This window comes from Oncorhynchus mykiss, chromosome 27 (genome assembly GCF_013265735.2).
Source record: "Oncorhynchus mykiss isolate Arlee chromosome 27, USDA_OmykA_1.1, whole genome shotgun sequence".
Lineage (NCBI taxonomy): Eukaryota > Metazoa > Chordata > Actinopteri > Salmoniformes > Salmonidae > Oncorhynchus > Oncorhynchus mykiss.
The window spans coordinates 6,977,409-7,049,497 of NC_048591.1; the positions used below are offsets into that span (position 1 = coordinate 6,977,409).

The following is a 72,089-nucleotide window of genomic DNA, read 5'->3' on the forward strand; positions in this document are numbered from 1 at the left end:
AAGTGCTCAGCACATGTGGGAACTTTTTCAAGATTGATTTGAGAAGCATTCCAGGTGAAGCTGGTTGAGAGAATCTCAAGAGTGTGCAAAGCTGTCAAGGCAAAGGGTGGCTTTTTTTTAAATAATTTTTTTAATACTTTTTGGTTACTGCATGATTCCATGTGTTATTTCGTAGTTTTGATGTCTTCACTATTATTCTACAATGTAGAAAATAGTACAAATAAAGAAAAACCCTTGAATGAGTAGGTGTGTCCAAACTTTTGACTGGTACTGTACACCGGCCCGCACAACAATATTAATGAAAAAGTACCTGATATAAAATCCATCATCCAAATTGGTCCCTGTGGACCAGGTTTGAGTGTCCCTGGCCTGATGTGGTGCAGATGGAACATGCCCATTAGACAGTATATATCCAGGTTTATGAGCCGAAGCTCTCTAAGTAATAGCTCGGAAGATATAGACAAAGGGTGTGTGTGTGTGTGTGTGTGTGTGTGTGTGTGTGTGTGTGTGTGTGTGTGTGTGTGTGTGTGTGTGTGTGTGTGTGTGTGTGTGTGTGTGTGTGTGTGTGTGTGTGTGTGTGTGTGTGTGTGTGTGTGTGTGTGTGTGTGTGTGTGTGTGTGTGTGTGTGTGTGACTGAGGAAGTGTTTGTGTGTGTGAGTGCATGAGTGTCTGTCTGCCCGAGGCCGTGTGTATGCATAGAGTGTGTTGTTTGAATGGCCGGTGTATCTGTGTGTGCGTATGCGAGCGTGTGTGTGTTACCGAGGGGTCGTACGTGCGTATGTTTCAGAGCGGGTGTTGTGTTGTTCCAGGCAGCCCTAGGGAGGGGCTCTGACATTGAAGACGGGTTAAAGCCGGTTTTACATTCTAGTGGCAGGCCCCAGTTCATTAGAGTGAGGATCATTCCTCCTCAAGACCAAAGGAAGCGCATACTAAACGAGAGCAGTTGTTGGGGAGAACATTTGAGTGTGCGCGCGTGTGCCTGCTGTGCGTGCGTGTGTGTGTGTGCACGTCTGCTGTGTGTGCGCGCGTGTGTGTAAAGAGAGTTCAGAAATGACCTCGGGTTCCTCTATCTCTTCTTTTCTCAGGTGTGAGTTCTTGCTGTTCCATGGTGGGTGTAAAGGCGTGTCTCTACGTCTCAGATAGGGACTGTGGGTTTGTGGGGGACATGGGCGTCTCTCCTCAACTCCATGCCCTGGCTGTCTGTCTGTCAGGGACTTTGAAGGCTTACAGTGCATTCGGAAAGTATTCACAACCCTGGACTTTTTCCACGTTTTCTTACTTTACGGCCTTATTCTAAAATGGATTTTTTTAAAAATACTAACAATCTCATCAATCTACACACAATACCCCATAATGACAAAGCAAACACTTAAATATCACATTTACGTAAGTACTCAGACTCTTTACTCAGTACTTTATTGATGCACTTTTGGCAGTGATTACAGCTTCTTGGGTATGCTTGGCACACCTGTGTTTGGGAAGTTTCTCCCATTCTTCTCTGCATGTCCTCTCAAGCTCTGTCAGGTCTCTCCAGAGATGTTCGATTGGGTTCAAGTCCGGGCTCTGGCTGGGCCACTCAAGGACATTCAGAGACTTGTCCCGAAGCCATGGGATGGTGCCAGGTTTCCTCAAGACGTGACTGTTGGCATTCAGGCCAAATAGTTAAATTTGGTTTCATCAGACCAGAGAATCTTGTTTCTCATGGTCTGAGAGTCCTTTAGGTGCCTTTTGGCAAACTCCAAGCGGGCTGTCATGTGCCTTTTACTGAGGAGTCGCTTCTGTCTGACCCCTATATAATAAAGACCTGATTGGTGGAGTGCTGCAGAAATATTTATCCTTCTGGAAGGTTATCCCATCTCCACAGAGGTACTCTGGAGCTCTGTCAGAGTGACCATCAGGTTTTTGGTCACCTCCCTGACCAAGGCCATTCTCTCCCGATTGCTCAGTTTGGCGGGGCGGCCAGCTCTAGGAAGAGTCTTGGTGGTTCCAAACTTTTTGCATTTAAGAATGATGGAGGCCATTGTGTTCTTGGGGACCTTCAATACTGCAGAAATGTTTTGGTACCCTTCCACAGAGCTGTGCCTCATCACAATACTGTCTCGAAGCTCTACGGACAATTCCTTCAACCTCGTGGCTTGGTTTTTGCTCTGACATGTACTGTCAACTGTGGGACCTTATATAGACAGGTGTGTGCCTTTCCAAATCATATCCAATCAATTGAATTTACGACAGGTGGACTCCAATAAAGTGGCAAAAACATTTGAGGATGATTAATGGAAACAAGATGCACCTGAGCTCAATTTTGAGTCTCATAGCAAAGGGTATTACACCTATTCATTCAAGGGTTTTTCTTAATGTTTTACTGTTTTCTACATTGTAGAATAATAGTGAAGACATCAAAACTATGAAATAACACATATGGAATCATGTACTAACCAAGAAAGTGTTAAACAAATCAAAATATATTTTATATTTGAGATTCTTCAAATTAGCCGGCCTTGATCACAGCTTTGCACACTCTTGGCATTCTCTCAATCAGCTTCATTAGGTAGTCACATTGAATGCATTTCAATTAACAGGTGTGCCTTTTTAAAAGTGAATTTGTGGAATTTCTTTCCTTCTTAATGCATTTGAGCCAAACAGTTGTGTTGTGACAAGGTAGGAGTGGCACAGTATACAGAAGATAGCCCTATTTGGTAAAAGACCAAGTCCATATTATGAAAAGTCGCAAAACCCATCAAGCGCTATGATGAAACTGGCTCTCACAAGGAACGCCACAGGAAATGAAGACCCAGATTTACCTTTGCTGCAGAGGTTATGTTCATCAGAAACAAATAACTGGCAATTAACTGCACCTCAGATTGCAGCCCAAATATATGCTTCACAGAGTTCAAATAACAGACACATCTAAACATTAACTGTTCAGAGGAGACTGCATGAATCAGGCCTTCATGGTCGAATTGCTGTAAAAAAAAAAAAAAAACACAAGCAATGGACATTAGACCCGTGGAACTACGTCCATTGGTCTGGTGAGTCCAAATTTTAGATTTTTGGTTCCAACCGCTGTGTCTTTGTGAGACGCAGAGTAGGTGAACGGATAATCTCCGCATGTGTGGTTCCCACCGTGAAGCATGGAGAAGGAGGTGTGATGGTTCGTTGCTGGTGACACTCTGGGATTTATTTAGAATTTAAGGCACTCGTAACCAGCATGGCTACCACAGCATTCTGCAGCGATACGCCATCCCATTTTGTTTGCGCTTAGTGGGACTGTCATTTGTTTTTCAACTGGAAAATGACAAACCTCCAGGCTGTGTAAGGGCTATTTTACCAAGAAGGAGAGATATGGAGTGCTGCATCAGATGACCTGGCCTCCACAATCACCCGACCTCAACCAAATTGAGATGTTTGGAGATAAGTTGGACCGCAGAGTGAAGGAAAAACAGCCAACAAGTGCTCAGCATATGTGGAAACTCATTCAAGACTGTTGGAAAAGCATTCCAGGTGAAGCTGGTTGAGAGAATGCCAAGAGTGTGCAAAGCTGTCATCAAGGCAAAAGGTGGCTACTTTGAATAATCTAAAATCAAAAATCTAATTGTTTAACATTTTTTTGTTACAACGTGATTCCATATGTGTTATTTCACAGTTTTCTTCATAGTTTTCATATCTTCACTATTATTCGTCATTTTTGGTAATCAAACCTACCACCGTCTGCAAACTTGATGATTGAGTTGGAGGCGTGCATGGCCACGCAGTCATGGTTGAACAAGGAGTACAGGTGAGGGCTGAGAACGCGCCCTTGTGGGGCCCCAGTGTTGAGGATGTTGTTTCCTACCCTCACCACCTGTGGGTGGCCCTTCAAATTCCAGGATCCAGTTACACAGGGCGGGGTCGAGACCCAGGGTTTCAAGCTTAATGATGAGTTTGGAGGGTACTATGGTGTTAAATGCTGAGCTGTAATCGATGAACAGCATTCTTACATAGGTATTCCTCTTGTCCAGATGGGTTAGGGCAGTGTGCAGTGTGATTGCGTCGTCTGTGGACCTATTGGAGCGGTAAGCAAATTGTAGTGAGTCTAGGGTATCAGGTAAGGTGGAGGTGATTTGGTCCTTGACTAGTCTCTTAAAGCACTTCATGATGACGGAAGTGAGTGCTATGGGACAATAGTTGTTTAGCTCAGTTACTTTAACTTTCTTGGGAACAGGAACAATGGTGGCCCTCTTGAAGCATTTGGGAACAGCAGACTAGGATAGGGATTGATTGAATATGTCCGTAAACACGCCAGCCAGCTGGTCTGCTCATGCTCTGAGTACGCGGCTAAGGATGCTTTCTGGACTGGCAGCCTTGCGAGGGTTAACACGTTTAAATGTTTTACTCACGTTGGCCGCGATGGGGCTGGTTTTCTTTTTGTAATCCGTGATTGACTGTAGACCCTGCTACATTCGTCTTGTGTCTGAGCCGTTGAAATGTGGCTCTACTTTGTCTCTATAATGACGCTTAGCTTGTTTGATTGCCTTCCTAAGGGAATAACTACACTGTTTGTATTCGGTCATGTTTCAGGTCTCCTTGCCATGATTAAAAGCAGTGGTACGTGCTTTCAGTTTTGTGCGAATGCTACCATAAATCCATGGTTTCTGGTTGGGGAAGGTTTTAAAGGTCACTGTGGGTTCAATATCACCGATGCACTTGCTAATAAACTCGCTCACCGATTCAGTGTATACATCAATGTGTTGTCTGAGGCTATCCGGAACATATCCCAGTCTACGTGATCGAACCAATGTTGAAGTGTGGAATCCGATTGGTTGGACCAGCGTTGAACAGACCTGAGCACGGGCGTTTCCTGTTTCAGTTTCTGTCTTTGGCTGGAAGCAACAAAATGGAGTCGTGGTCAGATTTGCCAAAAGGAGGGCGAGGGAGGGTTTGTATGCGTCGCGGAAGTTAGAGTAGCAATGATCCAGAATGCTGCCAGCCAGGGTCACACATTATATATGCTGATAAAATTTAGGGAGCCTTGTTTTCAGATTAGCTTTGTTAAAATCCCCAGCTACAATAAATGCAGCCTCGGGATATATGGTTTCCAGTTTACAGAGTCCAATGAAGTTATTTTCGCTTTGTCATTATGGGGTATTGTGTGTAGATTGGGGGAAACATTTTATTTAATCATTTTTAGAACAAGGCTGTACAATTTGAAAAAGTCCAGGGGTAAAAATACCTCCCGAATGCTCTGTTATCTCAGCCCCTGAGTGGAAGACAGTCTCTAGGGAAATACCTTCGCACATAGGCCTGACACTGAAACTGAAAACGTTAGGGGAAACATGAGTGAGATCTGAACGTTCCTTTACTAGACCTTTACATCCCCTCTCCTCCCTCCATCCTCTCCCCAACTACACCACACTTACCACCTCCTCTCTACTTGCCCCACCACCTCTCCTCTCCTTTAACACTATTAACCCTCCTCCTTCAGTCTCTCCATCCCCATCCACACCGCCTGTTCCACTCAGTCTTTCACTGCCACAGCCCCATCCCCCTCCCCTCCTCTATTCTGTCCAGATTGTGAGTGGAGGGTAATATGCTCATCTATAACCTGCCATGGTGCCGTGAGGTGGGTTGGTGATGGTGTTGTGAGTCAGTCCATGGTCCGGGTGTTTGTCAGTGTGGACGCGTGCTGCTGGGTAGCCATGCCCTTTAGACGCGCCAGGCCCCAGGAGCCGCCTGCATGCCAAGCAGTGCCGCCTGCGCAGTCAGACGCAGCCGAGGAGGAGGGGAGGTGGGAGGGTGGCAGGATGCAGCACCGACACACCCTGCATGAGAAACTAACTGCGCCAAAACGCCTGGGTTGGAGTGGTGGGGAGAGAGAGAGAGAGAGAGAAGGAAAGAGAAGAGGAGAGGGAGGGTTAGATGCACTGGAGTTTACCTGAGTGACACAGACTGATGTAGGGAGAAAAAGTAGGATTAATCGAAAAAGCGGATGGGCATCTGACCTCAGGACAGAGAGGAGAGTCTCAGCAGCTCATGCCTCGACCCAAACCTTCTCACCTCTCCAGTGAATGAATCAATGGATGAGAGAGATAACCCACACCTGGGCAGTAACCTATTAAGTGATCACTATCGTCACCCTCCCGGTGTTATCCAGACAGCACTGAGGTGCTGCTCTGTGTGTAGTGTACCCAGAGAGGAAGATGGGAGGAATACATGGCATCAATGCTTGGTTGAGTGAAACGAACGACACAACACGGTTTTAAATGAAGGGAATGTCAGCCATTTTGGTTTAATATTCTTACTCCATTTCTATGGTGTCACATCTGATAAGCCTACATTTGATTGTGCAACATTCTGATCTCTTTAAAAAGGTGCTACACAAAGGAAATTACAACGCGCAAGTTGTTTTGGTCCAACAGCTTAGAAAAAAAATTGTTGTTGAAAATATAATTTTACAGCAATTTAGATGGTACAATGACTCCCTACACTATTCAGTGCATGTTTTCGCACATAAACTGAAATTGAGCGAACGGTGTAGAATTTTATCAACCAAGGAAATTAGAGCGATTTCCACTAGATAACACAGCCACTAAGTCAAAAACAGATTCCGCTCCGGAGGGAGAAATCAATAAGCGAATATCACAATACCGGTGGGTAAGTAATATTGCGGAAAAACAATCATTCCACTATTAGCTCAAAATATATTAAATACTTTTCCTGAAATTACAATGCAAAAATTCAAGAAATCCTGCGTAGCACCTTAAAGTATCGACCACAAACATACATTACTCTTTTCACGTAAGGGTCAAACACACAACACCAGTTTGATTTTGTAACTGTGTTTATGTACATATTCATACATGAAGTCTAATGATATACAGTAAGTTGTACTGAAGGCCATGCAGAAATCAAATACATCACACTGCAACTCCATACAGATTATCTCTAGCGACTAACTCGCCGCGTTCCACCATCCAGGTCTCGCATGCTAATGTTCTGTAGCGCAGCGGTCAGGTCAGGATGGTGGATCAGGCTAGAGGATAACCATATCTACAGTGCATTCGTAAAGTATTCAAACCTGATTACTTTTCTCCACGTTACAGCCTGATTCTAAAATTGATAAATGCTAACATTTCCTCGTCAATCTACACATAATATAACAATGCAAAAACAGTTAATTTTTTTGTGCAAAAAAACAAAAAAACAAAAACTGAAAACAGTTATTTTCATAAGTATTCATACCCTTTGCTACGAGACTCAAAATTCAGCTCAGGTGCATCCTGTTTCCATTGATCATCCTTGAGATGTTTCTACAACTTGATGGGAGTCCATCTGTGGTAAATTACATTGATTGGAAAGGCACACACCTGTCAATATAAGGTCACAGTTGGCAGTGCATGTAAGAGCAAAAACCAAGCCATGAAGTCGAAGGAATTGTCCATAGAGCTTCGAGACAGGATTGTGTCGAGGCAAAGATCTGGGGAAGAGTACCACAAAAATTGTCTGCAGCATTGAAGGTCCCCAAAAACACACTAGCCTCCATCATTCTTAAACGTAAGAAGTTTGGAGGAACCAAGAGTCTTCCTAGAGCTGTCCCCCCGGCCAAACTGAGCAATCGGGGGAGAAGGGCCTAGGTCAGGGAGGTGACCGAGAACCCGATGGTCACTCTGACAGAGCTCCAGAGTTCCTCTGTGGAGATGGGAGAACCTTCCAGAAGGATAACCAACTCTGCAGCACTCTACCAATCAGGCCAGACGGAAGCCACTCCTCAGTAAAAGGTACATGACAGCCCACTTGGAGTTTGCCAAAAGGCACCTAAAGGACTCTCAGACCATGACAAACAAGATTTTCTCGCCTGATGAAACCAAGATTGAACTCTTTGGCCTGAATGCCAAGCGTCACGTCTGGAGGAAACCTGGCACCATCCCTACGATGAAGCAGCATCATGCTGTGGGGATGTTTTTCAGCGGCAGGGACTGGGAGACTAGTCAGGATCGACAGAAAGATGAAAGGAGCAAACTAGAGAAATCCTTGATGAAAATCTGCTCCAGAGCGCTCAGGACCTCAGACTGGGGCAAAGGTTCCAACAGGACAACGACCCTAAGCACTCAGCAAGGACAATGCAGGAGTGGCTTCGGGACAAGTCTCCGAATGTCCTTGAGTGGGCCAGCCAGAGCCTGGATCTAACATCTCTGGAGAGACCTGAAAATAGCTGTGCAGCAACGCTACCCATCCAACCTGACAGAGCTTGAGAGGATCTGCAGAGAAGAATGGGAGAAACTCCCCAAATACAGGTGTGCCAAGCTTATACCCAAGAAGACTCGAGGCTGTAATCGCTGCCAAAGGTGATTCAACAAAGTACTGAGTAAAGGGTCAGAACGCTTATGCAAATGTGTAAAATAATTATCAATTTTTTTGCAAAAATGTCTAAAAACCTGTTTTTGCTTTGTTATTATGGAGTATTGTGTAGATTGACGAGGGGGATTTAAAATATATATATATTTTAGAATAAGGCTGTAACGTAACAAAATGTGGGAAAAGTCAAGGGGTCTGAATACTTTCCAAATGCACTGTAAATGTCCATCTCATACAAACACACGGGTTAAACAAATGTTATAGTTTCTCACTAAAATCTCTCCAAAAAGACATGGGGTTCAGGGTGGTAATTTTGATTACGTTGTGGCTGCAGCTTTCAAGCCTCGATTGAGTAAAGGTATGAAATAACGATACTTTACAGTTAAAACTAAACTACTCTATAGAAATCCACTATCAAGATTGCATTGAACATGTTTAAATAAAAATAATTAAAACTTATAGCACTTTGACATTTTTTGTTGTTGTTGTCATTTGCTTTATGACAAAAGTATATTGAATCACAAAACCCTTTGGAAATTTTTTTTAAGCCAAAGCCTTTATGGGTTAAAAGAAACGTCTCAATCTAAAATACAGAACGCATAAGAAAAACCCAGACTTTTACACACAGAAAATCGATTACACAAATATAGACCATTGCTGATTACTTACCTACAGTATTTATACATTATATCGCAAATTCACATAGCGCTAGTTCATCCATTCAACACTGCAACATGGGCTACATCTCCTCATTCTACATCACCAGCATGGATTACTACAGAGAATCCAAGTACTCCTTCGTAATAAATATAGAATAAACTGATAATTGTTAAAGTTTTTTTTTTTTTACATCAACAAAACCATATTTAGGTGAACACAGCATGAGCTGGCTCAGAGTATGGCTTAGGAATTGTACAGGGCACTTTGATTCATAAAGTAAACATGATCAGGAGTAAATCAACTCAAACGAGGCACTCTTACAGAGTGCCTGTGCAAAATAAAACTACAATTTAAAAAAAAAAATCGAACATTGATATTATGAACAAAAAATTAACTCTTTATCCCAGAAATTTAACACAATCACCCACCCACACAGATTAATATCAGAGGTCAGCAAACCACCACCATCCAAATACATCATGCCTTTCACTGATCCCCTTTATTCCCCCCCATCTCTTTAAATGTCATACACACTTCCTCTCAGTCCTCTCTCTCACTCACTCACTCACACACACACCTCGTCACCTTTGCCACTCACACTCTCTACTTGTCTTGGCCTTTGTTGCTGCCGTGGTGCCGGTTGCCATGGGAGTGGTTGGCGCGGTCCCGACAGTCTGGACACTCCTCTCCGTCATCGTCCTCGTCCTCCTCATGTATAATCTCCACCTCCAGGCGTCCGATGTAGAGAGATACCGCACACAGCCAGAAGAGGGCGACGCTGCTCACCACAGCAACATTCAGCAGCACTGCAGGCAGGGAGAGAAGCATCATCCTCCTCAGCGAAAACAGGCTGCCCACGTAGGACGCCCCGCCGAACGATACACACACACCACCCAGGATGAAGAAGGCTGGGGGTGGGGGGGGAGAGAGAGAGAGAGAGAGAGAGAGAGAGGTGGATGACCTAAATAAGTAACTTGTGTTTATAATGGGTGTGTTTCAGTAACCTTTAAGGTCTTTTCTCATAATTATGCTTTGCTCCAATAGAATATAGAGCCACATCCCTGGCCCTCCTAGTCTCCTTACCATATCCTGCCTCTCGTCCCACATCACTCTGGACGAAAGCGATGACCCCGATCCCGGTGGCCAGGAGTCCGTTCCGGAACCAAGACAGGAACCCTAGAACAGAACAACAGGAATTCTAGCAAAATGCATAGCAAAGTAATTCAATAAATAGCCTAGGTCTTTGAGCCTCTTCCTAATCTAAATGTGCAGTTACCAGTTTCGTGGGACTTTTTCAGCATCTGCAGAGCAAAACAAAAATAGCAGTGATTTAGAAAGGTGGTTCATGTCCGCACACACAGATCCTTTCTGTAACGCAGGAGTACATTCAGGTCATTTGGAAAAGCAACAAGGCGAATCAAGTCGCACATCATCTTCTAGAATGGCAAGACTTTACCGTCCCTTTGAACTTACCAAGGCATCCGCCTTATCGAGTTCTGTCAGAAGATGATACTCTGGCATCCGAGCCTTGCCCCATGGCCCCTTCTCAGCCACCCATTTCCGCGACGACCCGTGGACTCTCCTCACCGGCAGTCCCCCGAGGTACTGAGGCCTGACGTGCTTCACAACCCAGGCGAACTGATTTGCAATACGCGGCAGCTGTCTGCACGTAAACCAACTCAAGGCAGCCATAGCTCGCTAAAAACACAACACGACCTTTGCATGCCCTGTGAACTTTCACACTGCAAACGACATACGGAAAGGAGGCGGTGCTCCCGTGCAAACATACTGTTGTAGCGCCGTCCAGCGTTTATCGTAAAATAAACCGTGCCATAATCTTCCTTTATGAAATGTGTATTTTATTTTGTAAATGTTTAACGTAGGCTGTTTCTCCTTTACTACCAGATTTCCTCTCTAGGCGCATCCTGTTAACTTCCTTCTACTTTACCTGCACCTTGTGTTTAGCTCATTCAGCCACCAGAGGGCATCGCTAGACTACAAAACGGATTCCATTATCATAGGGCCAATGAAACAGTTTTAGGGTTTGAAATGGTTTGTGTGTCAGGGTTTCTCCTAGGACCCGAATTAGTGGGGAACATGTGAAAGGTACAAAAACAACCCTTGGACACGGTGAAGATATCAACTTTTTCTAGAAGGTTCAGTGTAGAGTCTGTGCTGCTTTATTGCTGTGCCCGGCTGTTACGCACGTGTGGGCAACCATTTTGGGGACCATGCATTCTGATGGAAACGAAATGTGGTCAATTGTAGTTAGAAGTTACGTGTTGAGTTTGGTTATCAGTGTTTTTTTTTGAACAACATTTCCAATGTTTCAAAAAAAAGTTATGCCTCTACAGTAATGCCCCTTTTAGTTTCCACTTGGTTTGTGTTTGGATAGGCTTTATAAATGTGCTTAGAATCTCTGACTCTAAATATGTTACAGTAGTGTTGATGTTAGGGGTGTGAATGTTCTCCATGTACAGTGCCTTCAGAAAGTATTCCCACCCCTTTACTTGTTCCACATTTTGTTTTGTTACAGCCTGGATTTAAACTTGATTAAATGTAGATTGTTTTGTCACTGGTCTACACACAATAACCCATAATGTCAGCATTATTTTTATTTTTACAAATGAATTAAAAATGAAAAGCCGAAATGTCTTGAGTCAATAACTATTCAGTCCCTTTGTTATGGCAAGCCTAAATAAGTCCAGGAGTAACAATTTGCTTACGTCACATAAATTGCATATACTCACTCGGTGTGCCATAATAGTGTTTAACATGATTTTTGAATGACTACCTCATCTCTGTAACCCACACACACATTATCTGTAAGGTCCCTCAGTCGAGCAGTACATTTCAAACACAGACTCAAAGCACAAAGACCAGGAAGGTTTTCCAATGCCTCGCAACTATTGGTAGATGTCTCTAAAAAAAAAGACATTGGATATTCCTTTGAGCATGGTGATGTTATTAATTACACTTTGGATGGTGTATCAATCACTACAAAGACAAAGGTATCCTTAACAACTAAGTTGCCAGAGAGGAAGGAAACCTTTCAGAGATTTAACCATGAGGCCAATGGTGACTTTAAAAGAGTTACAACATTGTAGTTACTCCACAATACTAACCAAAATGACAGTGCAAGGAAGGAAGCATGTACAGAATACAAATATTCCAAAATATGCATTCTGTTTGCAATAAGGCACTGAAGTAAAATTGCAAAAAATAAATGAACTTCATGTCCTGAATACAAAGCGTTATGTATGTATTTTAAATCATGGTGGTGGCTGCATCATGTTATGGGTATGCGCAAGGACTAGGGATTTTTTTTAAGATAACAAGAAACTGAATAGAGCTAAGCACAGGCAAAGTCCTAGATGAAAACCTGGTTCAGTCTGCTTTCCAACAGACACTGGGAGACAAATTCACCTTTCAGCAGGACAATAACCTATAACACAAGGTCAAATATACACTGGAGTTGCTTACCAAGATGACATTGAATGTTTCTAAGTGGCCTAGTTACAGTTTCGACTTCAATTGGCTTGAAAATCTATGGCAAAACTTGAAAATGGCTGTCTAGCAATGATCAACAACCAACTTGACAGAGCTTGAAGAATTAAAAAAATAAATAATGTGCAAATATTGTACAATCCAAGTGTGCAAATATCTTAAGAGACTTACCCAGAAAGGCTCACAGCTGTAATCACTGCCAAAGGTAATTCGGGGTCGAATACTTTTATAATCAAGATATATTTGTTTTATTATTATTGTTTTATTTTTTTTACAATTGCTAGAATTTTTCTTCCACTTTGACATTACATAGTATTTTGGGTGGATTGTTGAAAAAAAAGAGGATTAAATAAATGTTTATCCCTCTTTGCAACACAATTATTTTTTGTTGTTGAAAAAGTAAAGGGGTGTGGATACTTTCTGAAGGCACTGTATGTGTCAATGACTGTGTAGCTTACTGCTGCTTTTGGATGTGTGTGTGCGTGCATGTGTGACTGGTCACTGTAGGATAAGTGGGGGACCTCTTCCTGTCGGTCTCTCTGTGCGGTGGGCCCTTTGTCTCCCTGCAGTCCTTGGGGACACCGACCAACCATGCCCGCCCTACCTGACAATTGTTTAGCGTGAGGAGCACGGGGAGGCAGACGGGGGGTCTCAGGAACAAGGGTGTGTGTGTGTGTGTGTTGACAAGGGGCTTTCAGGAAGGCACACAACCCTTTGATGTGATGAGCAGCTGACACTCTGGTCTCAGTCACGCCACCCTACTACTGACCATGCTGGACACACACACGCACACGCACACGCACACACACACACCAGCTTTAAGATCAGTTTTAGCGTTTACCTGAATAATGCTCAGGGCTAGGGAGGGACGGGAGAAAATCTGATTAGAAACCGAGAGTAATGGAATGAATATATGAAGTTGGTGAAAGCTTTAGGTGGGAGAACCTCTTTAGTTGAAGACAATGGCAGAAGTGTGCTCCAGTACAGAACATACCTCCTAGACCTCTCAGCAGTCAACATCCTGGGTTAGACTAAATGGGTGTCCTGTGTGGCTCACTTGGTAGAGCACGGCACTTGCAATGCCAGGGTTGTGGCTTACAATTCCCACGGAGGACCAGTATTAAAACCACTGTAAATCGCTCTGAATTAGAGCGTCTGCTAAATTCTGTGAAAGAGAAGATGCCAGGGCTTTACTCTATGCTGATCACGCTTTTAAAATGGAAGTGCAAACAGTAAATGGTTTTATACTGTGATAATTGAAGGGCGACACACCACGGTACTATTCCAACAGGAACAGTCCATTCAACAAGGCAAGCCTGCTGGTCTGGATGTCTGGGCCCCAGTATCCACAAAGCGCCTCAGAGTACGAGTGCTGATCTAGGATCAGTTTATAATCTCATTAATATGATCTTAAAGGCTAAACTGATCCTAGATCAGCACTCCTACTCTTGAGATGCTTTGGGAGATGGGCCCTGAACACTGAGCAGTGAGATGTTGAGGTTGTGGTTATCAGAAGAGGCGCTTGTGTGGTGACTATATAATTCTGGACTGGCTCCAGGAGTGAGCAGAAAAATAAGTGGATGTGAATGAAGTTTTTTTTCTCCAGGCGAGAAGTGAGAGGCACTCGGACCATTGTCTTGGTGTGTGTTTGTGTGGCTGTGTTAATCTTCCAAATGATGTGTGGGTGGGTCTCACTCTCTCACTGTGTGTCTCTCCGTGAGTGCATCTTTGTGTGTGTGTGTGTGTGTGTGTGAGTGGATTTATGTTGGCACATACTGTAGCAGCCGTGTTGGTAGATACGTGATACTGATACGGTTACATAAAGGGGGCTGAGGCTACGAGCATTGAGGTTATGAAACAAGGTAGTAGAGGGAGGAGCAGGTATGGGGTTAGTATAGGGGGAGGGGCAGATTAAGGGGATCTCATAGACTATGTCCCAAATGGCACCCTATTCCTTTGTGCACTACTGGTCAAAAATAGTGCACTGCATAGGGAATAGGGTGTCATTTGGAATGGAACCCTTGAGTTCACTCCGTTCTTCAAAACAATGTGCGATTGCAATGTGTGACCACATTGTAATCTCCTCAACTCTTTAGTGACATGCAATCTGCCAACCTTACCACAGTTTTGTATTCCTCTCTCTGTTTCTCTGTCTCTTGCCATTCGTTCCATCGTTATACCTCCCTGTTCTTCCCTCCATCACTCCTGCTGAGACAGGTCTGGGAGAGGAAATGGCTGCATAATTGTGGTTAGAGAGACTGGACTTCTTACTGTATGGCCTCTGTGTGTGTGTGTGTGTGTGTGTGTATAAATAGCATCCATAATTCCCCTGAACGTCCACAGTGTGAAGGTCCATGCTCTGTGTGATATCAGTGATATCAGTGATCAGTGATCAGTGATATCAGACTCTGTCCAGAATCAGAAAGCAGTACTCCATATTCAAGAAGGCAAAATAACAAGTCTTCTTATACAAAAACACGCTTTAATTAAATACTGCAAAATTCTGAAAAAAAATGAGGCAACTTTTTTTGTTCTCATTGTTTTCGTTACTATTGCATCTCAATAACCATATTATCCACAGCATAAAAGCATTTTCTAAATTTCCATTGTTATCATTTACAGATAGCATTTCTGAAAAGTGATATTTTTTACTTCTCTCTTACCCAGTCTGTAACACACACACACACACACACACACACACACACACACACACACACATACAAAGTCAAGAGCATCCTCACCCCCATTCAAGGCCAGGGTGCACACATGCACAAACAGTCATGTTTAACTAGCCTTGTGGGGACACAAAACATATTCCCTTTCAAAATCCTATTTTCCCTCCCCTAACCCCAAAACCTAACCTTAACCCCAAACCATAATTCAAACCTTAACCCCATAGAACTATACTTATGGGGACTAACAAAATGTCCCCAGTTGGTCAAATTTCTGATTGTTTACTATTCTTGTGGAGACTTCTGGTCCCCACAAGTATAGAAGAAAAAAAACACACACACAGCCAGACATACACTGCAGTAGTTTCACACAGACCCTTCTGTGCATTAACGTTTGCTTCTGTGGAATTGAACAAGGTTGACTGAGGGTTTGGGGTCAGGTTAGATTCAGATGTCGTGGTAAACCGTGTCCAATCGATTGTATGTGTGAGTAGACCAGAATGCACTGTAGGTGATGTTGATAGTGCTGATGCAGCCTCTAGTCTTGGTACCAGTAGGGTTGGGGCATACAGGTGCAATTGAGACCACTAAGGTACTAGAAACAGGTTTGCTTGTACAGTACATCTTCTTACACTCCCTCACGCACGTACACAGATACACACAGTTGTACACACGTCAACAAAATACACCCTATTAACATTCAGCAAACCCTGTTTCGACCCGACCCACCGACGGCTTGCACAGGTTCCAGTGTTTTTGTGGAAGTGTCTGTGTGAGCTTTGCGTCGGCGCCGCCTTCAAAACGTTTCACAAACAAAAACACGCTCTTGGAATTGTTACATTGCGTTCCCGACATGGCACACTCCTTAGATTCTCACTGGCTGTCGCACGAACAAACAAACATTATTGAGGAGGCCGCGAAAGCACTTTATCTGTTTGACTAGTCGAGTTAAAAGTCGAGTTGAATAGTCTTCATGCTTCTCTGCGTTAAAGAGAGTCTTCAGTCTTCTCTGTACGCTGGTGGCAGGTGGCTAACCCTAACAGTTTCTCCAGCAACATGACTGCTGGGAGAAGCTGAATGCCACCCTGCTGTATTATATGTAAAGGATCATTTCCTGTGAGGTCACTTCCTCTTTAACGGCGCGTTGTTGATTGACGGCTGGATGTAGCTGAGGCAACATGCTGGATGTGTCACGATGTGTGTGATGGTCAGGACCTCCAAACAAATTTCCCTAACTGTCCTGTTCTAAACTGATGGGAGAGAAGAAAGAAAAAAAATGTTGGGGGAGGTTCTCTTCTGCACTGTTGAACCAATCTAGTACATTTGGAGGAGGAGTTAAGATTGGTAACGTCCAAAAGTGGAAGTCGCGTCACCGGCTCGCTTTCCATTTCCCCTGAAAACCGGATGCAATCGTTTTCTTCCGACCATACAGAGGGTGCTCCTGTCTCCTTAGGCCTGCTTTCTGATTGGACAAAATACCCTCATCTTTTGACTTAGCTGAGAAGATTTCTTTCTAATTATAATATAAACAGCGATGATTATTGAAAGGGCAAAAACTGAAAAACAAGAGCCGGTCCAATCGGTTTCTTGTCTCAAATTTTTTTTTTTTTACTTCTCTGATGAAGATGAGTCATCTTCATCCTCTTCGGCCCTTATGCCACCTGAGTTAGTCTGACCCTGCCTCGCTCTTCTCACCAACTGATTCCACCGTGTTCCATCTCCGCCCCCTTTCCCTCAACCGCCCAATCAGATGCTGCCGTATTTCCTCACAGCCAATCAAGAGCTGTTTCAGATGACTGACAGAGACAGAGTGGGCAGGGCCTGCTGGGTTTACAGCGTCTCCCCTCAGAATAAAATGTCCAATAGCAGCGCGGGTAGGCACATGCACATCCAGAAAGCACTCGTGGGGGCGTTGGACGGGATTTAGGTTTTGTTGTTTTGAGTGACGGGCACTTGAACACCTTTCTGTCCGGTTGCTATGAACACAAGAAATGGCAGAGGAGACAAGTTTAAATACCTTTTGAAAAGTGGACTGTACAAAGTGCATAAATCATTTCAGGCACACTATTACATGTAAGTCAGACATTCAGAACTGTAACTCACCCAATCTGTACTTCTCTTTGGCCTCGGCCCGCTCCTTGGCATCAAAGTACCAGACAGTGATGGCATAGCTGTAACACACAGATCTGATCAGACTGACAACACAGATTCTCAGCTCAGGAGCAAGTACAGACCAATTCAGTACAGTATAGTACAGTACAGAGTAGGAGAGGCTTGTGCTATACAGTGCATTCGGGAAAGTATTCAGACACCTTGACTTTCTCCACATTTTGTTACGTTACAGCCTTCTCTAATGGATTAAATACATTTTTTCCCGCATCAATCTCACACAATACCCCATAAAGACGAAGTGAAAACAGTTAATTTTTTATTTTTGCAAATGTATAAAAAAAAAGTTACATAAGTTATCAGACCCTTTGCTATAAGACTCGAAATTGAGTCCAGGTGCTTCCTGTTTCCATTGATCATCCTTGAGATGTTTCAACAACTTGATTGGTGGTAAATTCAATTGATTGGACATGATTTGGATACGCACACACCTGTCTATATAAGGTCCCACAGTTGACAGTGCACGTCAGATCAAAAACCAAGCCATGAAATCGAAGGAATTGTCCGCAGAGCTCCGAGACAGGATTGTGTTGAGGCACAGATCTGGGGAAGGGACCAAAACATTTCTGCAGCATTGATGGTCCCCAAGAACACAATGGCCTCCATCATTCTTAAATGGAAGAAGTTTGGAACCACCAAGACTCTTCCTAGAGGTAAGCCGCCCGACCAAACTGTGCAATCGGGGGGAGAAGGGCCTTGGTCAGGGAGGTGACCAAGAACCTGATGGTTACGTTAACAGAGCTCCAGAGTTCCTCAGTGGAGATGGGAGAACCTTCTAGATGGATAACCATCTCTACAGCACTCCATCTGCCAGGCCTTTATGGTAGAGTTTCCAGACGGAAGCCACTCCTCAGTAAAAGCACATGACAGCCCGTCTGGAGTTTACAAAAAGGCACCTAAAGGACTCTCAGACCATGAGAAACAAGATTCTCTGGTCTGATGAAACTAAGATTGAACTCTTTGGCCTGAATGCCAAGAGTCACATCTGGAGGAAGCCTGGCACCATCCCTATGATGAAGCATGGTGGTGGCAGCATCATGCTGTGGGGATGTTTTTCAGCATCAGGGACTGGGAGACTCTTCGGGATCAAGGAAAAGATGAATGGAGCAAAGTACAAAGAGATCCTTGATGAAAACCTGCTTCAGAACACTCAGGACCTCAGACTGGGGTGACCTTCCAACAGGACAATGACTCTAAGCACACAGACAAGACAGCGCAGGAGTGGCTTTCGGGACAAGTCTCTGAATGTCCTTGAGTGGCCCAGCCAGAGCCCAGACTTCAACCCGATCGAATATCTCTAGCGAGACCTGAAAATAGCTATGCAGCGACGCTCCTCATCCAAGCTGACAGAGCTTGAGAGGATCTGCAGAGAAGAATGGGAGAAACTCCTCAAATACTGGTGTGCCAAGCTTGTAGCGTCATACCAAAGAACACTTGAGGCTGTAATTACTGCCAAATGGGCTTCAACAAAGTACAGAGTAAAGGGTCTGAATACTTATGCAAATGTTGTATTTCAGTTTTTTATAAATTAGCAAACATTTCTAAAAAAACAGTTTTTGTAGATTGATGAGGGAAAAAAAACAATTTAATAAATTTTTGAATAAGGCTGTAATGTAACAAAATGTGGAAAAAGTCAAGGGGTCTGAATACTTTCCAAATGCACAGTATACTGTATTGGCAGTGGAGGGTTAAGTCAGAGCTGGTTTTGGACAGTGGAGGGTTAAGTGAGGGTTGCCTCTCCTGTGAGGCTTCTCAGTGGGGTTGTGTTGTTTATTCCTGTCTCTCTCCCTCAAGCCCGAGAGCTGCAATTGAACCGACGACTGCCCCCCTACCGCCCTCCTCCCTCCCTCCCTCCACCCCTGAACCCAATCCCAGTCAGGAAATACGTTCTTCCTGTCCTGAGCCCCACCTCACCCCCCAGCTGTCAGACAGAGAGGAGAGGACTAACTAATGAACTAGAATCAAGCCAATGACGTGTCACATTTTTGTGGTGTTCTTCTGACTAATGCGTTCCAGGATTCAGCACGTAGATGAAAACAATCTTGTGCATGATCACAACATCAGTCTGAATAGGCTTTGGCTGAGTTCATACTTCTCTCAACAGTGGATCATCAGCATGAGAGTGGATCTATAATCTGTTAAAGGGATACGTCGGGATTTTGGCAACAAAGCCTTTTATCTACTTCTCCAGAGTCCGATGAACTCGCGGAAACCATTCTTATGTCTCTGCGTGCAGTTTTGAAGGAAGTTGCTAACTAGCGTTAGCGCACGCTAGTAGATACCATAGACTGCCAGTCATTGCGCTAACGCTAAGTAGCATTGAGTGGCTAAACTACCTCTAACTTCCTTCATACTGGATACCGAGACATAAAAATGGTATCCAATGAGTTCATCTGACAAATCCAAAGTATCCCTTTAATAGAGCAGGTAAATGTTTCCCCAACAACATTAGGAGCCTTTAGTGAACATATACTGTCCTGTGCTGTGTGTGAAGGAAGTAAAGTGGGTTAGAGGTCGTAAGGGCTCGGCAGAGAGAAGAAGTGTGGGGGTGGTGAGTGGATGTGGTTATGTTCAAACCATGTGGCACACATCCAAATGAAATGTATTTGTCACATGCACCGAATACAACAGGTGTAGACATTACAGTGAAATGCTAACTTACAAGCCCTTAACCAACCATGCAGTTTTAAGACAAATAAGTGTTCAGTAAAAAAATGGATAAGTAAAAAATGTTTTTAAAAAAACGAATAGCTAAAGAGCAGCAGTAAAATAACAGTAGCGAGGCTATATAGAGAGAGTACCGGTACAGAGTCAATGTGCAGGGGCACGGGTTAGTTGAGGTAATTGAGGTAATATGTACATGTAGGTAGAGTTAAAGCGATTATGCATAGATAATAACCAGAGTAGCAGCAGCAGCGTAAAAAGAGGGGGAGGTGTGAATGCAAATAGTCTGAGTAGCCATTTGATTAGCTGTCCAGGAGTCTTATGCCTTGGGGGTAGAAGCTGTTACGAAGCCTTTTGGACCTAAACTCCTGTACCGCTTGCCATGCGGTAGCAGAGAGAAACAGTCTATGACTAGGGTGGCTGGAGTATGTGACCATTTTTAGGGCCTTCATCTGAAGGGAGATCCTGGATGGCAGGAAGCTTGGCCCCCAGTGATGTACTGGGCCGTACGCACTACCCTCTGTAGTGCCAGATAGTCGGAGGCCGTGCAGTTGCCATACCAGGCAGTGATGCAACCAGTCAGGATGCTCTCGATGGTGCAGCTGTAGAACTTTTTGAGGATCTGAGGACCCATGCCAAATAAGATTCGTCATGCCCTCTTCACAACGGTCTTGATGTGTTTGGACCATGATTATTATCGTTAATTTTTCCTTTTCGTTAGGGGTAATATGATAGTTTGTTAGTGATGTTGACAGCTCTCAACCTGCTCCACTACAGCCCTGTCAATGAGAATTGGGACATGCTCGGTCCTCTTTTTCCTGTAGTCCACAGTCATCTCCTTTGTCTTGATCACGTTGAGGGAGAGGTAGTTATTATGGCTCCACATGGCCAGGTCTCTGACCTGTCTCATCGTTGTCGGTGATCAGGCCTACCACTGTTGTGTCTTTGGCAAACTTAATGATGGTGTTGGAGTCGTGCTTGGCCACGTAGTCATGGGTGAACAGGGAGTACAGGAGGGGACTGAGCATGCACCCCTGAGGGGCCCCCGTGTTGAGGATCAGCGTGGTAGATGTGTTGTTACCTACCCTTACCACCTGGGGGCGGCCCGTCAGGAAGTCCAGGATCCAGTTGCAAAGGGAGGTGTTTAGTCCCAGGATCCTTAGCGTAGTGATGAGCTTTGTGGGCACTATGGTGTTGAATGCTGAGCTGTTGTCAATAAAAAGCATTCTCACATAGGTGTTCCTTTTGTCCAGGTGGGAAAGGGCAGTGTGGAGTGCAATAGAGATTGCATAATCTGTGGATCTGTTGGGGCGGTATGCAAATTGGAGTAGGTCTAGGGTTTCTGGGATAATGGTGTTGATGTGAGCCATCACCAGCTTTTCAAAGCACTTCATGGCTACGGACGTGAGTGCTACGGGTAAAGTAGTCATTTAGGCAGGTTACCTTAGTGTTCTTGGGCACAGGGACTATGGTGGTCTGCTTGAAACATGTTGGTATTACAAACTCAGTCAGGGAGAGGTTGAAAATGTCAGTGAAGACACTTGACAGTTGGTCAGCGCATGCTCTGAGTACACGTCCTGGTAATCCATCTGAATGTTGACCTGTTTAAAAGGTCTTACATCGGCCACGGAGAGCGTGATCACACAGTCGTCTGGAACAGCTGATACTCTCATGCATGCTTCAGTGTTGCTTGCCTCAAAGAAAGCATATAATTAATTTAGTTATTCTGGTAAGCTCGTGTCACAGCTCGGGCTGTGCTTCCCTTTGTAGTCTGTAATAGTTTGTAAGCCCCGTCACATCCAACGAGTGTGTTGCCTGTAATCCATGGCTTCCGGTGGGGGTATGTATGTACGGTCACTGTGGGGATGACGCCATCAATAAACTTATTGATGAAGCCAGTGACTGATGTGGTGTACTTCTCAATGCCATCGGAAGAATCCCGGAACATTTTCCAGTCTGTGCTAGAAAAACAGTCCTGTAGCTTAGCATCTGCGTCATCTGACCACTTCTTTATTGACTTCTTTAAGTCCCCAGCCTCTAGGAGCGCCACCTCTGGATGAGCGTTTTCCTGTTTGCTTATGGCCTAATTCAGCACATTGAGTGTGGACTTAGTGCCAGCATCGGTTTGTGGTGGTAAATAGACAGCTACGTGGTCTACAGCTTATCATGAGATTCTCTACCTCAGGTGGCCAAAACCTCGAGACTTCCTTAATATTAGATTTTGTGCACCAGCTGTTACAAATCTACACAGACCGGCACCTCTCGTCTTACCGGAGGCATCTGTTCTATCTTGCCGATTCAGCGTAAACCCTGCCAGCTGAATTTTATCCATGCCGTCGTTCAGCCACGACGACTTGGTGAAACACAAGATATTACAGTTTTTATTGTGTGTGTGTGTGTGTGTGTGTGTGTGTGTGTGTGTGTGTGTGTGTGTGATTGAATACAGTGCGTCTCAGTGAGCATGCAGTGACTATGTAAGTGTACATACTGTATCACCTATCTGACCCAGTGTGAGTCTATGTCAGCGTGCGTGTGTGTGTGTGTGTGTTGGGAGAGGCCATACGGGAACGCCTGGTGCTCAAACTGATGACGTATGTCACGTAGCTGAGAGTCGAGTGGATAGGTTCAGTCAGTCATCCTGATATGCCCTTCGGAACTAGCTAATTTATCCTGGCAACAACAGTGATGAAATGAAAGAGATTTTGATGGAGGGAGAAGGGAGAAATAACTTGTAGTGGTCACCATCTGAATGTCACCGTGACAAGCCAATTAGCTAACGTGACGACAAGCAGGTGCAAATGACCATTGCAATGGCGTTGTATCGAGGTGCTATGTAGCTGCTTCCCATCCGGCAGCTGTACCACGTCGCTGGAGGGAGTTCATGTAGCCAATTTGTTCCATCCCACTTGATTTTACTTAGAGTAGAATAGCAGCCTACACAAGAAGAACTTGTAATACTGCCTTGGTAGTAACCATCTGGATGTCACCATGATACAGTCTAACGTTACTGCTCAACGGGGAGAGTTTGTGTCGTATGCTCGCAACACAGCAACACCAAGGCGCATAATGTCCTTTGCCCCAGCTCGACCAGCACTGCTGTATGGCAGTGAGGAGAGGGAAGTAGCTAGATATCCTGGCCTGATATTGGCTACGCTGACAGGTAAAGCATGGTTTTCACCGAAAATGTGCAACTACGGCATTAACGTCTACAAAAAAAGGATTCTGAACACTCTCCCAAGTCACAACTTCGGCAGACAAGTTTCTAATTCTCACTGAGCTTTCTAGCTACACGCATAAATTAGCTGGCTGGGAAGGGCTCATCAGGACGACTGACGGAACTGACTGAAGCCAATCCGTTCGTCTCCCCTCGACTCTCAGCTGCGCGACATACGTCATCAATTTGGGCACCAAGCGTGTCCGTATATACCCTTTCTTGGGTGCGTGGCTGCATGTGTGGTCACAGTGGTTACTCACCGTGTAGCGTAGGCTGGCTTAACCTCGTGTGGGTTCCTGCGGTCGGACCAGAAGATAAGCAGACGGTCAAACAGCGGTTCTATGTTGGCCACCACACTCTTCCCCTCTGGATAGATCTGCAGCAGACCTCCTTGAACCTGACCACACACACAAATAGGTTTCCTGTTGGATGCACAGTGTCTTATCCATAGCCTTGAGGTTAGAGAGGCAGGGAAATCTGGTGGCACTGTAAAGTACAGTATATCAGATGTATATTTTTTTTCACCTTTATTTAACCAAGTAGGCCAGTTGAGAACAAGTTCTTATTTACAACTGCGACCTGGCCAAGATAAAGCAAAGCAGTGCGGCAAAAACAACACAGAGTTACACATGGGATGAACAAACATACAGTCAATAACATAATAGAAAAAATATATATACAGGATGACCAGTGAAATATACCTGCTGGAGCGCGTGCTACGGGTGGGTGTTGCTATGGTGACCAGTGAGCTGAAATGAAGTGGGGATTTACCTAGCAAAGACTTATAGATGACCTGGAGCCAGGGGGTTTGGCGACGAATATGAAGCGAGTGCCAGCCAACGAGAGCATACAGGTCTCAGTGGTGAGTAGTATATGAGGCTTTGGTGACAAAATGGATGGCACTGTGATAGACTACATCCAATTTTTTGAGTAGAGTGTTGGAGGCTATTTTGTAAATGACATCGCCAAAGTCTAGAATTGGTAGGATCAGATTTACGAGGGTATGTTTAGCAGCAAAAGTGAAGGAGGCTTTATTGCAAAATAGGAAGCCGATTCTAGATGTAATTTTCAATTAGAGATTCTTAATGTGATTCTGGAGGGTTTACAGTATAACCAAACACCTAGGTATTTGTAGTTGTCCACATATTCTAAGTCAGAACCGTCCAGAGTAGTGATGCTAGTCGGGCGGGCGGGCAGCAATCGGTTGAAGAGTATGCATTTAGTTTTACTTGCATTTAAGAGCAGTTGGAGGCCACAGAAGGAGTGTTGTATGGCATTGAAGCTCGTCTGGAGGTTTGTTAACCTGTTGAAACTCTGGGGGCAGTATTTCATTTTTGGATGAAAAACGTTCCCGTTTTAAACAAGATATTTTGTCACGAAAAGATGCTCGACTATGCATATAATTGACAGCTTTGGAAAGAAAACACTCTGACGTTTCCAAAACTGCAAAGATATTATCTGTGAGTGCCACAGAACTGATGCTACAGGCGAAACCAAGATGAAATTTCAAACAGGAAATGCCCCAGATTTTGGAGGCGCTGTGTTCCAATGTCTCCTTATATGGCTGTGAATGCGCAAGGAATGAGCCTACACTTTCTGTCGTTTCCCCAAGGTGTTTGCAGCATTGTGACGTATTTGTAGGCATATCATTGGAAAATTGACCATAAGAGACTACATTTACCAGGTGTCCGCTGGATGTCCTCCGTCGAAACTATTGCGTAATCTCCAGGTGCGTGCATTTTACCATTTGGATCAGAGGAGAAACCAAACGGCCACGCGTGATTTATCATCGAATAGATATGTGAAAAACACCTTGAGGATTGATTCTAAACAACGTTTGCCATGTTTCTGTCGATATTATGGAGTTAATTTGGAAAAAAGTTTGCCGTTGTAATGACTGAATTTTCGTTTTTTTTTCTCAGTCAAACATGATGAACAAAACGGAGCGATTTCTCCTACACAAATAATCGTTTTGGAAAAACTGAACATTTGCTATCTAACTGAGAGTCTCCTCATTGAAAACATCCAAAGTTCTTCAAAGGTAAATTATTTTATTTGAATGCTTTTCTTGTTTTTGTGAAAATGTTGCCTGCTGAATGCTAGCCTTAATGCTATGCTAGCTATCAATACTCTTACACAAATGCTTGTTTAGCTATGGTTGAAAAGCATTTTTTGAAAATCTGAGATGACAGTGTTGTTAACAAAAGGCTAAGCTTGTGAGCTAATATATTCATTTCATTTGCGATTTTCATGAATAGTTAACGTTGCGTTATGGTAATGAGCTTGAGGCTATAATTACGCTCCCAGATACGGGTTTTTTTCTTAGCCAAACGTGATGAACAAAACGGAGCGATTTCTCCTACACAAATAATATTTTTGGAAAAACTGAACATTTGCTATCTAACTGAGTCTCCTCATTGAAAACATCCGAAGTTCTTCAAAGGTAAATTATTTTATTTGAATGCTTTTCTTGTTTTTGTGAAAATGTTGCCTGCTGAATGCTAGGCTTAATGCTATGATAGCTATCAATACTCTTACACAAATGCTTGTGTAGCTATGGTTGAAAAGCATTTTTTGAAAATCTGAGATGACAGTGTTGTTAACAAAAGGCTAAGCTTGTGAGCCAATTTATTTATTTCATTTCATTTGCGATTTTCATGAATAGTTAACGTTGCGTAATGGTAATGATCTTGAGGCTATAATTACGCTCCCGGATACAGGTTTGCTCATCGCAACAGGTTAACACAGTGTCCAAAGAAGGGCCAGAAGTATACAGAATGGTGTCATCTGCGTAGAGGTGGATCCGAGACAACAAGAGCGACATCATTGATATATACAGAGAAAAGAGTCGGCCCGAGAATTGAACCCTGTGGCACCCCAACAGAGACTGCCAGATGTCCGGACAACAGGCCCTCCGATTTGACATGGTTGGTGATCTGTTTGTTAACTTGGCTTTCTAAGACTTTAGAAAGGCAGGGCAGGATAGGTATAGGTCTGTAACAGTTTGGGTCTAGTGTGTCTCCCCCTTTGAAGGGGGGATGACCGCGGCAGCTTTCCAATCTTTAGGGATTTCAGACGATACGAAAGAGAGGTTGAACAGGCTAGTAATAGGGGTTGCAACAATTGCGGCGGATAATTTTAGAAAGAGAGGGTCCAAATAGCCTAGCCCATCTGATTCGCAGGGGTCCAGGTTTTGTAGCTTTCAGAACATCAGCTATCTGGATTTGGGTGAAGGAGAAGCGGGGGTGGGGGGGGGCTTGGGCAAGTTGCTGTGGGGGGTACAGAGCTGTTGGCCGGGGTAGGGGTAACCAGGTGAAAAGCATGGCCAGCCGTAGAAAAATGCTTATTGAAATGATCGATTATCGTAGATTTATTGGTGGTGACATTGTTTCCTAGCCTCAGCGCAGTGGACAGCTGGGAGGAGGTGCTCTTATTCTCCATGGACTTTCCAGTGTCCCAAAACTTTTTGGAGTTTGTGCTACAGGATGCAAATTTCGGTTTGAAAAAGCTAGCCTTTGCTTTCCTAACTGACTGTGTATATTGGTTCCTAACTTCCCTTAAAAGTTGCAATTCGCGGAGGCTATTTGATGCTAATGCAGTACGCCACAGGATGATTTTGTACTGGTCAAGGGCAGTCAAGTCTGGAGTGAACCAAGGGCTATATCTGTTCTTAGTTCTACATTCTTTTGAATGGGGCATGCTTTTTTAAGATGGTGAGGAAAGCACTTTTTAAAGAATAACCAGGCATCCTCTACTGATGGGATGAGGTCTTTATCTTTCCAGGATACCCGGGCCAGGTTGATTAGAAAGGCCTGCTCGCTGAGGTGTTTTAGGGAGCGTATGACATTGATGAGGGGTGGTCGTTTGACTGCAGACCCATTACAGACGCAGGCAATGGAACAGTGATTGCTGAGATCCTGGTTGAAGACAGAGGAAGTGTATTTAGAGGTCAGGTTGGTCAGGATGATATCTATGAGGGTGCCCGTGTTTATGGATTTAGGGTTGTACCTGGTAGGTTCCTAGATAATTTGTGTGAGATTGAGGGCTTCTTGCTTCGATTGCAGGGCGGCCGGGGTGTTAAGCATATGCCAGTTTAGGTCACCTAACAGTACAAACTCTGAAGATAAATGGGGGGCAATCAATTCACATATGGTGTCCAGGGCACAGCTGGGGGCTGGGGGGGTCTATAACAAGCAGCAACAGTGAGAGACTTATTTATTAATGTATGAGACTCAATTTTCTATTGTACCTTGACATCCCAGTTCTTGTTGAGATAATAAATGCAGGTGATGCAGCGGCCATCACCGTTAGGGTTGTCCACGTGACGGATGTACCCCGTGCCGTTACCTGGGTAACAGGCCACCATAGCCTGAGGAGAGAAGGCAGGGATGTTTAACAGACGGTTACAGTAAGAACACACACCTCTCAAGACTGCCCTTAAAAGAGTGACTGCCCCTAAAAAAACCAAAAAATGCCCTTAAACTGCATCGATATGAGTCAGAAACATTTGTTCTAGTGTCAAAGTTGACTACAAATTGTAAATATGATCATAAGGTCAGTCTCGTCTAAAATGGTGTTTGGAACATCAGTGCGAGTAAATGAAGGTTGGGTTTGGAATACAATTATGTCAACAAATTACATCCCCTTTTTGCAAGCTCCACAGTGCAAATTGCACCTCCGCCTACTTCGCTTTTCTTTATTGAATGGGGCTCGGTTGTTACACCCCCCCCCCAGCCAACCACTATGGTTTGTATGCTCTTCCGAAGGACCCTATATCATGCAGAATAGGTGGTTGGATTTCGTTGGTCCCCAGTGGTGGTGAGTATACTGGTAGCTAGACAGACTGCTAGTTATGTATATTTTCATAATCATTATCACTATCCAGGCTGTATCACAACCGGCCGTGATTGGGAGTCCCATAGGGCGGCGCACAATTGGCCCAGCGTCGTCCGGGTTTGGCTGGTGTAGGCCATCATTGTAAATACGAATTTGTTCTTAACTTACTTGCCTAGTTAAATAAAAGGTCAAATATTATTATTATCACCAGCATAGCTGACATTAGCTAGGTAGCTACCTAACTAGCTAGCTAGCTAACATTATCCGAGTTGTATTGAGGTAGGTTTTGCCTATGAAACACGATAACTTCACCATCACGATTGCGATCATCATGATTGTGATGTTGCCAGATTGACTTTAGATGCAGTATAAGTTTAGCCAGCTAACTAAGATTTAGGCGACCACCGTATATTAGCTAGCTAACATTAGCATTGCTAGCTAGCTATTTTTGACAAACTTTGCTAACAGTAATGGCAACATAATGACATCTTATGGCAAAGTTGTTTCCTACTTATTTACCGACTTAAGCAATGTCATTCTATTTCCATGCCACTCTAAATTAGTGTAATTTAGACTTAACAGTCACATTAGCCTCTGAAGTACAAACCATGTCTAGGGCACACATTCATTTTGGATGCAGCTATGTTGGTACTAACTAGCTAACTCATCTCAACTGTGTACTAACTGGCAGCAACAAACTTAAACCAACCCAGGACCACTATAAAACATGTCACAGTTGGTTGCATAGTGTAACGGCGTCACCGGTCTGAATCTAATCCAATCTGGACCCAGTCAGTCTACAAATGTAAAGCTTAGAATTAGCTTCCAGAATGTTTATAAATTAGGGATGATGACAATCGTTGACCCTGTTTTTCTGTTAGACAAAGTGCACAGCTGGGTTCCCGACTGATCCCCTGGTCATGGATGGATGCTGGGACCTACCAGAAGGAGCAAAGGTGGGTATCATAACCAGCAATGTGATTGCAATGGTTTAGCAACCTCCCCAAATGATTTTATTCACTGTTCACTTGGCATTTTCACAGCTTGTCAGACAAGAATAAAAGTGTGTAATGTGACACCAGTAACCTTCGGACACCTCCTCTATTGTTGCCAGTCTCCCTCGACTCAAATGTAAAGGACATGCCATCGTAAGGCCTAACTGAACAGTGTTCATAGAAACATGTATGGAGCCAGCACATGGAAACAAGATGATGTGATGAAGTCCAGACTGACAGATGGGCTTGATAATGATGTCTCTGAACGGAGAGAGACCTGGCACTAGACAATTTTTACGTATTGTCTTTTTTTAAATTATTGAATTGGTGTCAGTCGATATGGGGAGGAAGACATCCTGTATATTCTCCACCAGGGTCAGGGAACTCCTGTTGTATATGGGACACCACAAAGGAAGGTATGACCACTCTGACATGTTTGTCAAGGTAGCCCCATTACCACCTGACAAAATGCAGATAGGCACAGTGTCTGTATCAGCTGGGAATGACAATGAAAGATGACACTGCTTCTATGGTATTATGTAAAGGGTTGTTTATTCTACATCAGTGGTCACAAACCAGGCGATCGACTGGTCGATCTTCAAGGCATTCCTAGTCGATCACCAAACATTTCTGTAGAAAAGCCAACAACAAAGGCTTGCGTTCCTTTTTTTTTTTGTATTTGTGGTGCGCTATTGTCCGTAGACGCACTTGATTCAGAAGCCCTGTGAACCGGGTAGGCAAAGTGTTTCCATTTGGAACCATTTCTCGACGGACCGTGTTATCTGTGGCTAAGTCGAGTGTGCCTACTGCGCTGGCCAATCAGATAGCCCAAATCACCGTGCCCACACCTTCCACGACCCCGGCAAAGTTTGATACGAGAGACTGTCAGAGAATACAGCAAAGAGCTGCTGTTTTTATGAGTGAGTTCATGTCTAAGTTTTTATTCACCACTATTACAAAACATACCACGTGCTTCTCCCTACTTCCACTGCAGCGGCAATGAAATGAGTAGTCAAGTGTATCGATAGCCCTGCGTTATTATTATTACTATTATTAGCAGCTCTTCGTGTCTATTTCAGTAGCAAGGAATATTTCACTTTGGGGTCATAGAAACAACATGAATTTGTGCATGAGGCAGATGAGGTGCGACTCGAGTTTCGCCATCAGGTGGAAGACGGTGTCCCCTCTTTCTGGTCAATCTCACCGGGGGAAAGGAAGGTGAGAGCAAATCAAATCAAATCAAATCAAATTTTATTTGTCACATACACATGGTTAGCAGATGTTAATGCGAGTGTAGCGAAATGCTTGTGCTTCTAGTTCCGACAATGCAGTAATAACAAGTAATCTAACTAACAATTCCAAAACTACTGTCTTGTACACAGTGTAAGGGGATAAAGAATATGTACATAAGGATATATGAATGAGTGATGGTACCGAGCAGCATAGGCAAGATACAGTAGATGGTATCGGGTACAGTATGTACAAATGAGATGAGTATGTAAACAAAGTGGCATAGTATAGTATAAAGTGGCTAGTGATACATGTATTACATAAGGATACCGTCGATGATATAGAGTACAGTATATACGTATGCATATGAGATGAATAATGTAGGGTAAGTAACATTTATATAAGGTAGCATTGTTTAAAGTGGCTAGTGATATATTTACATAATTTCCCATCAATTCCCATTATTAAAGTGGCTGGAGTTGAGTCAGTGTCAGTGTGTTGGCAGCAGCCACTCAGTGTTAGTGGTGGCTGTTTAACAGTCTGATGGCCTTGAGATAGAAGCTGTTTTTCAGTCTCTCGGTCCCAGCTTTGATGCACCTGTACTGACCTCGCCTTCTGGATGATAGCGGGGTGAACAGGCAGTGGCTCGGGTGGTTGATGTCCTTGATGATCTTTATGGCCTTCCTGTGACATCGGGTGGTGTAGGTGTCCTGGAGGGCAGGTAGTTTGCCCCCGGTGATGCGTTGTGCAGACCTCACTACCCTCTGGAGAGCCTTACGGTTGAGGGCGGTGCAGTTGCCATACCAGGCGGTGATACAGCCCGCCAGGATGCTCTCGATTGTGCATCTGTAGAAGTTTGTGAGTGCTTTTGGTGACAAGCCGAATTTCTTCAGCCTCCTGAGGTTGAAGAGGCGCTGCTGCGCCTTCTTCACGATGCTGTCTGTGTGAGTGGACCAATTCAGTTTGTCTGTGATGTGTATGCCGAGGAACTTAAAACTTGCTACCCTCTCCACTACTGTTCCATCGATGTGGATAGGGGGGTGTTCCCTCTGCTGTTTCCTGAAGTCCACAATCATCTCTTTAGTTTTGTTGACGTTGAGTGTGAGGTTGTTTTCCTGACACCACACTCCGAGGGCCCTCACCTCCTCCCTGTAGGCCGTCTCATCGTTGTTGGTAATCAAGCCTACCACTGTTGTGTCGTCCGCAAACTTGATGATTGAGTTGGAGGCGTGCGTGGCCACGCAGTCGTGGGTGAACAGGGAGTACAGGAGAGGGCTCAGAACGCAACCTTGTGGGGCCCCAGTGTTGAGGATCAGCGGGGAGGAGATGTTGTTGCCTACCCTCACCACCTGGGGGCGGCCCGTCAGGAAGTCCAGTACCCAGTTGCACAGGGCGGGGTCGAGACCCAGGGTCTCGAGCTTGATGACGAGCTTGGAGGGTACTATGGTGTTGAATGCCGAGCTGTAGTCGATGAACAGCATTCTCACATAGGTATTCCTCTTGTCCAGATGGGTTAGGGCAGTGTGCAGTGTGGTTGAGATTGCATCGTCTGTGGACCTATTTGGGCGGTAAGCAAATTGGAGTGGGTCTAGGGTGTCAGGTAGGGTGGAGGTGATATGGTCCTTGACTAGTCTCTCAAAGCACTTCATGATGACGGATGTGAGTGCTACGGGGCGGTAGTCATTTAGCTCAGTTACCTTAGCTTTCTTGGGAACAGGAACAATGGTGGCCCTCTTGAAGCATGTGGGAACAGCAGACTGGTATAGGGATTGATTGAATATGTCCGTAAACACACCGGCCAGCTGGTCTGCGCATGCTCTGAGGGCGCGGCTGGGGATGCCATCTGGGCCTGCAGCCTTGCGAGGGTTAACACGTTTAAATGTCTTACTCACCTCGGCTGCAGTGAAGGAGAGACCGCATGTTTTCGTTGCAGGCCGTGTCAGTGGCACTGTATTGTCCTCAAAGCGGGCAAAAAAGTTATTTAGTCTGCCTGGGAGCAAGACATCCTGGTCCGTGACTGGGCTGGGTTTCTTCCTGTAGTCCGTGATTGACTGTAGACCCTGCCACATGCCTCTTGTGTCTGAGCCGTTGAATTGAGATTCTACTTTGTCTCTGTACTGGCGCTTAGCTTGTTTGATAGCCTTGCGGAGGGAATAGTTGCACTGTTTGTATTCGGTCATGTTACCAGACACCTTGCCCTGATTAAAAGCAGTGGTTCGCGCTTTCAGTTTCACACGAATGCTGCCATCAATCCACGGTTTCTGGTTAGGGAATGTTTTAATCGTTGCTATGGGAACGACATCTTCAACGCACGTTCTAATGAACTCGCACACCGAATCAGCGTATTCGTCAATGTTGTTATCTGACGCAATACGAAACATCTCCCAGTCCACGTGATGGAAGCAGTCTTGGAGTGTGGAGGGGTCCGTGAAAGACGGACCCCTCTGCTGCTCTCTCCCTCCGCTGAGACTAATGCTGTGTTCAAAACAACTGGGAACTCGGAAATCTCCTACTTCTGAATTCAGTGTGTTTCATCCAACACGGAATTTCAAGTCGGAAACTTAGACATCTTTTATTTTGAAATATAATATGGTCTGAGAAGAACAATATTAGCAGGCATATAGTTAATATGCTGTGATAATGTACTGCACAAATCTCATTCCTACAGAACTGTTTTATTAGGTTAATGTGACATTTAAAAGAGATCTGAGCGGTAGATCTCGGCTTTCTTGTTGACTAATGAAAGGGATCTTGACTCAGAAAAGGTTGTTGACCACCGTTCAACATGGAACTGTTACTACATTTGAAAGTTATCAAAACACCGTTTAGCATATCTATCTCACCAACACCAGGAGAAGTGTTTGTTGTGATTGAGTGGGGAACAAGAATAGTCAGCTAGAGATGACATGAAGGAGCTTGCAGGGATTTGTAGTTTTGCATGTCTACTTTGATGCTAATTACCATTTTCGAATCTGAGAGTAAATAGAGCCGAATATACTGATAAAAGTCAACTTGTCCGAGAGAGATTTACATGATTATCAAATCGTCATGCCAGGGTAAGCCTACACAAAACACAGCCCTTATTTTAAGTGTTTCTAAAATCTCCTATGGCAAAAAAATAAATGGTGGAAAGAACTATTGGAACCATTTCCCTGTTTGATCGCTAGGTTTTATGGGTATTATGACTCATACTGTGGTACTCTATGGTGTGTGTTGGTGGGGGCAAGGACACACCCAAGAAACACCTAAGGACACACCCACATCAAACCCCACCATAAGCCAACTCACGTTTGGCTTCTGTCATGGCCGCCAGCATTTCTTGAGGAGCAAGCTAAAAAACTAGGCCAAATCAGAAGGTGCATTTCCCCTTTAAGACGTTAGGGACAGTTCCCCTTTAAGACACTAGACTGGGTGTGAAGCACGCACTGCGCTGTGAAACTAAACGCTGTACCTTTAAGCCATGATGGCCGGGTATGGCAGCCATGTTGCCACCCCCATTCTATTGAGCCTGTACCATATCATCAGTGGGCGGAACCCTTTACCCACCAATCAGGTAAGAGGCTTTAGGAGGTGAGCAGTGGCAGTGGTAAGGATCTGCTGTGTGTACGGTTACTTAACCCCTTCACTGGTTGTTCGTAGGGATGAAATTCCACTCCATGGGGAACCATATAGGTTACTGTACTCACTCACAGTCCTGTGGTTCTGTATAGAGACAGTCAGTGTCCCAGTGATTTCTCTGTGACTTAAACACTGCTGTGTCGGCCGGCTACAATTCTACATTACGGGTCACACATTACTATAAACCCTGACTCTTCTAAAAACTTTAATGCGGAGAGAGAGATGGGCCATCGTCTTCACAAGACGGTACTTCAAAACTCTTAACTAGCTGGTCCTGTGGAGGACAGGACAGTGAGCATGTAACTACTCAGCTAATGTTCCAACCTCATCTGTACTGGACTGGAAACAGTCCTTTGAGTATTAGTAGAGTAACAATGGCCCCTGGCTGGCATTTCCCCCTGCTAGGCAAGGCTGTGTTAAAGCACATCGTGTCCATGTGCTTCTCTAGGGATGTGTGTGTCTGAATGGGCCTGGGAGTACACATTCCTCCGCTGCACGCAACTATGTGAAAAGCTCACTGACACTAACGCCACGTATCACATAGGCTGCGTTTACACAGGCAGCCCAATTCTGATCTTTTTTGTTTTCTTCTTCACTAATTGGTCTTTTGACCAATCAGATCAGCTCTGGAAAAGATCTGATGTGATTGGCGAAAAGACTCATTAGCGGGGGAAAAAGATCAGAACTGGGCTGCCTGTGTAAACGTAGCCATATTAGCACGTCATGTCCAAATCCAATACCACACATGGTGAACGACCTTGTTCAATACTAATCCTAATAATAATACTGCGTAAACAAAAAGGCTCCGATCCAACACCTCTAGAACACCAAGGGGTGGTTTCCCAGACACAGATTTGAATGAATTGTTTACCTTTATTTAACTAGGCAAGTCAGTTAAGAACAAATTCTTATTTACAACGACGGCCTAGGAACAGTGGGTTAACTGCCGTGTTCAGGGGCAGAACGACATATTTTTACCTTGTCAGCTCAGGGATTCGATCTAGCAACCTTCCGGTTACTGGCCCAGCGCTCTAACCTCTAGGCTACCTGCCGCCCCTGCGCTGGTTCTACGGACACAGATTAACACTAGTCTTGGACTAAAAAGGCATTTTCAAAAGATTCTCAATTGAACTTACTTTTTAGTCCAGGACTAGTGTCCGTAGAACTGGCCGCAAGTCTTAGTCAGCTCTACAGAAACCTACCAAGGTCAGAATACGGCGAATCTGTAGATACATGTCTACATTTATTCCATTTCCGCCCAATACAAATAGCAGGTGAATAGCACGCTATCCTCATGCTTAAAGTCAGAATATGCACAGAGAAGTGCATAAACATTTATTTACACTATGGTCTCCTAGCCTTTGTATCTCTGCTGGGGAGGTTATTTGGGTCAGGTTGGGGTTGTGTGTGTGTGTGTTGTGTGTGTGTGTAGGAATCTGAGCCCTCAGGGTCCCAGTGACGTGGTGTTCCGACCGGGCACTGTTACTTTATCACGATACAGGTCAGAACTCATCAGACCCTGGAGAGTACAGTACACCTCATCCCCACTCCGGCTCTAAAACAACAACCTTTTCTCCCTTCGTTTTACTCTCAACTTCCTCTCTTCCTCTCATCTCACTCTTCAACCCTCTTTTCCCTCCGACCTCCCTTTGTTCTCCCTCTCACCTAGTCTTCCCTTCTTCTCTTAATAACGATATCTTATTTTCTCTCGGTCTTAACCGTCCCTCTCCTCTCCTCCGTCCCTCCATAGATCCCTTCTCTCTCTTCCCCTCTCCCAGCCCATCACCGAGTACCAGGGGGAGGAGTAAACACTGGTGAAGAACGGCGGACTGCGTTCCTCTTTCACTCCAGCTAGGCTCGGTTACACAAGTATTGGCTCAGTTATCAGCAAACAACGAGGAGCGAGCAGGGAGATAACATAGTATCATTCAGTGTCACCCCCTTGCAGTGGCAAGCCCAGAAGCTTCAATAGAAAGTGACGACAAAATCCTTCACTTTCAAACCCACACAATCCATCACAGTGTCGGTCAGCCTTTTTGCATACTGACCGGTGAAGGGCAGCTGTGTCAAACACACACCTCAATAATCAGATCCGACAGTCACAGGAAACCAAAATGACACGCAAATACGCCCATCTGTAGTCAAACCATGAAATCTGGCTCAGTCTCATTATGGAAGAGTGATACAGGCCAAAGTACAAGTGTTCCCCCCCTTCGGTCTGTGTGACTCTCTGGCCAGCCTGCCGGCCGCCATTGTCTCGCCTCATTACCGCACGACGCTCACATGCTGTGGGAGTTCATTAACCTCTGACTCCAGCCCCAGCCCGCTGATCTCTACCCTCCAACAAGTCCTGCACGCACGCACGTACACACACACACACACACACACATACACACACCAGAGACAGGCCAGAGCTCATCTGAAGGCCCTCCAGGAGTCAGAGGACCGACACATGACCGCAATACAGTGATTTACAGTACTGGGACTGTTGAACGTGGCTACATAATTCAACTGATAACATTGTTGTGTATAACACACAGGACATGAGCTGTAAGTAAGACTTGATTAAGGATTTGGCAAGTGAACATATACAGTCTAATCAGTACAGTAAGAACCCTCAGAACAGGGCTGGCTGCTCAAATCTTATGTATTGTGTTTTGACAGACGGGTGTGTGTGTGTGTGTGGGGGGGGGGGGGGGTGAGAGGGGTCGAGGCTTACAGTTAGTCAACGGTGTTCACGCCAGGGTCAGATCCCCTAGTGGGCCATGCTGCTTCTGGGAAATGCAACGTCATCAGCACCATGGGTGGTGGTGTTGCATTCTGGGAAAGAAATGGCCTTTCCAAGGCACTTGCATAGCGATCTGACTTTCGCCGTGGCAGAGCTCTTGATCTGGGATTGAGATGAAAAATCCCACCGTCTCCATTCACTCTGCTCTGTTGCTAAGCAATCAGTGTCAGGGGCACAGAGAAATGCTGGTAAACATTTATATGTTGTCAAGCGCTTCCAGCGGGCTTTGAGAACGTTTTAGTCGCTAATAGTCACATCCTTTAACCTCGCGCCCTCTAACCTCACTCAGTAACCTTACAAAAATGTCAACGGAACAAAAAGGGAAAAAGCACTATAGAGGTAGACATCGAGCCAATAGATGTTTGATGCTTGCACTGACCCCAACTGTATGTATTAGCGTGTAGTCTTTTACAAGTTGTCTTTCTTGGCCTGAGAGCATGTGCAACTGTCGCAGTCTTGATGACCCTACTTAACAAGTACCGTGCCAGAGCACAGCCCTGGCCTGGAGGACACACACACACACACACACACACACACACACACACACACACACACAGCTGAAAACACAGTTATTGTACACCAGCGCTCACATAGACATGAGACAGTCCAAACCAGAGCTTGTTCAGTTCTAAGCCAGTAGTCAACCAGAACGGTGAGAGTCAGTCAAACCGGCATACGAATGTCACAAACGCCGTCCCCCAACAACGGCATCCCAGTCGCTTGCCTCTCCATATGCTCCCAGACCCTCCGAGTCAGTCAAACAGCGTGCCGACAAGCGTGACCCGACGTGTCGCGATCATATCAGCCTTCTTCAATCTCTCTGCGCTTCCTTGCCAATCTAATGGGCACCACTGGCACCAGCATTAATGCCCTAATAGCGTTGCCTCCTGTCTCAGCCCGCATGCCTGCCTGCCAAGATGAAGGCCAGAGAGAGAGGGAGAGAGAGAACAGGCTGTTCCTGGAAAGGAAAATAAATGGCTGAGCACGCAGGCATAGCATACTGCCAGCAGATAAGAGGCATGGAGGACAGAGGCGGGGCAGGGCTGAACAAATACAGGGCCTGATGCTGGCGAGACAGACACACAGACAGACAGGAGAGAGGGGAGGGCGTCAGGGTAGTGCTACGCTAACTAGCTAGCACTGGGATAGGTTGGTGTATTCTGGGCTGGGATGGGCTGGGGATTTGCCAGGCTGAGCTTAGCTGAAAGTGGGCCTGTGTGAGTTATACTGGACTGGGCTGAGGTGAGCGGTGCTGGCAAATTCTGAGTCGATCAGACGCGTGATTAATGTGACGCGTGTTAGACTGAGGCGAACTCTGTGTGCTCAGCTGGCCTGTGTGTTTCCTGATGAGTCAGTAAGGCTGAGCTGAGGACCGACGGAGCCTCACTGGGTTCTATGGCTCTCTGTGGACCTACTGTAAGCCGTCCGTCTCGGGCCTGAATAACCAGCTGAGCTGACACGAGTTGATGATGTAATGCACCAAGCCTGTCTGAATTCTTGGGAGGAAAATAGGAGTGCACTGTTACAGGTTTATTTCTAGTGACAGAAACGATTGGATATTCATCCATTAAAATCTCATTATATTTCCATCTTTCTCCTCACCTCTCTAATCTAACATCCATCTTCTCACAGTTTCCATACTAAAATCACTTTCCCTCCACTGCGGCTGAGTGTATACTTGTTAACATGTCAAGTGTCGACCCCCCCCCCATCTTGCGTGAGTCACACTAACCACAGGCTTGAGGGTGTGTGTGAGCGCGCTTCCCCCGGTAACATGGCAAAGCAGTCATTTACACTATGTACACTCTCTATTTAAAATGTTCCTACACCGTCTCCCCTGCCCTGTACATCAGAACATCACACTAACCACCAGTGACTCTGCATGCAAACACATACCCAACCAAGCCCGGCTTACTGTCAGCGACATCTTGAGATCGCACGCAAACAAACACAATCTAAAACGCACAGGCATTCACACACTAACACCGAGACAAACAGTGACACACCATGTCAAACCCAAGATGAAATGCATTTGGCCAGTGCTCTCTGTATGTGAAAATCACTTGAAAAAAGGTGGGTGGGTTCATGTTTAGCATAGGACACCAAACCAGATTCCCGGACTGCCTTCAGAGTCAGTATGAGTCATCAACCCTGCTGTGCAATTCTCCAAAACAAGATGAGATCACACGAACCAGGCCCATCCAAAGCCTATTCTCCCTGGAGAAACAACAAGCACTAAAATCTCCTAAGAGGCCACCCAGAGAAAAGTAAATACTCTTTAAAACTATTTTTGCATTCAAGTGCAATGGTTACATTATCCTTCAGCCTTCTGTAAACGGAATGGGTAAGGACAGAAAGTGAGAGCAGTGTGATCCGCTCAGTACCTTAAAGCCTATATGAAGCTCTCAACAATTGGTCTTAGATATCTCTTTGTCTTAGCAGCTAGCTTGGTACTGCACCGTGTGTGCGCAAGGCAAAATGCTAGTTGCTAGCATCACCCTGGCTGATCCTGTGTGCAGCAGCGCGGCTGGCTCTCTGGGAGGGGCATCTGAGGGCACACTGCACCAGACACTCATTACGATAAGGCTGCCGCATCGCGCTCCGTCTACCCCTCTATACCTCCTCTCATCTCACACCTTCGATAAGCACCTCCGTCGCTCCCTACCTAACATATCTCCCTCTTCCTTCTCTTCATCTACTACTCTCTCTCTCTCTCCCCCGCTCTATCCATCCCTCTCTCTGCCGCTCTTTCTCTCGGCCTCTTTTCTGGTGATATACCGGCGCTGCTGCGTTGTGCTTGGATGCAGCTCGAGCTGGAGTGTGTTTGCCGAGTGTGCATTGGGTTGAGCTCTAGCTGGTGCTATTGGTGGCATTAGTCTGGGCTCTCTCTCTCTCTCTCTCTCTCTCTCTCTCTCTCTCTCTCTCTCTCTCTCTCTCTCTCTCTCTCTCTCTCTCTCTCTCTCTCTCTCTCTCTCTCTCTCTCTCTCTCTCTCTCTCTCTCTCTCTCTCTCTCTCTCTCTCTCTCTCTCTCTCTCTCTCTCTCTCTCTCTCTCTCTCTCTCTCTCTCTCACTCACACACACACACACACACACACTGCAGTGCTATGCTCTGTATGGCCCCGTTACCAAGGAAACGGAGGGGAAATAGTTGGCAGACAAGCTAGAGAGGGGCTGATAAGACGCGGGAGAGAGGACAGAAAGAGAGAAGGGGGGGGGGGAGAGGGAACAATGAGAAAGAAGGACAAGGGAAAGAATATACAACTATAGAGAGAAACCAAAGCGGGGGACATGGTACTTACTGAACCATATAGACAGTAGACTAATACAGATTGGAGCTACGTACAGATCGACATAGGAAAAGGAAAGCAAAGTTTCAGATTGGGGAAAGGGGGTAAATGTATATTTTGTGATTCTGTTGTGATTTAAAAACCAATAAATAAAAAGTATTAAAAGCTACAATATGTAACTGTTTGGGAGACCCGACTAAATTCACATTGAAATGTGAGTTATAGATCTGTCATTCTCACTGAAAGCAGGTCTAAGAAGCAGTAGATATGTTCTATGTGCGCTATTTCTATGCTTCCCTTAAGTTTAATTAAGCTTTTATTTTTAAATTGAGCTTTTTTTTAACTTTCGGTTATGTGCACCAGCTTCAAACAGCTGAAAATACAATATTTTGGGTTATTGAAAAGATATTTCACAGTGGGTTAGATGGTACAATGATGCTCCACACTATATATTGCTTGTTTTGTCACAAACCTAAAATAGGCAAACTTTTCTGCATTTTGCACCTTATTTTATTCTATGCAATACCGTTCAAAAGTTCAGGGTCACATAGAAATTCTTGTTTTTGAAAGAAAAGCAACTTTTTTTGGTCCATTAAAATAACATCAAATTGATCAGAAATACTGTGTAGACATTGTTAATGTCGTAAATGAGTATTGTAGCTGGAAATGGCTGATTTTGAATGGAATATCTACATAGGCGTAGAGGCCCATTATCAGCAACCATCATACCTGTGTTCCAATGGCACATTGTGTTAGCTAATCCAAGTTTATAATTTTAAAAGGCTAATTGACCATTAGAAAATCCTTTGCAATTATGTTAGCACAGCTGAAAACTGTTGTTCTGATTAAAGAAGCAATAAAACTGTCCTTCTTTAGACTAGTTGAGTATCTGGAGCATCAGCATTTGTGGGTTTGATTACAGGTTCAAAATGTCCAGAAACAAAGACCTTTCTTCTGAAACTCGTCAGTATATTCTTGTTCTGAGAAATGAAGGCTATTCCAAGCGAGAAATTGCCAAGAAACTGAAGATATCGTACACAAGATCTCACAGAACAGCGCAAACTGGCTCTAACCAGAATAGAAAGAGGAGTGGGAGGCCCCAGTGCACAACTGAGCAAGAGGACAAGTACATTAGTGTGTCTCGTTTACGTCAACAGTAAAGAGGCAACTCCGGGATGCTGGCCTTCTAGGCAGAGTTGCAAAGAAAAAGTAACATCTCAGACTGGCCAATAAAAATAAAAGATTAAGATGGGCAAAAGAACAGACACTGGACAGAGGAACTCTGCCTAGAAGACCAGCATCGCAGAGTCTACATTGGAAAAATGACTTGTGTCATGCACAATAATTGTTTACAGACAGATTATTTCATCTATAATTCACTGTATCACAATTTTGGGGGGTCAGAAGTTTATATAAACTAAGATAACTGTGCCTTTAAACAGCTTGGAAAATTCCAGAAAATGATGTCATGGCTTTAGAAGCTTCTGATAGGCTAATTGACATCATTTGAGTCAATTGGAGGTGTGCCTGTGGATATTTCCAAGGCCTACCTTCAAACTTTGCTTTCATGGGAAAATCAAAAGAAATCAGCCAAGACCTCGGAAAAATTGTAGACCTCCACAAGTCTGGTTCATCCTTGGGATGAATCGCCTGAAGGTACCACATTCATCTGTACAAACAATAGTATGCAAGTATAAACACCATGGGACCACGCAGCCCTCATACCGCTCAGGAAGGAGATGCATTCTTTCTCCTAGAGATTAACGTACTTTGGTGCGAAAAGGGCAAAGCAATCCCAGAACAACAGCAAAGGACTCTGTGAAGATGCTGGAGGAAACAGGTACAAAAGTAACTATATCCACAGTAAAACGAGTCCTATATCAACATAACCTGAAAGGCCGCTCAGCAAGGAAGAAGCCACTGCTCCAAAACCGCCATAAAAAAGCCAGACTACGGTTTGCAACTGCACATTGGGACAAAGATCATACTTTTGGAGAAATGTCCTCTGGTCTGATGAAACAAAAAATTGAACTCTTTGGCCATAATGACCATCGTTATGTTTGGAGGAAAAAGGGGAATGCTTGCAAGCCGAAGAACACCATCCCAACCGTGAAGCACGGGGTGGCAGCATCATATTATGTTTTTTTTTTGCTGCAGGAGGGACTGGTGCACTTCACAAAATAGATGGCATCAGGAGGAGGAAAATTATGTGGATATATTGAAGCAATGTCTCAAGACTTCAGTCAGGAAGTTAAATGGGTCTTCCAAATGGACAATGACCCCAAGCATACTTCCAAAGTTGTGGCAAAATGGCATAAGGACAACAAAGTCGATGTATTGGAGTGGCCATCACAAAGCCCTGACCTCAATCCTATAGAACATTTGTGGGCAGAACTGAATACACGTGTGCTAGCAAGGAGGCCTACAAACCTGACTCAGTTACACCAGCTCTGTCAGGAGGAATGGGCCAAAATTCACCCAACTTGTTGTGGGAAGCTTGTGGAAGGCTAAATGAAACATTTGACCCAAGTTAAACAATTTAAAGGCAATGCTACCAAATACCAATTGAATGTATGTAAACGTCTGACCCACTGGGAATGTGATGAAAGAAATAAAAGCTGAAATAAATAATTCTCTACTATTATTCTGATATTTCACATTCTTAAAATAAAAGTGGTGATCCTAACTGACCTAAAAATTGGGAATTTTTATTCAGATTAAATGTCAGGAATTGTGTAACGCCGATGTTAAATGTATTTGGCTAAGGTGTATGTAAACTTCCGACTTCAACTGTAAATTAAAGAGAATAGAACTGCTGGTACAATCACCTTGTAAATTAGCAGCACACCTCCCTTCCTTTCTGTTCCTCAGTCTAACCTTTGCCTCACCCACCCCCTCAATTGATTCCTTGATCTATGACTCATTCCTACTGTTCTATCAACTTCAACTACACTATTTAACACACAACATTATTTCCATTCAAGATGGCACAGTATGCCAAGGCTAGATTAGAGGAGTTGGGTGTGAAACATACAGTATAGGTAGCAACATTGGCTTGAGACTTAACTAACCCATTTACCATCAGCTGCCTGCCTGCCACACTTATGGAGCAGAGCAAGCATAACATTTGACCTAGAAGCATAATAGTCAGTTCCATGACAGAGGAGCGAAGGGCTGATGTCTGGGAGAGTGACGTCTCTGTTAAAACACATGGTGTCTGGGTATTACACAAAGTACATCACTGTGGGAGGAAGGTGTCTCTCTTTACTTCGCCGACTGGGCCACCTCACAGCTATGGTTTGATTATGTAGTGTACACACACACACACACACACACACACACACACACACACAGGGGTGGTATTGACTGCAGCCCAGGTGAGGTGTAGATCCCAAACGTATTCTGACAGCTGAACACTGGTACTGCTGCTACCCCTCACATCTCTACTGCACACACACACACACACACACACACACACACACACACACACACACACACACACACACACACACACACACACACACACACACACACACACACACACACACACTGTCAACCTTGGAACTGGTACCCTGCTCGCACGCTAGCCTAAATCCACAACCACTGCAGTACCACTACGACAACTACCACTACTACTACCCTACCTTACCTTACAGCTACTACTACTTCTAACACTACAACTATTACTACTACCCTACCTTACCTTACAGCTACTACTACTTCTAACACTACAACTATTACTACTACCCTACCTTACCTTACAGCTACTACTACTTCTAACACTACAACTATTACTACTACCCTACCTTACAGCTACTACTACTTCTAACACTACAACTATTACTACTACCTTACCTTACAGCTACTACTACTTCTAACACTACAACTATTACTACTACCTTACCTTACAGCTACTACTACTTCTAACACTACAACTATTACTACTACCCTACCTTACCTTACAGCTACTACTACCCTAAAAAACATTGATTTCAAAGCTCAAAGACTACTTTTGAACAATTTACACAGTAAATCAATAAAAACACATTTACAGGAAAAACTGTGCCGATGCAAAGCTTGATAACAGAGCTAAGGTAAAAATCCCAGTTTTCTTTCGGTTACCAAACTTTGTATCGGCTACAGTTTTTCATGTAATGCGTTTTTGTAAAACTTTCTGCATGAAAATGTTTCTAAATAAAGTTTGAAATCAATGGTTTTTGTTTGGTATGCATTTTAAAGGGAAAATGTGAGTCTCAGCTAGAGGTCGACCGATTAATTGGAATGGCCGATTAATTAGGGCCGATTTCAAGTTTTCATAACAATCGGAAATCTGTATTTTTGGGCGCCGATTTCCGATTATTAAATATATATATATATATATATATGTATACCTTTTATTTAACTAGACAAGTCAGTTAAGAACACATTCTTATTTTCAATGACTGCCTAGGAACTGTGGGTTAACTGCCTTGTTCAGGGGTAGAACGACAGATTTTCACCTTGTCAGCTCAGGGGTCCAAAACTTGCAACCGCACAGTTAACTAGTCCAACGCTCTAACCATTGCACTCCACGAGTAGCCTGCCTGTTACGCGAATGCAGTAGAAGCCAAGGTAAATTGCTAGCTAGCATTAAACTTATCTTATGAAAAACAATCAATCATAATCACTAGTTATAACTACTAATCCAGTTTAGCAGGCAATATTAACCAGGAGAAATTGTGTCATTTCTCTTGCGTTCATTGCACGCAGAGTCAGGGTATATGCAACAGTTTGGGCTGCCTGGCTCATTACGAACTAATTTGTTAGGATTTTACGTAATTATGACATACATTGAAGGTTGTGCAATGTAACAAGAATATTTAGACTTAGGGATGCCACCCGTTAGATAAAATACAGAATGGTTCGGTATTTCACTGAAATAAACGTTTTGTTTTCGAAATGATAGTTTCCGGATTCGATCATATTAATGACCAAAGGCTCATATTTCTGTGTGTTATTATGTTATAATTAAGTCTGATTTGATAGAGCAGTCTGACTGAGCTGCAGCAGGCCCGTAATCATTCATTCAAACAGCACTTTCGTGCGTTTTGCCAGCAGCTCTTCGCAAGCACATCGCTGTTTATGACTTCAAGCCTATCAGCCTAATGGCTGGTGTAACCAATGTGAAATGGCTAGCTAGTTACAGCTAATACTGTTTCAAATGTCACTCGCTTTTAGATTTGGAGTAGTTATTCCCCTTGCGCTGCAAGGGCCGCGGCTTTTGTGGAGCGATGGGTAACGCTGCTTCAAGTGTGGCTGTTGTCGATGTGTTCCTGGTTCGAGCCCAGGTAGGGGCAAGGAGGGGGACGGAAGCTATACTGTTACACTGGCAATACTATAGTGCCTATAAGAACATCCAATAGTCAAAGGTATATGAAATACAAATGGTATAGAGAGAAATAGTCCTATAAATACTATATTAACTACAACCTAAAACCTCTTATATTGGAATATTGAAGTCTCATGTTAAAAGGAACCACCAACTTTCATATGTTCCCATGTTCTGAGCAAGGAACTCAAACGTTAGCTTTTTTACATGGCACATTTTACTTTCTTCTCCAACACTGTTTTTACAATATTTAAACCAAATTGAACATGTTTCATTATTTATTTGAGGCTAAATTGATTTTATTGATGTTTTATACTAAGTTAAAATAAGTGTTAATTCAGTATTGTTGTAATTGTCATTATTACAATTTTTTTTTAATTAAAAGTGTCCGATTAATCGGTATCTGCTTTGTTTTGGTCCTCCAATAATCGGTATCGGCGTTGAAAAATCATAATCGGTCGACCTCTAGTCTCAGCATAATTGCTTTACCATGGAATTGCTTAACTACTACCACTAGTGAGTCTACAACTACCACAACTATTACTACTCTACAGTACATTACAGCTACTACTACTATTAAGACTACAACTACCTCAACTATTACTACCCTACAGTACATTACAGCTACTACTACTATTAAGACTACAACTACCACAACTATTACTACCCTACAGTACATTACAGCTACTACTACTATTAAGACTACAACTACCACAAGTATTACTACCCTACAGTACATTACAGCTACTACTACTATTAAGACTACAACTACCTCAACTATTACTACCCTACAGTACATTACAGCTACTACTACTATTAAGACTACAACTACCACAACTATTACTACCCTACAGTACATTACAGCTACTACTACTATTAAGACTACAACTACCACAAGTATTACTACCCTACAGTACATTACAGCTACTACTACTATTAAGACTACAACTACCACAACTATTACTACCCTACAGTACATTACAGCTACTACTACTATTAAGACTACAACTACCACAAGTATTACTACCCTACAGTACATTACAGCTACTACTACTATTAAGACTACAACTACCTCAACTATTACTACCCTACAGTACATTACAGCTACTACTACTATTAAGACTACAACTACCACAACTATTACTACCCTACAGTACATTACAGCTACTACTACTATTAAGACTACAACTACCACAAGTATTACTACCCTACAGTACATTACAGCTACTACTACTATTAAGACTACAACAACTATTACAACTACCCCCTCTACTACTTCTAGAATGACTACTATCCCCCCCACCACTACTTCTGCTACTATAAATATTCCTATTTAATATTCCTTTCCAACCTCCTTAGAGTAAATGTGGCGTGACAGAGTCTAGACAGCTCTGCAATGGCTAACACCACTAGTAAGAGGCAGACCCTGGGGTCAAGGTGCAGTAGTGAACAACTGAGATAGTATGTTAATTTAACATAGTCACAAGGTAGCAGATTATATCAAAACGACTTACAGTCAACACATAGGGTTATATTCAGTATAATGTATTGCGGCTTATGCAGGACTCAAACCATGCTCTAGTCTAGTTGAACCAAGGACTAGATAGGTCTGAACTCTGCTTTAGGAGAGGGCTGAATGGGCTGAGAAACTGGTTCAGGGTGGGGTGGAAACCTGGGGGAATGCAGTGAGAGTGGGTGAGACCGATGTAGGACCGTGACATAACCTGGCTCAAATATCCAGCACTGCAGCCAACAAGGCTCTGTACGGCTTGTAGGGATGGGGCAAAATCAACTACCACTCTTTGGTCATCAACGTTGGACTAAATTCTAATTGAAGTCAATTCTAATTGAAGTCAGTCAATTCAGGAAGTAAACTGAAATTCCAATTCAACAATTGAAAAGGGCATTTCATTTTTAGTGAATTCTCAATAAACCTAAAAGGAGAAACTACTCATTTGAAAATGTTATTTTTGTCTTTGTTTGTTTACTTCCTGAATTCACTGAGTTCAATTCAAATGTTCAACCCTGTTTGTCATGTCTGGCCATTGTCTAAGCTTGTAAAATCAAAGTTTTAATGCTATGCTAAGGAATGTTAAAAAATAACCACTCTTTCATACATTCATATTCTCAAAACACACAAAGACATAAACAATCCAAACAAGCGCATACATACATGGCCATACAAATAGCTACGATTGGCTAGGCAAGCAAACAGTCAAACATACTGTACACAGCCATCCAAACAGACACCAACTAACCAAACAAACACACACACTCTTACCAAACCAAGCCACAAGAATACCTTGTTTGTGTACGGGTGAGAGATCTAGATTGAAAGAGTTGCCTTCGAATCTAGTGAAACATTGGCATGACAATAGGGGCATACTGGCATACACAGTGGCATGGGAGAAGTTAGGGGCATATAGGACAGCTATGGCCCCACTTACCTGAGGGCGTGGCCCTATCACAATGAATCAGACAGGGAGCAGAACAGATGGGATTACATACCCACCCTTTATCAGTGAGATGACAGTGACAGCTCAACATCACAATAGATGATGTCATCAAAATGGGACTCCGCAGCTAATCACCCCCTATCTATAGAGTAGAATTATATAAACAATGATTTTGGTACTAATCCTTTCTATTTCAGTCAGCCTCCCCTCCTCCTCACCTCTCATCCTCCTCTCAGCAGGATATGGCATTTGATGACATTGAGTCCCCAGCTCACACTGTTCCCTTCCACAATTCTCTACATTTCTCTTCCCCAGCTTCTCCCCCCCCCTCCTCTTGGTGCTCCCACTGATGACGCCATCCCTTCCTGTCCCCAAACCCACCACCTCGGTCCTCCCGCCGCCCTACCCGTTCACTCACCTTGGTGCGCCCGTTGATGACACAGTCCCCCAGCTGCCCGTTGGCAGCGCTGTGCATCACAGCCTCGTCGATGTGTGCCATCAGCGTGGCGATGCCCTCACACCCCGGCTCGTGCCCCTCCACCCAAGCGATCTGGTCTCCACGGATACTCCGCGAAGGGATGCTCCTCTGGCTAACCAGCTGACCGCCGCGGAACTTCCCGCTGCGATTCAGACTCTCCACCTCGCCCATCACCGACTCACCCAGCCGTGGCCCCAGGAAACTGTCCTTCACACAGATACCGTAGGAATTCATACAAGGCACAATGTACTTCTGGGCGATATGCTCTGCCGACCAGCCCTCCCCGGCCTGTAACCGTAGAGACGGGATGCTGTTGGACTCTACTGGGGACATCTGGTCTGGAACGGACCCGGTGCTCAGCTGTGTCACCTTGTGTACATTGTGGTGCAGCTTGTTGCTGTGAGGGGCGGGCAAAGGGGGGTGAGGGGTGGCGCCGTGGTTGTGGTTGCTAAGGTTATTATTGACGCTGTTGTCGCCATTAGCAGCGAGCGGAAACGCCTTGCCTGGTTTGGAGGGCTCTGCTTTGTGAACGTCGCTCTCCGCCACTAGTCTCCGTTTGCAGTCCGGGGTTATCGACTCTCCTGGTCCGTAGAACATCATACCTAGAGATCCTAGACCTGACCCCGCTGACAAGCCACATCCTTTGGGCATCTCCAGACCCATGTCCCGGTTTTCCCCGCCTCTCCGCTTCCGATGGTGCGGTTTGACCTGCGGGTCACCATTGGCCCTCTTCACTAGAAGAGCACAGTTCTCATGTTGTGCTCTGTCCCCATTCTCCACGAGGCGTGCTCTGTTGCCGAGGGGTTGCGCAAGGCCATTCGGTGTCTCCCCCACCCCCCTCACTTGCAGAGGACAACCGTTGGGAGTTTGCGCCAAAACCCCACTGTGGCTGCCCTCAATGGTTGCGGACGGAGACACGATCCCGCCGTTATAGAACGGGAGCCCAGAATTCGTCTGCTTCTTTAAAACCATGATTCCGGAAGAGCTTGCTTTGGAAGCCAGACCTGACAGTAACTCCGCAGCCGTGGCGCTCCCAACAGGCGCCATGCCCGGGCAGTATCTATTTAGTCCATTTAGTCCCATGTTGGTCTGGAAAGGGTGATGCTCGGCAGCTCCGAATATGTGTTCACCGTTTGTCACTCTCTCATGCGAGGCTGAAAAACTGCGATGTCCGTGGGAAGAGCTTGGATTTAAAAGGTCCGTGTGTTCCAAGCTCTCCATTTCATCTCGTCTAGTGCTGGATGTGCACGTAGCCCACGTCCTCGCCTCATTTTTTACCAGAGCCACTGTGCGAGAGGGTGTGTAGTACAACTGCCGGTGTGCGAGAGAGGAGCGGTGCCGCAGCGTTGGAAAGTTTCATATTAAAAAGTCCGAATAGCTCCGAATATGCCTCAGTTTCTTTCATTCGTGTTTTTTTCTTGAAATGGTTTCACATTTGTCTTCTATTGAAATGTTTTCTGATATTCTGAAGTTTGAGATGATGTTTCTAAAACGAAATAATACATAATTACTTGACTGTGATTACCGTTAGCCTACAATAAGTAGGCTAATCGTATCGCCCACAGGCTTGGAACGAAATAGCCCAGCTAAACACAAAGCAGCCTAATTCTCAAACCAGGCCTAGGCTATTCACACTCCCTAAATTAAGAAACCTGTAAGGGACCCGAAACTTGCTAGACACATTTAATTGTAGGCCTAATATCTTTTGTAACGTGGCCTACATTTTATTGGCAAACTTTAAATATGTCAAAATTGCTTTAAATATTCTTATATAATATTCGAATCATATATTACATTCAGACATTGGTCTATCGTGGCTCGGGTAGTTAAATAGGAATTGATTTGTTACAGCAATTCAATTCGAAAATATCAACGCAAGGGTCGCTTACAAAAAGGGGTTGTGTAAAGCGTCTTCATTTTTATGGAATATTTCAGGCAATAACACATTAAAACGTAATAATACGGATATCTGTAAGAATAATTCCCCACGTCAGGAAGAAGGGGGTAAGCACACTGTGATAGCAGCTACTCTGAAGAACACATGCCACTCCACCTTGTTATTCATTCGTATTACTTAGTGTTTAGCCGGTATTCATAGCCTATAACTTAGAAATATAGCCTACACGTGTTTGTATTCCTCCCAAGATACAAATAGCCTATATTGGATTATTTGAGTGAGTTTAGCTATGACTTTGAAATAAATTCAATAAAGCGCAGAATACTAGTAACCCGGGCAAAATATAGCCCACTATCTGTCAGCTGGTTGTACACTTACCTATCTGGAACGCAGAGCTCCAGTAGCGCAGCCTACGTGACCGGCTGAGGGTACGTCTGTTATTTCCGGGATTGCCTTGCTGTCGTTCCAGACGATTTTCATTTATGTTTAGCTAATTAATATCCAGATATGTCCACCACCCAGGGTGGAATTTGGAAACATATGCTTGTCCTTGGGAGAGAACTACCGCTTCTGCCTGCGGGAGTCAGAGTAGGTCCCCCTCAATCACCAAAAAGTACGCTCCATTTCTCCACCCGTGTCTCTCCGCTGGTAATTCCCCCAGCATCTCTCTCTATTCCCCCCCCCCCCACCTCTCTCTCTCTCTCTCTCTCTCTCTCTATTTCCCCCCCCCCCCCCCCCCCCCTCTCTCTCTCTCTCTCTGCTCGCTCGCCCTCTCCTGTCCATGAACGAGCCTGTCAGTTACACGTGCACATGGACACGTCATTCAGAACAGTTCAGATCAGAGCCGGTTGTGTGCACAGTTGTTGACATTCTTTGCAAGTTAGCGAGTTATCAGCTCCGTTCTAGATAAGTATAGGTCAGCAATGGGGTAGCCTACATCTATTACCATAATTGTCTGTATGGTAATAATACTTTTTTTTTGTAAAGTGGTTTCTTGCATCATACAACAGAGCAATTTACAGTAATCTATTTGGCCCAATGTGTTACAGACTAAGTAAACAAATCATTAATTAATGTCAAGCCCTTTATAATGTAAAAACGTTTTATAAGTCTCATGCAATGTAGGCCTGCATTAAACACTGCATATAGGCTACTGAAGGCTATATCATAGAAATCAAAGCTATTTCCATGTGAAAATGTTCTGTGTTTTGTTTGTAGGCCACGAGGCCGACATTATGCTCAAATAGCCACAATAGACTATTGGCTACTGTCTTAAACTGTAAGGGTACAGCCTCAGTGTTCACTGTAAACGTATGCCAGAAATTGCACAAAATTCTCACAATGTTCAAGTTTCTGCTCACAAAAGACCTACAATTTGCACAGGGCCCCAAAAACAAAATAATTGAGGGAACATTGCTGAACAGACGTTGCTCTTCAGTTTTGTGATGAAGCAAACATATGTGTAGTTGCAGTGGTGGAACAAGTACCCAATTTTCATACTTGAGTAAAAGTAAAGATACCTTAATAGAAAATGACTCAGGTAAAAAAAAAAGTGAAAGTCACCCAGTAAAATACTACTTGAGTAAAAGTCTAAAAGTATTTGGTTGTACATATACTTAAGTATCAAAAGTAAATATAAAAAATATATACAGTTGAAGTCGGAAGTTTACATACACTTAGGTTGGAGTAATTATAACTCGTTTTTCAACCACTCCACAAATTTCTTGTTAACAAACTATAGTTTTGGCAAGTCGGTTAGAACATCTACTTTGTGCATGAGACAAGTCATTTTTCCAACAATTGTTTACGGATAGATTATTTCACTTATAATTCACTGTATCACAATTCCAGTGGGTCAGAAGTTTACATACACTAAGTTGACTGTCATGGCTTTAGAAGCTTCTGATAGGATAATTGACATAATTTGAGTCAATTGGAGGTGTACCTGTGCATTTGTTTCAAGGCCTACCTTCAAACTCAGTTTCTCTTTGCTTGACATCATGGTGAAGACCTCCACAAGTCTGGTTCATCCTTGGGAGCAATTTCCAAACGCCTGTATCATCTGTACAAAAAAATAGTATGCAAGTATAAACACCATGGGACCACACAAACGAGTCCTATATTAACATAACCTGAAAAGCCACTCAGCAAGGAAGAAGCCACTGCTCCAAAACCGCCATAAAAAAAGCCAGACTACGGTTTGCAACTGCACATGGGTACAAAGATTGTACTTTTTGGAGAAATGTCCTCTTGTCTGATGAAACAAAAATAGAACTGTTTGGCCATAATGACCATGGCAAAATGGCTTAAGGACAACAAAGTCAAGGTATTGGAGTGGCCATCACAAAGCCCTGACCTCAATCCTATAGAAAATGTGTGGGCAGAACTGAAAACGCGTGTGCTAGCAAGGAGGCCTACAAACCTGACTTCGGTTACACCAGCTCTGTCAGGAGGAATGGGCCAAAATTCACACAACTTATTGTGGGATGCTTGTGGAAGGTTACCCAAAATGTTTGACCCAAGTTAAACAATTGTAAGGCAAATGTTTGACCCAAGTTAAACTATTTAAAGGCAATGCTACCAAATACTAATTGAGTGTACGTAAACTTCTGACCCACTGGGAATGTGATGAAAGAAATACAATTATTATTCTGACATTTCACATTCTTAAAATAAAGTGGTGATCCTAACTGACCTAAGACAGGGAATTTTTACTTGGATTAAATGTCAGGAATTGTGAAAAATTGAGTTTAAATGTATTTGGCTAAGGTGTATGTATACTTCTGACTTCAACTGCAAGTATCAAAAGTAAAAGTACAAGTATAAAACATTTATATTTTCTTAAATTAAGCATAGCAGACGGGACAGTTTTCTTTTAGCTACAGATGGCCAAGGGCACACTCCGACACCGTTTACAAACAAAGCATGTGTTTAGTGAGTCCACCAGTTTAGAGGCAGTAGGGATGACCAGAGATGTTCTCTTGATAAGTATGTGAATTAGACTATATTTTCCTGTCCTGTTAGCATTCAAAATATAACAAGTAATTTTGCGTGTCAGGGAAAATGTATGGAGTAAAAGTACATGATTTTCTTTAGGAATATAGTAAGTAAAAGTGGTCAAAAATATAAATAGTAAAGTGAAGTACAGGTACCCCCAAAAAACGACTTAAGTAGTACTTTCAAGTATTTTTACTTAAGTACTCTACACCACTGTGTAGTTGAATGTATTCCACCACTGTGTGAATGTTGTATTTTTGTTGTCACAGCCTTATTGTGGTGTATGAACTAATGGGTTATAGACCAAGCAATGCAAATGTCACAACATGGGTTGTAATATGGCTTTTTAACTGGCCTGGCTTCCCCAGTGATTTTAACCACGCACTGCTACTGATAGAAAAACCTCTGTGATACAATGTAACTGTTTTGAGGAAGTTGGCTGTCATGAGTTTGGCAACAATGTAAGCTATCACATTCCTGTTTGTAGGAAATAGGTCCAAAAGTCAATGATAGTCAGTGGCTATTAAGTTGTTCCCAGTGTGATGATGAAAAGCCTTTGAAACCTTTTGAACTTAAAGCTGACATTGACAACCTTGAAATTTGGATTGGTTATGGATTGGGCCTAAAAGTAGGCCTACAGTATTGCTATGGGTGCACTACTATGTTGAAAATGTTTTACTTAAACTCGTATACACTATATATACAAAAGTATGTGGACACCCCTTAAAATTAGTGGGTTCGGCTATTGTATAATTTCGAGCACACCGCCATGCAATCTCCATAGACAAACATTGGCAGTAGAATGGCCTTACTGAAGAGCTCCGTGACTTTCAACATGGCACTGTCATAGAATGCCACCTTTTGAACAAGTAAGTTCGTAAAATTTCTGCCTTGCTAGAGCTGCCCCGGGTCAACTGTATGTGCTGTTATTGTGAAGTGGAAGTTTCTAGGAGCAACAACGGCTCAGTGGCGAAGTGGTAGGCCGCACAAGCTCACAGAGTGGGACCGCAGAGTGCTGAAGAGCGTAGTGTGTCAAAAATGTCGGTCCTCAGTTGCAACACTCACTACCGTTGGGAGCTTCATGAAATGGGTTTCCATGGCCAAGCCTAAGATCACCATGCGCAATGCCAAGCGTCAGCTGGAGTGGTGTAAAGCTCGCCGCCATTGGACCCTGGAAACACTTTCTCTGGAGTGATTAATCACGCTTCACCATCTGGCAGTCTGACGGACGAATCTGGGCTTGGCGGATGCCAGCAGAACACTACCTGCCCCAATGCATAGTGCTAACTGTAAAGTTTGGTGGAGGATGAATAATGGTTTGGGGCTGTTTTTCATGATTTGGGCTAGGCCCCTTAGTTCCAGTGAAGGGAAATCTTAACGCTACAGCATACAATGACATATTCTGGACAATTGTGTGCTTCCAACTTTGTGGCAACAGTTTGGGGAAGGCCCTTTTCTATTTCAGCACGACTATGCCCCCGTGCATAAAGCGAGGTCCATACAGAAATTGTTTGTCAAGATCGGTGTGCAAGAACTTGACTGGCCTGCACAGAGCCCTGACCTCAACCCCATCGAACACCTTTGGGATGAATTGAAATGCCGACTGCGAGCCAGGCCTAATCATTGCCCAACATCATTGCCCCACCTCACTAATGCTGTTGTGACTCAATGGAAGCAAGTGCAAATTACACATTTTAGAAGCCTTTTTAAACCTAGAATACACTAAAAGTTTGCATTTCCTACAACAACGGGGTGATCAAATGAAGATCATACATCTACAGTGGCGAGAAAAATGATCTGAACCCCTTGGAATTACATGAATTTCTGCATAAATTCTTCATCAAATTTGATCTGATCTTCATCTAAGTCACAACAATAGACAAACGTAGTGTGCTTAAAGTACTAACATTCAAATTATCTATTTTGAATACATAATTTAAATATTTACAGTGTAGGTTGGAAAAAGTATGTGAACCCCTAGGCTAATGACTTCTCCAAAAGCTAATTGGAGTCAGGAGTCAGCTAACCTGGAGTCCAATCAATGAGAGGAGATTGGAGATGTTGGTTAGAGCTGCCTTGACTTATAAAAAACCCTCACAAAATTTGAGTTTGCTATTTACAAGAAGCATTGCCTGATGTGAACCATGCCTCGAACAAAAGAGATCTCAGAAGACCTAAGATTAAGAATTGTTGACTTGCATAAAGCTGGAAAGGGTTACAAAAGTGTCTCTAAAAGCCTTGATGTTCATCAGTCCACGGTAAGACAAATTGTCTATAAATGGAGAAAGTTCAGGTCAGGGCTTTGTGATGGCCACTCCAATACCTTGACTTTGTTGTCCTTAAGCCATTTTGCCATGGTCATTAAGGCCAAACAGTTCTATTTTTGTTTCATCAGACAAGAGGACATTTCTCCAAAAAGTACAATCTTTGTACCCATGTGCAGTTGCAAACCGTAGTCTGGCTTTTTTTATGGCGGTTTTGGAGCAGTGGCTTCTTCCTTGCTGAGTGGCTTTTCAGGTTATTGTTTGTACAGATGATAGTGGTACCTTCAGGCACTGTTGCTACTCTCCCTAGGAGTGGCCGTCCTGCAAAGATGACTGCAAGAGCACAGCGCATAATGCTCAGTGAGGTTAAGAAGAATCCTAGTGTTAGGTAAAGACTTACAGAAATCTCTGGAACATGCTAACATCCCTAGTGACAAGTCTACGATATGTAAGACACTAAACAGGAATGGTGTTCATGGAGGACACCAAGGAAGAATCCACTGCTGTCCAACAGAACATTGCTACTGGATGTTCCACAGCGCTACTGGCAAAATATTCTGTGGACAGATGAAACTACAGTTGAGTTGTTTGGAAGGAACACACAACACTATGTGCAGAGAAAAAAAGGCATAGCACACCAACATCAAATCGTCATCCCAACTGTAAAGTATGGTGGAGGGAGCATCATGGTTTAGGGCTGCTTCAGGGCCTGGACAGCTTGATATCATTGACGGAAAAAGGAATTCCCAAGTTTATCAAGACATTTTGCAGGAGAATGTTAGGCTGATCTTTCCGCCAATTGAAGCTCAACAGATGTTGGGTGATGCAACAGGACAACGATCCAAAACACAGAAGTAAATCAACAACAGAATGGCTTCAACAGAAGAAAATAGGCCTTCTGGAGTGGCCCAGTCCTGACCAGAGTCCTGACCTCAACCCGATTGAGATGCTGTGGCATGACCTCAAGTTAGCAGTTCACACCAGACATTCCAAGAATATTGCTGAACTGAAACAGTTTTGTAAAGAGGAATGATCCAAAATTCCTCCTGACCGTTGTGCAGGTCTGATCCGCAACTACAGAAAACGTTTGGTTGAGGTTATTGCTGCCAACAGAGGGTCAAACCGTTATTAAATCCAAGAGTTCGCATACTTTTCCCACCCTGCACTGTGAATGTTTACACGGTGTGTTCAATAAATACAAGTAAATCTAAATGCATGCTCTTCAACCGATCGCTGCCTGCACCCCCCCCCCCCCCCCCCCCCCCCCGTCCAAGATCACTACTCTGGACGGTTCTAACTTAGAATATGTGGACAACTACAAATACCTAGGTGTCTGGTTAGACTGTAAACTCTCCTTCCAAACTCACATCAAACATCTCCAATCCAAAGTTAAATCTAGAATTGGCTTCCTATTTCGCAACAAAGCATCCTTCACTCATGCTGCCAAACATACCCTTGTAAAACTGACCATCCTACCGATCCTCGACTTCGGCGATGTCATTTACAAAATAGCCTCCAATACCCTACTCAATAAATTGGATGCAGTCTATCACAGTGCAATCCGTTTTGTCACCAAAGCCCCATATACTACCCACCACTGCGACCTGTACGCTCTCATTGGCTGGCCCTCGCTTATCTCAGTGTAACGGATGTGAAACTGCTAGCTAGTTAGCGGTGGTGCCGCTAAACAGCGTTTCAATCGGTGATGTCACTTGCTCTGAGACCTTGAAGTAGTAGTTCCCCTTGCTCTGCTTTTGTGGAGCGAAGGGTAACGATGCTTCGTGGGTGACTGTTGTTGATGTGTGCAGAGGGTCCCTGGTTCGAGCCCAGGTATGGGCGAGGGGACGGACTAAAGTTATACTGTTACATCAGCTCGCTGGTCACCATAGCAGCACCCACCTCTAGCACACGCTCCAGCAGGTATATCTCTCTGGTCACCCCCAAAACCAATTCTTCCTTTGGTCGCCTCTCCTTCCAGTTCTCTGCTGCCAATGACTGAAACGAACTACAAAAATCTCTGAAACTGGAAACACTTACAGTATCTCCCTCACTAGATTTAAGTACCAGCTGTCAGAGCAGCTCACAGATTACTGCACCTGTACATAGCCCATCTATAATTTAGCCCAAACAACTACCTCTCCCCCCTACTGTATTTATTTATTTATTTTGCTCCTTTGCACATTCTTCCACTGCAAATCTATCATTCCACTGTTTTACTTGCTATATTGTATTTACTTCGCCACCATTTATTTTTGTGTGTTTTTTTTTGCCTTTGCCTCCCTTATCTCACCTCATTTGCTCACATTGTATATATACTTATTTTTCTACTGTATTATTGACTGTATGTTTGTTTTACTCCATGTGTAACTCTGTGTTGTTGTATGTGTCGATCTGCTTTGCTTTATCTTGGCCAGGTAGCAATTGTAAATGAGAACGTGTTCTCAACTTGCCTACCTGGTTAAATAAAGGTGAAATTTAAAACATACAAAAAAAAATAAAGACATTAAAACGTATAACTGTTTGTGTGTTATTAGTTTAAGCAGTCTGTGTTTGTCTATTGTTGAGGCCTAGATGAAGATCAGATTGTTTGACTAATTTAGGCAGAAATCCAGGTATTTCCGAAGGGTTCACATGCTTTTTCTTGCCACTGTATTGTGTTGAAGGAGGAGGTGAGATAATGTGACCCTGTGGCCTGTGGATTAGTGCTCCACTCTGTGGGATTAAAGACAGGGAGGTGTTTTGTCACCATAGCGCATGCCACTCTCGTCTACCATTTTCCAGGAGCAATGGGTGCGGGCAGGAGCCTTGTGAAGTGACTGGGTCACCAGCCTCACTGTCCATCCTCACACCTCAGCAGACACACAGAGAGAGTGAGAGAGAGACAGGTAGGCACATGTGCAATACTTACAGGACAATACAGACAGAAAAACCGACAGACAGACATGCACACAGACCAGACATAGAGATGGAGAGACAATAAGGCAAAGTCCAGAGAGGAGATATGCCCGATAGTGTAAGCCTACAGGCTAGACACAGGGATCAATGGGGAAATCCAAACAAACCGTGATGTCATAGGTTACAAGGTCAGCAACTCTGTGACTGTCACTCATGACCATTAGGAAGTGGTGTACATGGTATGTGGCTTTCCTTAGGGACTTTCCTCAGGCTGAAGGAAAACTCCATTCAAAAACAATCTTTAGGTATATTTCCACGAATCCCCTGTTGATACAGTCCCAAGATAACGGACTTTCAAGCAGTGCCACTTGCCACATCGTTTGACTGTTGAGACACACAATGTCACTAGCACAAAGCAGCATCGGGATGATGTGGCGAGTGGCATTTTGCGTCTTGAAAATCCAATATCTTAAACTTGACCGCTGCCATGCAAAATATGTTGGGACTGTATCAACAATAGACTAATATCTGTGGATTTTTCCTTTGATACTCACTGACAATATATTCACCACATAGGCCTACACGCTACTTTATAAAATACATCTGTGTAAATCTGTATTTTATTTCTGTCAAAGCCGTTTCAGTAACTAGAAACAAGTGTACCAATATACAGTGCCAGTCAAAAGTTTGGACACACCTACTCATTCCAGGGTTTTTCTTTCTTTTACTATTTTCTACATTGTAGAATAATAGGGAAGACATCAAAACTAATAATAATATATAGCCTAATAAAACATGTAGCCTAATGGAAACATTGTCCAAGCATTGCAGATATGTTATGGCCCAGCCACAGCCCTACATTGTTGCCTGTTGTCAAGCTGAGATTCCTTCCTGCTTTAACGACTTTGTTTTGGCTGTAGATCAGATGTCAAAGTTCAGCATCAGCAGGCTCTCTTCTGTCAGCTAGCTGCTGTTGTCTATTTCTATACATTTGACATGAATTACAATGGAAATTGAATCGAACCTACATCATACACTTGGTGTGAGAACATCTTTATGCGTGTGTGTGTGTGTGTGTGTGTGTGCCTTGTGTCTGTTTTCAATGGGTGTGTTTGTGAGTTTAATCATTTCCTGATAGCTTGTGTTTATAATGGTGTATTTCACTGCTGGTGGCTGTGTAGTGGGAACAGAGTTTTTAATGCTCCAGTAGACAGGGAAATGTTATCAATAGCAGGAAGAGAGCTTCCATGCGCTGCTGTCCCACCTCCCACTTCATACACACGCACGCACACACACTCGCACACACACACACACAACACATACAGCCTTGTTCTCCCTTAAGTACACTACCGGTCAATTGTTTTAGAACACCTACTCATTCAAGGTGTTTTTCTTTATCATGTAGTAACTAAAAAAGTATTAAACAAATCAAAAAATATTTCATATTTGAGATTCTTCAAATAGTCACACTTTTCCTTGATGACAGCCTTGTACACTCTTGGCATTCTCTCAACCAGATTCATGAGGTAGTCACCTGGAATGCATTTCAATTGACCGATGTGCCTTGTTGAAAGTACATTTGTGGAATTTCTTTCTTTATGCGTTTGAGCCAATCATTTTTGTTGTGACAAGGTAAGGGGGATAGACAGAAGAAAGACCTATTTGGTAAAAGTCCAAGTCCATATTTTGGCAAGAACAGTTCAAATAAGCAAAGAGAAACAACAGTCCATCATTACCTTAAGACATGAAGAACTTTGAACGTTTCTTCAAGTGCAGTCGCAAAAACCATCAAGCACTATGATGAAACTGGCTCTCATGAGGACCACCAAAGGAAAGGAAGACCCAGAATTACCTCTGCTGCAGAGGATATGTTCATTAGAGTTACCAGCCTCAGTTATTGCAGCCCAAATAAATATTTTACATTGTTCACGTAACAGACACATCTCAACACCGACTGTTCAGAGGAGACGGTGTGTGTCAGGCCTTCATGGTCGAATTGCTGCAAAGAAACCACTACTAAAGGACACCAATAAGAAGAATAAACTTGCTTGTGCCAAGAAACACGAGGCCCTTTGGTCTGGAGTCCAAATTGGAGACTTTTGGTTCCAGCCGCTGTGTTTTGGTGAGATGCGGTGTGGGTGAATGGATGATCTCTGCATGTGTATTTCCCACCGTAAAGCATGAAGGAGGAGGTGTTAAGGTGTGGGGGCGCTTTGCTGGTGACACTGTTAGTGATTTCTTTTGAATTCAAGGCACACTTAACCAGCATGACTACCACAGAATTCTGCAGCGATACGCCATCCCATCTGGTTTGCAGTTAGTGGGACTGTCATTTGTTTTTCAACAGAACAGTGACCCAATTCACCTCCAGGCTGTGTAGGGCTATTTTACCAAGAAGGAGAGTGATGGAGTGCTGCATCAGATGACCTGCCCTCCACAATCGCCCGACTTCAACCAAACTGAGATGGTTTGGGATGAGTTGGACTTCAGAGGGAAGGAAAAGCAGCCAACAAGTGCTCAGCACATGTGGGAACTTCTTCAAGACTGATTTGAAAAGCATTCCAGGTGAAGCTGGTTGAGAGAATCTCAAGAGTGCAAAGCTTTCAAGGCAAAGGGTGGCTTTAAAAAAAATTGTTTAATACTTTTTGGTTACTGCATGATTCCATGTGTTACTTCATAGTTTTGATGTCTTCACTATTATTCTTCAATGTTGAAAATATTACAAATAAAGAAAAACCCTTGAATGAGTAGGTGTTCTTAAACCTTGACCGGTAGTGTATGTGACGTCACTATATTAGGCAAGACTCCACCAGGAAATACAATTTGTCCTGCAAAGGATCTTGGGAACCTTGCTTGCCTGGACCACACCTACAGTATAGGAAATGGAGCTATAAGTGTGTGTGTGTGTGTGTATGTGTGTAGGTGTGTGCGCGAGAATGCGGGTGTAACCATATTTTGTGGTTTGGTATTTTTAACATGGGCCTTCTCTCTTATTCAGCACACCTCTTCACTTACCTGGGCCATGCTCAGTACACTAACATTGTGGAATTCTGCAGATAGAAATGTCATCAACAGAGATGTGGAACATGGCCCGCTTACCTGGGCCATGTTCTACATAATACATTTCTATCTGAATGTTTCTGATAGACATGTCATCAATAGACTGATAGACATGTCATCAATCAATCATCAATGTCACCCATATTGAATCTTCCATTCCTCTCAATAATTTTAGAAAAGCTGTCCAAACGTTTGATTGTTACTGTATATGTTCTGTATAAATAAGTAGCAATTCATTAAAGGAGAGGTTTAAGATGGATGGGGTCCTGCCTTCCTGAAGACAAACAATATATACGAAATGCTTCAGTCTGGTTTTAGATCCCATCATAGCACTGAGACTGCACTTGTGAAGGTGGTAAATTACCTTTTAATGGTGTCAGACCGAGGCTCTGCACCTGTCCTCGTGCTCCTAGACCTTAGTGTTGCTTTTGATACCATCGATCACCACATTCTTTTGGAGAGATTGGAAACCCAAATTAGTCTACACGGACAAGTTCTGGCCTGGTTTCGATCTTATCTGTCGGAAAGATATCAGTTTGTCTCTGTGAATGGTTTGTCCTCTGACAAATCAACTGTAAATTTCGGTGTTTCTCAAGGTTCCGTTTTAGGACCACTATTGTTTTCACTATATATTTTACCTCTTGGGGATGTTATTCGAAAACATAATGTTAACTTCCACTGCTATGCTGATGACACACAGCTGTACATTTCAATGAAACATGGTGAAGCCCCAAAATTGCCCTCGCTAGAAGCCTGTGTTTAAGACATAAAGAAGTGGATGGCTGCAAACCTTTAACTTTTAAACTCGGACAAAACAGAGATGCTTCTTGTAGGTCCCAAGAAACAAAGATATCTTCTGTTGAATATGACAATTAATATTGATGGTTGTACAGTCGTCTCAAATAAAACTGCGTTACTCTGGACCCTAATCTCTCTTTTGACGAACATATCAAGACTGTTTCAAGGACAGCTTTTTTCTATCTACGTAATATTGCAAAAATCTGAAATTTTCCATTCAAAAATTATGCTGAAAAAGTATTCCATCGCCTCCCGGGTGGCACAGTGGTTAAGGGCGCTGTACTGCAGCGCCAGCTGTGCCATCAGAGCCCCAGGCTCTGTCGTAACCGGCCGCGACCGGGAGGTCCGTGGGGCGATGCACAATTGGCCTAGCGTCGTCCGGGTTAGGGAGGGATTGGTCGGTAGGGATCTCCTTGTCTCATCGCGCACCAGCGACTCCTGTGGCGGGCCGGGTGCAGTGCGCGCTAGCCAAGATTGCCAGGTGCAGTACCGAGCCCGTACGGGAGTTGTAGCAATGAGATAGATAGTAGCTACTACAACAATTGCATACCATGAAATTGAGGAGAAAAAAGGGTAAAAATTTGTTTTATTAAAAAAGTATTCCATGCTTTTGTTACTTCTTGGTTAGACTACTGCAATGCTTTACTTTCCGGCTACCCGGATAAAGCACTAAATAAACTTCAGTTAGTGCTAAATACGGCTGCTAGAATCCTGACTAGAACCAAAAAATGTGGTCATATTACTCCAGTGCCAGCCTCCCTACACTGGCTTCCTGTTAAGGCAAGGGCTGATTTCAAGGTTTTACTGCTAACCTACAAAGCATTACATGCGCTTGCTCCTACCTATCTTTCTGATTTGGTCCTGCCGTACATACCTACACGTACGCTACGGTCACAAGATGCAGGCCTCCTAATTGTCCCTAAAATTTCTAAGAAAACAGCTGGAGGCAGGGCTTTCTCCTATAGAGCTCCATTTTTATGGAATGGTCTGCCTACCCATGTGAGAGACGCAGAGTCTTTAAGTCTTTAAGTCTTTACTGACGACTCATCTCTTCAGTGGGTCATATGATTGAGTGTAGTCTGGCCCAGGATTGTGAAGGTGAACGGAAAGGGTCTGGAGCAACGAATCGCCCTTGCTGTCTCTGCCTGGCTGGTTCCCCTCTCTCCACTGGGATTCTCTGCCTCTAACCCTATTACAGGGGCAGAGTCACTGGCTCACTGGTGCTCTTTCATGCCGTCCCTAGGAGGGGTGCGTCACTTGAGTGGGTTGAGTCACTGACGTGATCTTCCTGTCTGGATTGGCGCCCCCCCTTGGGTTGTTCCGTGGCGGAGATCTTTGTGGGCTATACTCGGCCTTGTCTCAGGATGGTAAGTTGGTGGTTGAAGATATCCCTCTAGTGGTGTGGGGGCTGTGCTTTGGCAAAGTGGGTGGGGTTATATTCTTCCTATTTGGCCCTGTCCGGGGGTATCATCGGATGGGGCCACACTGTCTCCTGACCCCTCCTTTCTCAGCCTCCAGTATTTATGCTGCAGTAGTTCATGTGTCGGGGGGCTAGGGTCAGTCTGTTATATCTGGAGAATTTCTCCTGTCTTATCCGGTGTCCTGTGTGAATTTTAGTATGCTCTCTCTTTCTCTCTTTCTTTCTCTCTCTCGGAGGACCTGAGCCCTAGGACCATGCCTCAGGACTACCTGGCATGATGACTCCTTGCTGTCCCCAGTCCACCTGGCCGTGCTGCTGCTCCAGTTTCAACTGTTCTGCCTGCGGCTATGGAACCCTGACCTGCTCACCGGACGTGCTACCTGTCCCAGACCTGCTGTTTTCAACTCTCTAGAGACAGCAGGAGCGGTAGAGATACTCCTGATGATCGGCTATGAAAAGCCAACTGACATTTACTCCTGAGGTGCTGACCTGTTGCACCCTCGACAACCACTGTGATTATTATTATTTGACCATGCTGGTCAAATTATGAACATTTGAACATCTTGGCCATGTTCTGTTATAATCTCCTCTCGGCACAGCCAGAAGAGGACTGGCCACCCCTCATAGCCTGGTTCCTCTCTAGGTTTCTTCCTAGGTTTTGGCCTTTTTAGGGAGTTTTTCCTAGCCACCGTGCTTCTACACCTGCATTGCTTGCTGTTTGGGGTTTTAGGCTGGATTTCTGTACAGCACTTTGAGATATCAGCTAATGTAAGAAGGGCTATATAAATACATTTGATTTAAATAGAGATTATATAATTCTACATCACAGGGAGGCATTTTTGTTCTACATAATACATTTCTATCTGAATGTTGGCCAACATTGTGTCCTGCTGAATGCGGCCCTGTTGTGGAGTGTCAAAGAGATGCTCTATAGCATATTACTGCCTCCACATGGAAAAGGAAATAGAGGTAGTTCAGAAGCAAGCCTTGGTCAGGAACACTGTGTTGTACTGCTCTCTTATGCCACCTTCTGGTGAGTTCTCATCCCGCAGCAGTTTGAAGAACAGATTAGTTTAATTGTAAAACAGATACTAATTAGAGGAAGTACATAAGAAACAAATCAATTTGGTTAATTGCTTGTGTTTTATTTTCATTTCATTTTGATTTAAATACGGCTAATCATAATAGGTGCACATATTTAATAAAAATGTTAGGTTTTGTAGTTAGGTTTGGGCAGTCTGCGTTGCCTTTTCAGGTAGCAGGATTGTGACAAAGTCACATGACAAAAACTGAGAATTTCTATGGAAAACAGGACATTCATATTTCCTGTTTCTCAAGTGAAGCCAATTGAATCCTGCTATAGTTACACAACATGTCCACTAGAGGACAGGGCGAGACGACAAAAGTTTGGATGTCAAGCCTCTTGTCACAGAAACTAAACTACCGGAATAGCTAGTATACCCCATGCAGCCTAGTGTTCTGATGATGTCTGTTTGATTGTGTGATGAAACTCAAACTGTTAGTTGACTACAAAGCCTAATGACGCATTTTATCAGGGGCGCAGCTTTCACTGGTGACATTCTGAAATTGCATTTTTGTCCCCCCCCCCAGTTTTATAATTGGAATGTGATACAAAACGAGGCAACGGTTGTGCTTTAGGACCATGCAGATACCTCCGAGCGGTCGGGTAGGCTGTTTGTAGTGTTTATCCGACTGGGCATTTTTTTTAAACATGTCCCCCCACCCCCCACCCCCCACTTCTAAACCAAAGTTGCGCCCATGCATTTTATTGACCAATTTTATATTATATTTACGTGTGATTGTGGGTGGAGGGGAGGTAAAGACAGCACATGGGTGTGTGTTTGGTACGTATGTGTGTGAGTGAGTGAGTTTTCCCTGTTGTTGTGTACAGAAGGCTTTTAGTGTTGGTGTGCTCCCCTAGAGGAAAATCTGCAGCTGTTCATTCATTCAGAATCGTTTTCTCGCTCGCTCACTCAATACATTCACATATATTAGATATTAGACCACATTCTCAAACGTGCCAACGTGACAGTGGAGGCTGGTGGAAGGAGCTATAGGAGGACGGTCTCGTTGTAATTGCTGGAATGGAAGAATTGGAACGTTATCAAACACACGGAAACCATGTTTGACTCCGTTCCAATAATTCCATTCCATTCATTACAATGAGACTATCCTCCTATAGCTCCCCCCACCAGCCCCCACTGCTACATGCACACTCACATTTACGCTCACACACTCACGCACACACACATGCACACGCCTACATAGGTCACTGTTCATTGGTCTAACTTGGGTCTCCTCTTCATCCATTTACAGGCAAACACTGATGCAATTCCTGGAAGATCAATGTTTGCCTGGTTACTCAGGGAGTTTTGCAATGTAATGTTTCTGGAAAGCCTTTCTGTTTCTTGGCCATCAAGCGGCTTTTATTTCCCCTTATCCTACCGTGATTCATTTTCTTTCTCTCTTTAATGTAACACAGCTGTGAATTGCAACCTGATTTCATAGCAGGAGTTTCCTTTCTAGTCGGTGGGGGGGAGAGTTGTCAGGGGATGTTTTACTCTCACTCTCCGACCGAGCGCCCTGTAACCCACCTTACACGTTGCCTGACGACTCAAACTGAGTTGTTCCGCTGCTCTGTGTTCGCTACATACAGTGCCTTGCGAAAGTATTCGGCCCCCTTGAACTTTGCGACCTTTTGCCACATTTCAGGCTTCAAACATAAAGATACACATTTTTTTGTGAAGAATCAACAACAAGTGGGACACAATCATGAAGTGGAACGACATTTATTGGATATTTCAAACTTTTTTAACAAATCAAAAACTGAAAAATTGGGCGTGCAAAATTATTCAGCCCCCTTAAGTTAATACTTTCTAGCGCCACCTTTTGCTGCGATTACAGCTGTAAGTCGCTTGGGGTATGTCTCTATCAGTTTTGCACATCGAGAGACTGACATTTTTTCCCATTCCTTGCAAAACAGCTCGAGCTCAGTGAGGTTGGATGGAGAGCATTTGTGAACAGCAGTTTTCAGTTCTTTCCACAGATTCTCGATTGGATTCAGGTCTGGACTTTGACTTGGCCATTCTAACACCTGGATATGTTTCTTTTTGAACCATTCCATTGTAGATTTTGCTTTATGTTTTGGATCATTGTCTTGTTGGAAGACAAATCTCCGTCCCAGTCTCAGGTCTTTTGCAGACTCCATCAGGTTTTCTTCCAGAATGGTCCTGTATTTGGCTCCATCCATCTTCCCTTCAATTTGAACCATCTTCCCTGTCCCTGCTGAAGAAAAGCAGGCCCAAACCATGATGCTGCCACCACCATGTTTGACAGTGGGGATGGTGTGTTCAGGATGATGAGCTGTGTTGCTTTTACGCCAAACATAACGTTTGGCATTGTTGCCAAAAAGTTCAATTTTGGTTTCATCTGACCAGAGCACCTTCTTCCACATGTTTGGTGTGTCTCCCAGGTGGCTTGTGGCAAACTTTAAACGACACTTTTTTATGGATATCTTTAAGAAATGGCTTTCTTCTTGCCACTCTTCCATAAAGGCCAGATTTGTGCAATATACGACTGATTGTTGTCCTATGGACAGAGTCTCCCACCTCAGCTGTAGATCTCTGCAGTTCATCCAGAGTGATCATGGGCCTCTTGGCTGCATCTCTGATCAGTCTTCTCCTTGTATGAGCTGAAAGTTTAGAGGGACGGCCAGGTCTTGGTAGATTTGCAGTGGTCTGATACTCCTTCCATTTCAATATTATCGCTTGCACAGTGCTCCTTGGGATGTTTAAAGCTTGGGAAATCTTTTTGTATCCAAATCCGGCTTTAAACTTCTTCACAACAGTATCTCGGACCTGCCTGGTGTGTTCCTTGTTCTTCATGATGCTCTCTGCGCTTTTGACGGACCTCTGAGACTATCACAGTGCAGGTGCATTTATACGGAGACTTGATTACACACAGGTGGATTGTATTTATCATCATTAGTCATTTAGGTCAACATTGGATCATTCAGAGATCCTCACTGAACTTCTGGAGAGAGTTTGCTGCACTGAAAGTAAAGGGGCTGAATAATTTTGCACGCCCAATTTTTCAGTTTTTGATTTGTTAAAAAAGTTTGAAATATCCAATAAATGTTGTTCCACTTCATGATTGTGTCCCACTTGTTGTTGATTCTTCACAAAAAATACAGTCTTATATCTTTATGTTTGAAGCCTGAAATGTGGCAAAAGGTCGCAAAGTTCAAGGGGGCCGAATACTTTCGCAAGGCACTGTACTTCAGTCTGAGACTGCCATCGTTTAAGTCGTTTGTGGTGACGTCAAAACGAGGGGTGTTGTACAAAACAAAGTCATAAGCGATTGGATCGTCTCGAACCCCCAGTATCAAAGTCAATGACACATTTTCCAAACGCCGCTTTGCCCACGTGTGTTTTGGCTCTGGCCCAACCCATTAGTTTCTGGGACCAATCAGAACAGTTAGAATGTGTTTCTATCCTAGATATTGCAGAGGAGACACTCAAATCCATAGTCATTTCAGAGAAGAAGCATTCGTGGTGCTCTTGGCCGAGTTTGGGTAGCCAGGCAACCTTACATGCACACCATATAAACCATCTCCTTCCAGTTGACCCTCCCCACTCTTCTCTGTTACCATGCAAAGCCATTTGTATGCAGGTTTTGGTTCCAATCATTATCGCATCTGTTATCACATATCACAGACGACATTACTGTGTCATGTCTTGTTTCCAGCTTCAGGTCCTTGTGGAATAGATGTTATGAAGATGACAGTGATGAACTTCAATCCAGGTAGAGGAATTTCAATCAGATTGGAAGTGTTTTCATAACACCCCAGAAGGGATTGTTTTGTGTTTTTTCTGTTTGGCTACACCATCTGTACCGTGACAGCCTAAATCGAGAGTTTCAGTTCAGCAGCACACTCATAAAGGACATTCACTTGTACTGTCACTGTCCTCAGCATCTAACTCTGTGTCCTGTCCCGTCCGTTTATTAATCTGTGGTCAACACACGCACCCTGGATCTATCTATCTGTCTATCTGTCTGTCTATCTGTCTGTCTGTCTGTCTGTCTGTCTGTCTGTCTGTCTGTCTGTCTGTCTGTCTGTCTGTCTGTCTGTCTGTCTGTCTGTCTGTCTGTCTGTCTGTCTGTCTGTCTGTCTGTCTGTCTGTCTGTCTGTCTGTCTGTCTGTCTGTCTGTCTGTCTGTCTGTCTGTCTGTGCGTGCGACACTAATTATTTGTAGATCATCATAGATGATCTGACACCCGTGCTGTGACGTAACAAATCACATGTCCCAGCTCCATTGCCCATGCAGCAGCCAGGGTTGGGGAGTAACGGATTGCATGTGATTACATTACGGTACCTGTAATCCATTACGTTACCAGCTAAAAATATTGTAATCAGATTACAGATACTTTTGGAAAAACTAGATGATTTCTTTGAGGATTACTTTTAAATATCTTTGACACTTCTCTGTTTTCTCAATGACATTCACATCAGCATTGAAAAAAAGGATACTAGCCTATGGAATAAAAGTGGGGCTTTTATTGCTCATTCTAATTCATGCAGATAAAAAAAAAGTGGACACGTTCAAACTCACAAATATTTGATAGACTTAAAGGGGTAATCTGTAGTTGCTACATCCATTTTTGGATTTATACATGATATATTCATGTAAAGATATAATTTAATCATTTTATTGTATGTAGTAAAAAGCTAGGGCTTAGAAGATGCCTCCATAACCAACCCATAAAGTAAAATGTAACATCCACATATGGCCAGCTATGTAAACTTTAACATTGATTTATCCTGCGATAGATGTCGTTCAATTGGTAACATACATTTTTGTCTTCTTCTAATGCCTCTTAAGGGGAAAGTAATCTAAAAGTAACTGATTGAATCAGATTACGTTACTGAGTTTGGGTAATCCAAAAGTTACGTTACTGATTACATTTTTGGACCGGTAACTAGTAACTGTAACGGATTACATTTCGAAAGTAACCTCCCCAACCCTGGCAGCAGCCATAGATGCAGTGTGTCTGTATCTGATTGATGCAGTGGAAGACTCAAGTCCCGTGCTACAGTAAATCTTCCCTGGAAATGGAACATCTCTCCCCTGAAACTTGATGGGACTTTAGGAGTTATGACAGAGACACAGCAAGGCCATGGCCGCAGAGGGAGATTGGAACAGGGGAAAGAGATGTCCAAGCTGTTGTCGTTCAGAGTGTAAGATAGGAAAATGTCCCCATCAAATGTGTGGAATTTCATTGTGAATTGCCTCCTTTTTCAACTCTTTCTTTACAGAGGGAGAGAGGAAGAGGGAGAGGTGAAGAGGACATATTGTTTTACTGATATTTTTCTTCTGTTTTGGCTCAGTGAGCTGTGGGTTGACATATCTCTGTTGTTGTGTCTGTTTCAGTACCACTTTGTGGGTTTCTGTTGATTAGGACCTATGGTCCAGCTCTCTCTTTGTCTTTTTTCTCTCGCTCTCGCTCTCTCGCTCTCTCGCTCTCTCTCTCGCTCTCTCTCTACTCACATAACCGTTGGTGTACTGTGGAAGAAAACACTCATCCTTATTTTAGGGCTTGCTCATTCAGAGGTGTGTGTTTGCATGCATGTTGGCGTGCTTGTGTCTCGGCGCTTTCAATCTGGATTCAAAGACAGGGATTTAGAGTGATGACTTTGCATTTCTGTCTTTATTGAGGAAATACAGCATGTAAAAAATGTTTAAAAAAGCATGTAAAAAACCCCACAAAAAACGGAGCTTCAAAGACAGTCTGTGTGGATGCTGCATTCCTGCCATATTGGTACACAATGGATGAAGTGACATTCAAGAACAATATCAGTGGTATAGGTTGTCAATATGCAGAGTATTTTTTTCAGTTTGGGAAAACAGAGAAAGGTGTTTTTAAGGTTTTCCAACCACGTAAACAAATGAATTGGCCTTCATTGGATATTAAAATAATACTTGAGTGTACTTGACATAGGTCCCTCTACAGTGACTGTTATTAGTACTCTGTTAGTACTATTAGTACTCTGTTAGTGTCAGTGCAGTGTTTCTGTAATCATGCAATACTCTACTTTTGATGCAGGTGGCTAAAGGTGGATTATCACCATCAGTTTAATGGCCTTGGAATAGGATTAGCATGCATGAAGTAGTTGGTGTGTGTGCATCTGTTTCTGTGTGTGTGTGTGTGCGCGTGTGTATGGGTCCGTATAAACACATGCAACCATAAAGATCCTATTAAATTACTAAAGGGGTTATGTCATAAATCCTCAAAGTTCCAGAATGGGGTGAAAATGGCAGCCATATTGGTGAGGGAGAAATCCAAACCAGTCTATTACAGTTTTTCTCAATTGCTAAAACGCAATTTCGGAAACCTTGCTCCGTTTCCTGAAAACATTCAACACAAAACCTCATCTTCAAGCACTATTTACATAACCTCTGACTCCTTTCGCAAAATGAAACATTCGCCTCAGAACAGTTTTAACACGGCTCTCAAATCATAAACAAAGTGATCAAAATGAAATACACTCTCAAGCAGTCAGTAAACAATACACCGAAAAATAGAAAACACATTGTTCAAAACATACAATTCTCAGGGAGAAGTCAATTTTTAATCCAAAAAAATATTCCTATTTTTCCGTCATTGTCTTTTGATGAACGAAAACATGTTCTATCATAGTAGCTCAAAATCGATGAGAAAATACTACTCTGCTTTGCTCTTTGCAATTTAGTTTTTTGTTCTTCCTCCTCCTTGTACCATTATTTTTACAGTACTGTACCCTGCATCACACAAACTTGTCCTTTGTCTCTGTGATACTGTAACGGTTTTCCTCCTCTTCTGAGGAGGAGTAGGAAGGATCGGACCAATATGCAGCGTGGTAAGAGTTCGTCATTTTATTTCAACTGAACACAAAACAAAATAAAAAGAGAATGAACGAAAACGAAACAGTCCTGTCAGGTGCAGAAACACAAAACACAAAACAACACAGAATGCCCACCCCAACTCACAACCTGACCAAACTGAAATTGGGACATAAAAAAGGAACTAAGGTCAGGACGTGACAGATACTATAATTCTTTGTTGATATGAACTTGCAACCAGTCAAAATCTATTGAGCAGTCAGTACTGTTAATAAATGGAAAGCACAATGTTCAGGGCCATACAATTTGTCCATTGTACAGTATACAGCCTACAATTCACTGTACTACAGTATACAATACTAAAAGGGACAAAAATCAAAGGAGTAAACGTGATCAATGTGCTTCTTCTTGTCTTTGGGCTGGGTCAGGCCAGAGCACTTCGTCGACATTACAAGCAATATTGTCCCTCCTGAGGCAACGGGGGAAGAAGCCTCTTGTGTGCCATATCCAGCCCTGACATGATTCCTCACTTATATCACCACAGGCTAAATCCATGTCTTGCAGCAGATTTACTCTGGTGTAGG

The 72,089-nt window shown here is 43.7% G+C and overlaps 2 protein-coding genes across 2 annotated transcripts; both read right to left on the bottom strand.

Moving 5' to 3' along the window:
• Positions 1-8,231: 8,231 nt before the first annotated feature.
• On the bottom strand, positions 8,232-10,774 carry tmem160 (transmembrane protein 160). Its single transcript, XM_021587426.2, has 4 exons — positions 10,465-10,774; positions 10,268-10,292; positions 10,075-10,167; positions 8,232-9,899 (listed from the first exon to the last, which is right to left on the bottom strand). Exons 1-4 carry the CDS (start codon positions 10,681-10,683, stop codon positions 9,595-9,597), a joined length of 642 nt encoding a protein of 213 aa, XP_021443101.1. The 5' UTR covers positions 10,684-10,774; the 3' UTR covers positions 8,232-9,594.
• A 4,184-nt stretch (positions 10,775-14,958) lies between these two features.
• On the bottom strand, positions 14,959-50,841 carry LOC110507058 (egl-9 family hypoxia-inducible factor 2). The gene is made up of 6 exons (XM_036965633.1): positions 50,549-50,841; positions 48,214-49,759; positions 27,467-27,586; positions 23,478-23,614; positions 17,274-17,341; positions 14,959-17,146 (listed from the first exon to the last, which is right to left on the bottom strand). Exons 2-6 carry the CDS (start codon positions 49,492-49,494, stop codon positions 17,094-17,096), a joined length of 1,659 nt encoding a protein of 552 aa, XP_036821528.1. The 5' UTR covers positions 49,495-49,759; positions 50,549-50,841; the 3' UTR covers positions 14,959-17,093.
• Positions 50,842-72,089: the final 21,248 nt, after the last annotated feature.

Bases quoted from the DNA above. Each gene is read 5' to 3' on its own strand.
- tmem160 (XM_021587426.2), bottom strand. From the start codon at position 10,683: ATGGCTGCCTTGAGTTGGTTTACGTGCAGACAGCTGCCGCGTATTGCA. The intron at 10,293-10,464 runs GTAAGTTCAAAG...TTTGCTCTGCAG, and splicing joins TCGATAAGGCGGATGCCTTG to ATGCTGAAAAAGTCCCACGA. The intron at 10,168-10,267 runs GTAACTGCACAT...GTTCTGTTCTAG, and splicing joins GAAAAAGTCCCACGAAACTG to GGTTCCTGTCTTGGTTCCGG.
- LOC110507058 (XM_036965633.1), bottom strand. From the start codon at position 49,494: ATGGAGAGCTTGGAACACACGGACCTTTTAAATCCAAGCTCTTCCCAC. The intron at 17,342-23,477 runs GTGAGTAACCAC...TGTGTGTTACAG, and splicing joins AAGCCAGCCTACGCTACACG to CTATGCCATCACTGTCTGGT. The intron at 17,147-17,273 runs GTGAGTTACAGT...TTGTGTTCATAG, and splicing joins CAAAGAGAAGTACAGATTGG to CAACCGGACAGAAAGGTGTT.